At 37.5% G+C, this 72,089-nt stretch overlaps 5 protein-coding genes and 1 non-coding gene across 8 annotated transcripts; 3 read left to right on the forward strand and 3 right to left on the reverse strand.

Moving 5' to 3' along the window:
- Nucleotides 1–7,471: 7,471 nt before the first annotated feature.
- LOC107643124 (PHD finger protein-like protein) lies at nt 7,472–12,830 on the reverse strand. 3 transcript variants are annotated; one of them, XM_088488029.1, is made up of 7 exons: nt 12,617–12,830; nt 12,286–12,416; nt 10,410–10,568; nt 9,483–9,743; nt 8,258–9,085; nt 8,085–8,173; nt 7,472–7,810 (listed from the first exon to the last, which is right to left on the reverse strand). In XM_088488029.1, the coding sequence occupies exons 2-7, from the start codon at nt 12,364–12,366 to the stop codon at nt 7,714–7,716; spliced, it is 1,515 nt and encodes a 504-aa protein (XP_088344155.1). In that variant the 5' UTR covers nt 12,367–12,416; nt 12,617–12,830; the 3' UTR covers nt 7,472–7,713. The 3 variants fall into 3 exon arrangements, with proteins under 3 accessions (XP_088344155.1, XP_088344156.1, XP_016202180.1); XM_088488030.1 differs by having other exon boundaries at nt 7,736–7,815; XM_016346694.3 differs by having other exon boundaries at nt 7,736–8,173.
- Nucleotides 12,831–18,395: 5,565 nt separating this feature from the next.
- On the reverse strand, nt 18,396–19,175 carry LOC148563486 (zinc finger BED domain-containing protein RICESLEEPER 1-like). Its single transcript, XM_088486825.1, has 2 exons — nt 18,542–19,175; nt 18,396–18,457 (listed from the first exon to the last, which is right to left on the reverse strand). The coding sequence occupies exons 1-2, from the start codon at nt 19,173–19,175 to the stop codon at nt 18,396–18,398; spliced, it is 696 nt and encodes a 231-aa protein (XP_088342951.1).
- Nucleotides 19,176–28,761: 9,586 nt separating this feature from the next.
- On the forward strand, nt 28,762–31,230 carry LOC107643125 (putative RING-H2 finger protein ATL21A). Its single transcript, XM_016346695.3, has 2 exons — nt 28,762–29,790; nt 30,667–31,230. Exons 1-2 carry the CDS (start codon nt 29,019–29,021, stop codon nt 31,128–31,130), a joined length of 1,236 nt encoding a protein of 411 aa, XP_016202181.1. The 5' UTR covers nt 28,762–29,018; the 3' UTR covers nt 31,131–31,230.
- A 10,302-nt stretch (nt 31,231–41,532) lies between these two features.
- LOC107640258 (RING-H2 finger protein ATL22-like) lies at nt 41,533–43,999 on the forward strand. Its single transcript, XM_021123189.2, has 3 exons — nt 41,533–42,313; nt 42,416–42,490; nt 43,485–43,999. Exons 1-3 carry the CDS (start codon nt 41,542–41,544, stop codon nt 43,997–43,999), a joined length of 1,362 nt encoding a protein of 453 aa, XP_020978848.1. The 5' UTR covers nt 41,533–41,541.
- Nucleotides 44,000–45,960: 1,961 nt separating this feature from the next.
- TRNAA-CGC (transfer RNA alanine (anticodon CGC)) lies at nt 45,961–46,033 on the forward strand. Its single transcript has one exon. It is a non-coding gene; the product is annotated as a tRNA-Ala (tRNA).
- A 10,464-nt stretch (nt 46,034–56,497) lies between these two features.
- On the reverse strand, nt 56,498–58,284 carry LOC110262760 (uncharacterized). The gene is made up of 3 exons (XM_088486064.1): nt 57,522–58,284; nt 57,046–57,434; nt 56,498–56,965 (listed from the first exon to the last, which is right to left on the reverse strand). Exons 1-3 carry the CDS (start codon nt 58,282–58,284, stop codon nt 56,498–56,500), a joined length of 1,620 nt encoding a protein of 539 aa, XP_088342190.1.
- Nucleotides 58,285–72,089: the final 13,805 nt, after the last annotated feature.

Genomic DNA, 72,089 nt, shown 5'->3' on the forward strand with positions numbered 1-72,089 from the left:
ACGCGGAACAAATACACTCATTGACCCAGCTTCGCCATTTAGTACCAAAACCCATCTTTTGAAGGACGATATCCAAAAAACTCCATTTGACTCTGTCATATGCTTTTTGAAAATCCAACTTGATTATCGCTACACTCTTCTTCCTCGTCTTCAGCCACTGCACAGTCTCACAAGCAATCAAAGCTCCATCATGTATCTTCCTCCCTTTCACAAAAGCAGTTTGTGTCTCTCCTACTAATCCAGGCATTACACTCCTCATTCTTCGTACCAATACCTTTGATATGACCTTATACACACAGCCTACCATACTGATTGGACGAAAGTCCTTTATCTCCTTTGCTCCAACGAACTTAGGAGCCAAAGCCACCCAGGGCTTTTCTTCTCGCTTCTAATGTACCATCGTACACTCCATTACTAACCATATCATCAATCTTTTTTATCTCATTCTCAAATTGTTTTATCCACAAATCAACATTACATAAGTGTTGTTTATGCCATCTACTCAAAGGTACAGTCAAAGCCTTCAACTTATCTGTAAACTGAGCATCTCCTAGACCCCTCCACTCCTCTTTCACCAGTCGGAGAAAATCATCATGTGTGAACCAAGAATCTAAGCTTCGGAATGGCCTTGGCCCCCCACCGATCCTGCTATCCTCCATTATCATTGGGCAATGATCAGATAAACCCCTTGGGCCTCCTCTAAGTCGCGTATCAGGGAACTCCTCAATCCACTCCAAGTTCACTAGCACTCTATCAATACGGCTACATGATTGACCACAGAACCAAGTGTATTTACGATCATGCAGTTCTAGGTCTACTAGCTCCATTTCCTGGACCCAGTTCTTAAACTCTTCTGCCGATGTTGTTAACATACTAGCTCCTTTTCTTTCTTCCACCTGAACAACTTCATTAAAGTCTCCCATAAAGCAAAACGGTACTTGACATAACCCTGACAGAAAACTCAACTCTTCCCACACAAGTAGCTTTTCCTTTCTTTCATGAGCACCATACACCAAACAAAATGCACAGTTAAAATTGTTTTTCAGGAGAACGCCTTCAACGCATAGCCATCTAGCCCCTTTATAGCAATTATTTTTTCTAAACATCAGTTCATCCCACATGATTAACAATCCCCCAGAAGCCCCTTCCGATCCGACAAATTCCCATCCTACGGCACTATTTCCCCAAATTTGCATGACATCAAAATTTGTAATAACCTCCTTTTTTGTCTCTATCAATCCTAACAGATTAACATTATATTTTTTCTTCAAATTTTTCACCATACTAATTTTTCCAACACCCCCTAACCCCCTAACATTCCAAGAACAGTAAATTATTTATAAATATTTTTACACACCTTATTTCGGTTCTTTGGATGACTTCTCCTTGCTTTCTCTTTTTGTTTTGCTTGTTTTCTTTTCATTGCAACGACCTCATTTTGAGCTTGAAGGATTGCCATATTATCTTCTTCCTCATTGCACTGTTCTGTTCCTGATTCTACTGCCAGTTCCCACGCAGCTCTGTTTTCTATCATATCATCTTTCCAACTATTTCTTTGTTTTGCTTGAGCATAGTCACTGTCTTCATCCTTCTGTGAACCTGCTGAACCCTCCAAGTCCCTCACGCTCCCTTCCGCCTCTAACGCTGTTTCTTGCACTATTGAATTTTCCTCCCCTGAGACCGAGCCCTGAACATCATCACTCCTCAGATACTCTGGCATTCTTTTCTCACTCTGAACTGCCTCCCCGTGAATTACTTCATCAGTGGTATCCACCCCTTTGACCGTGTTTTTAGATTCTTGCCCACCACCCCTTGTCGTGTCCTGTTCCCCCTGTTCTCCGCCCAAGCAATCACCATGAGTGACCACCGCAACCTTACCTCTCTTCCCTGTTTGTGCAGTCGCAACACCATCCTCTGATACTTGCCCCTCGGCATGTTTATTTTTGTGCGTAGCATGGCCGTCGTCTATGGCGACAACTCCCTCCATTGCACAGAGACTCACTACATTCACCAATGATGTTTTGGGAATCCGGATCACTACATAATCAGCCTCGACGTCCACTAATTCATCACCTGTGGGTTTGGTTGCGCAGCTGCCAGCAGCACCCGTTGCTGAAACACCATTTTTACAAGCCACCGGATCGGGTTCGTAACCGGGTCCAGAACGCTGCTCCACTTGGCCGCTCATCATTATCCTAGCTAAAGATCCTTGTTGGTTTTGAGCCCAAGACACTTCCGTTCCTTTACTCCTTTTATTCATTTCATCAAATGTGTTCCATAGGGATTGGCCCATTATTGATTCCTTCCCCTTTTTATTTTTCAACACTTCAGCTAGGCTACGTTTGGTTTGGCCCACCATTACATTGTCCCTTTCTTTATTATTTAGCAATAAATTGGGCCTCACATCATAACTATCCCTTTTATTTAAATTGCCTCTAACCAAATCTGCCTCCTCATGCCTTGTCTCACCATAGCACCATGTTACCATTTTTTCAGAATTGGATCCCTCACTAAATGATTGATATCCCAAGAATTCAGCTCCCTTAGTAACCGCCCTCATTATTGGTACAGCCGTTTTCGAAATTAAACTTTCTTTATTCCATTCATTCAAATCATCTAATTGAATTACCTTTCTGCCCTTCTCACATTCCACCTCTCGAATTAGCTGCACCACCGTCTCCGCCGCCATATCACACCCCACCATCTTTGGAGTCCTAGTCACCGCATGAGCATCGTTGTTCCCACTATCCATGCCAAACCCGCCACTGTTACCTTCTTTGAATTCCATGTTGGTCACGCATTCTGATCCATACCTCTCTCCACCAACTTCTTTAACAAATATGTCGAATCCACTGGTACCTATTGTTATGTGAATCCATTCGTTAATAACATCAAAGATACATGTATCAATTTGTATTCGTCCCGCACTGAAAGACTTGCACGATTCTGTGTCTATGTCACACTTAACCATTTCCCCCCACTGTTCTCCAATCAGTCTGAAGGTGTCGGCCGACCAAACATGCAACGGCACGCCAAAGCACTCCAACCATACCCTGCGAGTTTCACTTCGCTCGTTCTCATCCCATCTCCATACACTATGGAACATATTTAGAGAATTATACCTACTATGTTCGAGTGCATCTTCTACATCAAGCAAATTCTCAAAAGTTAATAAAGCTTTGTACGCCCCCAGCTCTCGAACTTGGACTCCATGCGGCCACTCACTTTGTACTTTTTCTGTCAATTTAGTGAAATCAATGGCAGTCGTCATTCCCCCAATAATGCTCTTTTGCAGCCAGACCAAATTTTCTTTTACCACCAGAACTTCTATCTTCTTCGTCCATCCATTTCCATGTGGGTCCTGCACTTTCTCCGTCCTCTTTGCACAATCAGAATGTCTTCTACCTTCATCCCTCCTTGTTTCTCCATTGTTGCCTACATCTTCCATGTTGTTATCCATCACATGCTTTCCTTTATTCTTTGTTACCTCTAATTTCCTTCGTTACTTAGCTTTTCTGACAAAGATTTCCTTATTCCTCAATCTCATACGGTTCATCTCTGCTATTGCCTTCAATGCCCCTCCTTTTGTAGTATAGCGTATGAACGCAAATAAGTATATGCTTCCATTCTTCTCCTTACGTGCCAAAAATATGTCATTTATCCTCCCTGTCCATTTGAATAAATGGAACAACTCTTTCTTTGATATATCTTCTGGTAGATTATCCACAAAAATTGTGAAGGATTCACTCTCCAATCGCTAGTATTCTTCTCGATTCCAAATCCTCAGATCCTTTTCGTGGTACTGTGGTTGCCTAATTCTAGCCCTCTCTGTGTTTCCCCACCCCTCTCTCTCTCACCCTCTCTCTTATATCACTTTTCTATACTAGTTTATCATTATGTTTGTTTATCTGAGTTATTGTCGAAAAAAAAAGTCAAGAAATTATTATAGTATCCGAAACTTAATCTCAAAAATATTAATAACGCAATTAAAATTTTAAAGACTAAATAAATATACCCTGATGAATCCCAAAGCCCATTACAAAAATTTATTTCAGACAAAGTGACTCAAAAGCTAATACTCAATGAAAATGTCGTTTAATTTTCCATACGTGTACGTGTGTGTGAAAATATTATGTATTGTTTTATGTATCAAAAAAGGAATGATTTTTCAACTCAAACTCCTATAGAATACTAATCTTTACAAGAAAACAATTAATTAGCTCGAGGAAAGATGAGAGAAGGATTCTTCGCCGGTGTATATATGACCTGTAATATTTCGTGACAATAATACAATAGATAATATACAAATAAGATTGCATTAGCTATAAGATAATCTATTATTATTATCAAGCTTCTTTAATTTCGCATTTCCACTCAGCTATATTAGCTACCTAACTTCAAGACAGGTCACATTAATACATAAATGTACATATATAAAAATTAAATTAGCTGGATTAGATTAGATTTCTCGTAGTTTAATTTGTCGGCGTCAAAATAATGCACAATTTACGTGCCCTGTCCTGTGACGATGCTATAATTTCCATTCCTTAGAAAATTGGATAAGTTTGAGACTCGTTGTGACCAAAATGAAATGATTATAGGCGAAGCCTCAGCAGAAAGCTACCAATATTCATTGTAAATTGTAACAGATAAATGAAAAAGCTAGGTTGAAATGGAAAAGCAAACAGAAGAAAATGGCAAATTAGGCAGAGACTTTGAAATTAGTTGTTACATCAGTAATAGCCACATTGACGCTACACCATTGAAGAGGGATTATTGTGTGTCACTCCAATTATGACTTATTTACTGTTGTGACAATCTCATCATTGCTAATGCCACGATTCAGATTTTGATTCGTGTTTTAAACACTATCTTTATCTGAGTAGAAGCTATGGGATTCAATTCCCTCTTTGCATAGCAGCTTCATACGATGAATTCTAAAAGGTCATTAAAATTTAGAGTAAAGTATCGTTTTTGTCTCTAATATTTGGAGTAAGTCCTATTTGTGTTTCTAACGTTTAAATCGTCCTATTTGTATCCTTAATGTTTATAAAAGTGATTCAATGTTATCCTACTATCACTTGGATGTATTTATTCTCAATTAGGTCTCACTTGGATGTGTTCGATTTTAATATTATTATACCCACTATTTGTATTTAGATTCAATTATGTCCCTAGAAAAGTGAATTATGTAAATATTGTAGGAATTAGTTTCAATATTTGATGAGTTATTTTTCGGAATAGATCATCGATTCTATCTCAGACATTTGTATTATAACTTTAAGAAAAGATTTTAAAAAACAAATTAAAGCGTTCATGATGTGTAATTGACAGTGGGATAACATTTAATCACTTTTACAAACGTTAAGGATACAAATAGGACGATTTAAACGTTAGGGACATAAATAGGATTTACCCCAAACATTGGGGACAAAAACGATACTTTACTCTTAAAATTTATTATATATTAGATTATTAGACTAAAAAAATACATTAAAAAAATTGAGTTGATGGCTAAATAATAATAAAAATAATAAATGGATCAAATGTAATTAATTTGCATAGAATTAACCCTCCTAATATTCGGGTTAATGGGCGGATCCAACGTAACTTCCTCAGTCGGAGGTCATGCTGACGTGAGATGATGCTGAATATAACCTTCAGAAACAAGCATATAATTAAAACTCATGTGACAGATTGGACAAAAACATACCATGCATTATTACTTATAATTATAAGTAGCTTCCTCTCCCAAGCAAGATATATATATATATATCATATTATATCGCTGGTTATCTTATATATGTTAAAATTATGCATTATATTTTTCAGAAAAAAAAAATGATATGCCTCTGCGTTGTCAAGGTGAAAGTAAATGACCGAATTAAGATGATGATATGAAGTTTAGGTGAGACATGACTAGTAGTTTAATATATGATAATGGAAAAATATAATTAAGTAGTGTCGATGCACATGCACAATATAGACTCAAATCCTAAGCGTGACGCGTATAGGATCCTCAAAACCTAATCATCTTGTTGTCTCTATACCCAAAATTAAAATAGTTGTTGACAGGGATGATCCACCGATGAATCTAGTTCTAGTCAATTATTAGGCAGATCTAAACCAGATATTTTGGATACCACACCCCAGAAAGCACAGTTTAAATAACTCCGATTACGCAGAACCCAGCCATGCATGCAACGTCCAAATCAACCAAATCGGGGATCTCCGATCGGAAATTAAGGTGTACAAGTTTATGAATCAATGAACATCATCGTCGAATGAATTTCCAGCCACCGAGACTTAGTTGATTCAAACTATTGGACATTTTTTTTGTTTTCTACACACCATAAGCAAAATCTTAAAAATAATAAATAAGTGTTTTATTTTTCACTATAAAATCTCCTCAGAATAGATTTTTTTTAAGTGAATAAGAATATACCGGATATTTGAAGGAACTATATATAAAAAATGATTCTAGAACGTAGTTTGTACGTATCATTTTGACAAGATTTAAAAAAATTAGGATAAAGTATATTTTAGATTTTTTATTTAAATTAAATAAATATAAAATTTACACAAATATATAAAATATTGTGTAATTACGTACAATGTGTCATATCTCAGTTGCTAAGGAATTTTTAAAAAATGAACAGATCTCGGATACTGAGATCTTGATCTATATTATAAAAGTTGGGTAATGAGCACTCGAAATACAGGTAAAATTCATAGAGTTTCGTTACCGAGATATGCATAAAGTTTCAATTGACATTTCAGCACCGAAATGTGTGTATAATTAAATTGATGCTATGTTTATTTGGTTTTTATTTTTTCATTTTATTTAATTTAATTCAAATAATTTTAAATTTTAAAATTATAAAAATATTTAATTTAAAATTTAGATGATTATAATTTAAATTAATAATTTAATTTAATTCAATAAAAACAAAGATATTTGTAGTGTTGTATTAGTTATTTATGAGTATTGCAATAATCATAAATATTTGTTTTTAATTTAAAATTAATTTTACAATACTCATAAATAACTAGTACAATAATACAAGTTTTATTTTGTTTTAATTTTGTCCAAAAAAATTTTGATTTGCATTAAATATATCTCTACTTGTCATGAATTATTAATATATTGATCTTAATTTTTTTTTTTAAATTTAGTTGTCAAAAGTATATTTGATACAAATAAAAAACATTAAGAATAAAATTGACACAAAATAAAACTTAAAAATATTTTAAAATTTTTTTAACAAACTTTAGGAACAAAAAATATACTTTACCTAAAAAATTATTAGTGTTACCTACAAAATATTCGTTTTAGTTCTTTAACTAAGTAATAAAGAAAAATGATTTTTAAATTCTAAAATGTTTTTTTTTTTTAACGAACGATTAACAATGGCAATGTTTAGAAGCCCCTTTATATATAGACTATGGTCACGCTTAGCTAAGAGTTAGCTCAACAAAGTGAGAAGTACTTTAATAAGGCTAATAAACATGAGTCAAGATTACATGCAACTTATGACGAAAGCCCGAAACATTGCGAGAATTTGAATAAATGTCGCAATTTAGACTTGAAGATGAAATTATCCAACTGTAGCAGTGTAGCAACCAACGGAAACGGCTTTTAATGTTTAAAATATGCAGCAACGTGACTTGTTTTGGTGTGTATTAGATGTAATCACATGCAAAGGTCGCTGTTTATCCAGCGCATGTCTTCTTGTAGCAAGGCAACAGCATAAGCATTCGCGTCATTATCATTGCAAATGTAGCAGTCAACAAGATCGCATGACGCATGCTATCCTTTCGTTAAAAACGAATAAATATACAAATAAACAAAATAAAATAAAATTAGATATACGTTAAACCTAAGCTAGCTTTAAGGAGAACCCAAATACGGACGGAGTTGGAAAGGTTAAAAAAAGTTCATACAAAGTAGAACATTGTAGCTTAAATATCATAAACTATGCAGGCCTTATGAATATTCTATCATTCAAAGCAACACTAAAAGTGCATGTTCTTAAAAGTTTTGACCCGCACGCTCTTTAACTGCCAAGACGAAATAAACTTACTATACATCTCGTCTACGCTTCTTCTTGATGTTATCAAATAACTGATGAACATCATCAGCTGTAATTGGCTTTGATGTGTCTGCGGATTCCTGTCATAAGAAAGAACATAGTCAGGTTTCAACTTGGGTGTAACAAAACAACCATACAACCCTACTAAAATGCAAGGAGCATACCAGGAAAGAACGAAGCCCATCCTTCATCTCTTGAATGCCCTTCAAGATCTCCACTTTCTCTACATGTCCAAGTTTATTAAAAAAGCTTAACTCTGCACCCTGTTGTTGCTCAATATTTGCTTCTCTCTTTTGCTTGGCCACTCTCTCATACTCAGCAATGGAGTCTTCCTTGTCAATTAGGAAAGTGATCCGCTTCTGATGATAAAACTCCATACATTTGTTGCATTTGCATAAAGCATCCCTCCAATTTTTAGAAAGAAACATTGCTTTACTGGGTAAAATTGGGGAAGCAGCAGCAATGTCAACACCGAGGAGACAGTCAACTTTCATATCAGAGCTTTCTGCACATTGGTTTAGATCCAGGCTGTCAATACACTTTCCACCATGGAGCATACTCTTCCCACCAGATATGTTTTCTGTGCCTCGGTTTAAATTCAGTTTTAAATCCAGGCCATCATTACAATCTCCAACCTGAAGCATACTCTTCCCATTGGATGTGCTTTCTGGGCATTGGTTCAAATCCAAGCTGCCATCACAATTTCCACCCTGAAGCATACTCTGCCCGCCGGATACAGATTCAGAATCAACTTTTGCATCAACAACTTTAGGACTATTATTTGAAGTATCACCCATTGGCTCTTCAGACTTGCCAGTTGAAGGCTTATCTTCCAAAACACCTTTGTCCTTGCTAACTTCAACAGTAGCATCTAGTTGCTTTCCCACAGCCCATATGGATTTCGGATATAGATTTAGAAAGAAACACACTTCAGAGCATGGCTTACATATGAAATCCTCATAAAGAGGCTCTCCTTCTTCGTCTCTGGGAATCTGATATATGCCAAGTGTATGAGAGAAGCTCAAATGTGCAAAACATAATGAGTAAGAAATACATCAGAGTTCACAAATATAATTTGCTCTACTCTATCAGGAACTGACGGGCTCATAGTGTAAATTTCTATATGCCTTCAATATGAAATACTATATTTAAAACACATGAATAGGGAAAAGAAAGAAAAGGGGAACAAACAATCAAGCAAAACCAATAGCTTAAACATACATTGTTGGATGCAACAAAAGCATGCAGCAAATTGTTGTCTGAAGTACAAATAAAAGCTGGAACTAAATTCAGAAGAAAACGCCGGAGATTTAATTCATGACAGCATAAAATCTAATTTTTTACTGTAAGTATAGAAACATAATATAGAAAGGTTAAAAGAAGACAAACCTCATCAGAAGACTCGAGTCCAAGATGCTCCTCATGAAACCAATCCTCACAGAGGCAGCATTGTAACATTTCTACTTGTTCTTCAACATCTGGATCTGGATAAGGACGACCACATGTGCAATATGAACCTTTGAAGTTGTGATTATAGGAATTCTCAGTGTTCTCTACATCTTTATTTGGAAGAATCTTGCAGTAAAATTCACCAAACTTCGAATTCCCACAGTCACACCTAAAGTTTCTTTTTGTCCATAGTTCCACAATCTTTGGAACATAGAAATAATGAAACCATAGGTTAGTAGTGTCAGCATTGATAAAGCAAACAAAATTTGACTGTTATGATACATTAGAAAATTTACCATTCCTAGTAACAACATTTTCAATCAAACAACAACAGAAAAATTTCCCAAATAATCTAGAATTCAAGATTATCATCCATAAAAAAGGGGTCACTGTAGATAAATGTCCCAAACCTAACAAAGAAATTGTGTGTTTGGATTTTACTCATTTTGAGTTCATATCAGTCCATAATCAAAAGCTTCATACAACTTCAAATAAATATTGCCACAGAAAAACAAAAAACTATTCCCCCTAAAATTATCAAAACCAAACATGCACTGTGTCTAACTTGTTAATAAAAGAGTATGTGATTTTACCAAACAAAGTGTATGATTTACCATCATTTGCATGCAATTAGGCACCCCACACAGACTAAAGATCAGACAACTACACAACTTAGGATTTTAAGAAACTGCATAAAATAAACATGACTAATATAAATAAAAAATAGCATCCCTTTTAGTATCTTTATTTACAAAGATGCACAATAATAGGCAAGTTCCCATTTGATGTCCCCACAAATGAAATGAAAGGTTTATTTCAGTGAGGAGAGGAATATATTCAGCTCTGAAGTTCCATCATAAGAACTACCTGGTGGCCATCATGACAAGACAATGAGCAAGCAGTGCAAACTCCAGCATTCCCATCCGGAGTGCAGGTGAGGCAAGAGAAAATCGCCTGCCTTTTCAAATAACCTTTGCCATAGGTACACTCTTTGCCATCATCACCCCCCAAAACTAAATCAACTTCCTTTGAATGAGTAAAGAAAAAAAAAACATAAAGTGTCAACATTTTCAAGTCATATACAACATTATTGAATAAAGTTCAACAACATAAAGCAGCAATAAAACTAGCACTTAAGCGCAACAAAAACATGCTTTTAAGATATAGAACTATACTGGAAGGCGGAAGCAATGAACATACAGTTCACGAATAAAATTTATAGATGTTTAAAAGTTGGTGAAGACTCACATGTAGTTGTCTTCATGTGAAGTTGATAGTCGAAAACCGTTAGATGATTTGACTAAATTGTCATCTAACGGTTTTTGGCTATCAACGTCACATGAAAATAACTGCATGTGAGTTTCCACCATTATTTCAAAACTACCAATGAGACTGAAAGTTATTTGGAGCCTAGCTCCAAGAGAGAGAGAGAGAGAGGAAAAAAACTGTTCTACCTAACCTGCCACTGCTCTACACTGATATTAAGGCTGCATCAAAATTCATCCACACTATGAGAACAGATATTTGAGAAACAAATTATTTTATTTTGGATGCACTTATATCATCTTTGGTGCTTATTCAGCATTCAATTTACTTGTTCACAAAATAAATAGGTCATTAACACAAATGACTTAATGACAACCAAAGAACAAGCACAAAAAACTATTTATTTGGAACAGAATTTAGATCCACTCAAGTAGTCAGCAGAGAGGCTATGATTTCTTATTAAATATCTTAAAGCATAAAACCAAGTATGTGCTTTAGACTGGGATTTCCATGACACCTCAGATGTGAAACAAACTCACAATAACCAGCATTTACTAGGAAACCAATCTACGCCAAAGTGCATAAATATCAATTAATCTACAATAAGATATCACATGCTCAACTACAGTTTGTGCTTCTAGTTACATAAAATATACAGCATTTCACAGACCAAATGAAGCACCTCGATGAAACCGTCAAAGTCCTCACATATAACTATCAAGTAATTTATATTCACTTAAAATGCGGCTAATCTGAGTCCTTCTAGTCAAGGCTGAAGCTATCGAGTATGTGTCAGTGTTACAGGTTAAAGGACCACAGGTAATGACACTAGGTTGTAAGTCGCAAGAACAGCAAAAGCAACCCCACCGTAGTCAAAGTATTATTAAGGCACACAATGTAATTCCAGATATTCACATTAAACATAACCCATATTAAACATAACGTCGTAAAGGCAACAATTTATTTATGGTAGCCGTCATTAAATCAGTTTAACATTATAAAGGCAATAATTTATTTTTGGCAACCGTTACTTGAATTAGATGGCAAGTAAGCCAAGTATGAAGATTCCTTATCATAGCAGTGCCCGGTACCAACAACCCCGAATATATTTCATAAACTCACTGTATCTTTACCCAAATCCCCTTTACGGCGGATAAAGGGCATGAAGGTCCAGCTCCCTTTCAAATCTTAACCATCAAAATGACTTGTAGTAATTGAGCAAGAAGTTTGACCTACTATCCTCCTCTGTTACCATGTCTTTCAAACATACCATAATACACAGAGCCAGTCATATAATTTTCAAAAAGGATAACGATAAAAAAAAATCCATATAACATATAGCTCGTAATCACAGTATAAAGATTATTGATAAGATAAACCAAACAAAGTCAAGTAAAATCGGAGAATTAATTCAAGCATGAGAAACACATAACACCTCACATCACATAGGTATTAAAGTATTTGGAGAATGACTAACCAGTTCACGTTCCTCAACTTCCTCAAGGTACTCGTTGAGAGTAACAGCCTGCTCAGCTTCTTCCTCAAACGTAGCGTCCATTTTCACTTACAAATCCGTTACTTCTGGCTTCGGAATTTCACGATCAGTTCCTAAATTATGAAAGTGAATCCATGAACTACCGCTAACAAAGAGATAAAATAAAGCGTACGAATAGGGCACGAGTTCAATTGGTGAAGAACATAGACGTATACCACTGAATTACGAAACCCTAGATTCCACGAAAGCAAATGGCAAAACTGAAAATGAAGGTAAACAAAATAAAGAAGCGAAGAATAATCTGAAGTCTGACCTAATCTTGAGAGTGAGAGTTAGAATTTGATTGGATCAATTAGGTGACATTTTGAAGCAGCAGAAAGTAGCAGTAGAAATGCGAAGCAGAGAAGAGCCGTGAGTTTTGGTTTTGCGAAAAATGGAGTTAGGGTTATTATATAGTGGGCTAAGGTGGAGCTAAGGAAGGACTAAGGACCATAAGGACATTTTCCCGCCAGATATCCAAGGGTTGCAACTTGCACGTGTTGGGAGTGGATTTTGTTTGCAAACAAAATCAAATGCTAAATTATCTTCTTCCCTCCAAATTACCATTTCCACCCATTATCCCTTTTTATATGTATATTTTTTTTAAATTTACATATACATTAAGATCATTTATTATATTTATATCACACATCTTTTTTAAATAATCGGCTATCAAAAAATAAATTGTTTATAATAGAATAATTAAATTTATTTATAATAATATAATAATAAAAATTATTATATGCTAAATATGTATTTTAATGTGTAATAGTTTATTGGTAACTATTTTTTTTGTACGTTAAGTATAAACGTAGTATAAGTATTATTTTGTATGTACATATCTAACAAAGTATATAGTATATATCCTTTCATTTAGAATTATGATAAATGATATAAAAAATTATGTGTAATGTTCATATCCTGACCTAAAGTTCAGTCAAGTTTAAAGTAAGTAAAACCCAATCAACATATAAGGACTTCACCCGCACCTACTCGACCTTGTGGAGCTCAGGCTCGACAACGCCAACCTTGGCTCTACCTATTCGAATCAATAAACTAATTCTTACAATCTCTTCCCTTCATTTAGACGGAAGATCTCAACAACCTCCCCAATAAAAGGACAGTTATCTACCATCAAAGATGGAGCTACTCAAAAGGTGGTTAGAGATTCTACACCTATAATTATAAACACCTGAACACTCTTAGGTATTCTTTGAATCAATCTACAAAACCTACTTAAACATTTACTAACTTAAGTATCGGAGTCCCTTGCAGGTACCACCCCCCACCTTCATCAAGATGTTGGATGGCGGCACCACAGCAGCAGAAGATATCAGACAAATCACTCAAAGGCATTTTGGATCTCACGTTTAAACCCAAAGCAACCTAGTTTCAAATAACCCACAGAACATGGATGCCATTACCGGAGACCTGAAAGTCAACACTGTAGATGGCAGATGACATCCCAGAAGATGGACATACAACTTCCGATTCTAAAACCCACGAACAAGAACCACACAACGATGATCGTGCACTAGTCATACTTCCTAGACCCTATAGAGGAAAAGGTGTGGCCAAAGACCCATCAAACCCGAAAGGACACGGAATAAGCTCGAAAGTACACTGGCCTGAAGGATCAAGAAGAAGAGATCCTACAGAACTAATAGGTCTCATTTACGAATATCAAGGCCGACTTGAACAGCTCGAGCAAGAGCAAGAGAGGCAACGAGAATCTGAAAGAGACCTGAGAAAAGAAGTACGATGACGAAGGAAATTAGAAGAAAAGCTTTTGAAACTGGAAGCCAACTTTCGAGGTCGGAGTAACCATGCAGATCGAGAAGAAATCCCTTTTGGAGGAGGAGATCTATTTATCGAAGAGATCATGTAGGCTAGGGTTTTCAGAAACTTTAGAAGTCGTGACATGGACCTTTAAGATAGAACAACCAAACCAAGACACCATCTAAGCAACTTTAAAAGCCGAATGTACTTGGCTGACATGTCAGATGCAACTTTTTGCGAAGCTTTTTTGACGACATTAACCAAGGCGACGATGAAGTGGTTTGATAGTCTACCACTCAGGTTTATAACTTGTTTCGACGACCTTGTAAGGAATTTTCTTACCCAATTCTCTATCCAAAAATACAAGGTTAAATATGCTCCAAGTCTTCTCGGGGTCAAGCAAGAAGTTGAAGAAACTCTCCGAGCTTACATAGAAAGATTCAACAAAGCCTTTCTGGAGATTCAAAACTTGCCTACAGAAGTAGTCATAATGGGTCAGTTAATGGCCTCAAAGAAGGCCCATTCTCCTAGTCTATTTCAAAGAGGCATCTGACCTCCTTGTATGAGGTACAAAAGCGACCGAAAAAGTAAATCAACATAGAAGAGAATGCCCAACTAAGAGAACCCATTCCCAGGAAAAACTCTCCTTATCAGGCTCAGAATAAAGAGAGAGAAGCGAAGAAAAAAGATGAATACAACTCGGATAAGCCTCGAAGATATCACAACTATACTTTGCTAAGAGTTTCCTTTGTTGACATTTACAAAGAGATCTGCCATACCGTGAAACTTTCACCTCCTCGGCCATCAAAAATAAAAAAGGTGGAAGTCGGACAGAATATTGTGAATATCATAAGATATACAGACATTCTATCAATAATTTCTACGACTTAAAAAATATGATAGAAAAACTAGCTAGGGAAGGTCGGTTAGAAAGATACTTAGCAAAAAGATTGAATGATCAAGGAAAAAAGAAAAGAGATAAAAAAAGATATGAGTCAAAGAAATTGGCCACCTCGAACTCTCGATAAGCACGTTCACATGATAACTGGAGGATTTGCAGGAGGTGGCATAACTATCCTCCCACAAAAGGCATTTGAAAGAAGTCTATCAAGTCGGAGAAGAGGCTGAAACCCCCGACTTGCCTACTATTTCCTTCACAAAAGAAGATGTTCAAGGGTAACACTGGGGCATGATGACCCTATCGTGATTACAATAATACCTGCCAATGCAAACCTCTACAGAACTCTGGTGGATCAAGGAAGTCGGCAGATATCCTATTTAAACTCGCTTTTGACAATCAAGGGTTAAAAGAAAAAGAACTTAGGGCATGTCGAGTCACTCTTTTCGGGTTGGGAGACACACCAATCCGACCTCTTGGCTTCATTCCATTACACACTATTTTTGGTAAAGGAACAAAGTCAAGAACCTTGAGTATAGACTACATAGTGGTCGATATAACATCGGCCTACAACGCCCTAATATGTTAGACAATGCTCAACCGAATTGCTGCAGTTGTCTCTACTCCTTATCTTTGTATGAATTTCCCAACGTCAGAGGGAATAGCTATCGTCAGAAGATATCAGAAATTTGCAAGAAGATGCTACAACGAAAGCCTGAATCTACGAGGCTACACAAAGAGGAAAGAGGTCAATACCATTGAACTCGATAGTATCCAAATCTAAGAAGAGTTGAGGCCACAACCCGACAGAAAGACTGAGAAAGTTCATATTGGGGATCAAGTTGGAAAAACAACAAATATAGGAGCCAACTTGGATAAAGAGTTAAAAGCAGATTTTGTCAAGCTCCTACGGGCCAACTCCAACATCTTCGCGTGGAAGGCCTTCTGATATGCCTGGAATACATCCCGACCTCATGAGCCACAAGCTTGCCGTTTACTCGGACTCACGACCAGTCCAACAAAAACGATGAAAGCTCGATCCTGAAAGAGCACAAGTCATTGAAGAATAGGTCCAAGCCTTGTTAGAAGTTGGATTCATAAGGGAAGTAAAGTACCCCTTATGGCTAGCCAATGTAGTACTCATGAAGAAACAAAACGGAAAATGGAGAATGTATGTTGATTACACCGTCCTCAATAAACCTTGTCCTAAGGATCCTTACCCTCTCTCTAGCATCGACGCCCTGGTAGATTCGGCTTCAGGCTACAAGTACTTATCCTTTATGGATGCCTATTCAGGATACGACTAAATCTCGATGTATAAGCCGGATCAAGAAAATACTTCTTTTATCACTCTTAGAGCAAATTATTGTTACGTGGCCATGCCTTTCGGACTAAAAAATGCAAGAACCATGTATTAACAGTTGATGAACAATGTGTTTTTACCACACCTCGGGGAGTTGATAGAGGTCTACGTGGATGACATGCTCATCAAGACCAAAGAAGAAATCAATATATTGACCGATTAACAGAAGTGTTTAACATAATAAGGCAACACGGGATAAGACTAAATCCCTCAAAGTGCATCTTCACAGTAGAAGCCGAAAATTTTCTAAGATTTATGCTTACCTAAAGGGGGCATTGAAGCCAACCCAAATAAATGCAAGGCAATACTTGAGATAAAAAGCCTGACTTGTTTGAAGGAAGTTCAACAACTAAACGAAAGAGTGGTAGTCATATCCAGATTCCTAGCAGGGTTGGCTCTAAAATCTTTACCTTTGTTCTTAATACTTAAGAAGGGATGCCAATTCGAGTGGACTCAAAAATGCGAACAAGCTTTTCAAGACTTCAAAAATTTCTTGAGTCAACCTCTGATCCTTATCCGACCTGAAGAAGGAGAGGAACTCATATTATGCTTGGTAGTAGCAAGTAAGGCCATAGCCTCCACTCTCATCCGAGAAGACAAGAACGGGCAACAACTTGTCTACTTTACCAACAAAGCCTTGCAAGGGGCAGAACTCAACTATCAAAAAAGTTCACCTATGCTTTAATCCTCGCCTCCAGAAGGCTCCAACCTTATTTTCAAGCTCATACCATCAAAGTCTGAACTAACCAACCTATGAAGCATATCGTCCAAAAAATAGACATCACGAGTCGGATGCTACAATGGATTGTGGAGTTGTCCGAGTTCAATCGGAAATACAAAACTCGTACAATGATCGAATCACAATACCTGGCCGACTTCTTGGCCAAGTATACAGGAGTTCAAGGGGACCCTACTGCTTGACATCTGTATGTAGACAGATCATCAAACAAAGCGGGAAGTGGACCAGGAATCATTCTTGAAAATGAAGAAGGAACCCAGATAGAGCTTTCGCGAAAATTCAAGTTTTCATCTTCCAACAATCAAGCAGAGTATGAGACCATGCTTGCTGGCTTGAAGCTAGCCAACGAAGTCAGAGTAGGAAAAATTGTAGCATTTAGTGACTCCCAAGTAATAAATTCTCAAATAAATGGGATCTACCAAGCTAAAGACTCTAACATGAATAAATACTTAGAGAAAACACTAGGACAATTAGCTCAATTTTAGAAAGCAGAGGTAAGACACATAACTCAAAAATTGAACAATCGAGCTGATGCCCTCACAAAATTGGCCAGCATTAAGTCAGGGGCAACAATAAAGTCTAATTCAAGAAACTCTCCACACCCCATCAGTAATTAAAGTCGACAAGTCAGACACACTGACAGTCACAAACCTAAATCTAGGATGGATGACCCCATCATCGAATATCTCAAATTCGATGTCCTCCCTGAAAAGGAAAAAGAGGTGAGGAGACTTATAAGGGATGCACAAAACTATACTTTAGTTCACAATGTACTCTATAGAAGAGGAATCTCCACACCCTTGCTAAAGTGTGTTCCGACCTCGTCAACAGAAGAATTCTTACAAGAAGTCCATAATGACATTTGTGAAAATCACTTGGGAGCAAGATCTCTAGCTAAGAATAGGGGTGGCAGTGGGCGCAGGTAGGGGCGGGTATTTGCCCTACCCGACCCCGCCCCGCCGTCTTGTTATGCATATACTACCCGCCCCATCACTACTCGCGGGTAGTAAATTACAGAACCCGAACCCGCCCCTGCGGGTACCCGCCCATCCTGACCCGCCCCTATAAAAATTAAATATTTTAATTTTTACCTATTCATATATAAATTAAGATAAAAATTTAAAATTTATAGATAAATTAAAATACAAACATAAAATTCATACAATGTCATTAGCTAAAATAACTTGAAATTAAAAAAAATATTGTTAGAGCACCACAAATTTAACACCATAATAAAGAAATTACAATATTAGATATAAAATGATCTTCAACCCTTATTCTTGATCACTTTCAACATCTTCATCATCATTAAAAGTTTGTAAATCAAGATTTAAACCTGAAAATTAAAAGAGATAACAATTAACAAATTAATCGGTACTATGAAAAAATTAACATAAATGAAGATTAATCAATATATCACCTTTACTTCCCAAAGGTGCCCACAACCAACTTTGGCCACACATCAAAGCTTCAATTATGTCTTGTTTGAGCTTTGCACGATGAGGAGAAATCACACGACCACTTGTACTAAAAGCAGATTCAGAGGCAACAGTGGACACCGGAATAGCATATATATCTTTAGCTATTTTTGCAAGAACTTTAAATTTCGTCTGATTGTTCTTCCACCATTTCAAAACATTAAAGTTAGGATCATTTGGAGGATGAATTTCCTCCTCAAGATAATGATCAAACTCAACATTCACATATGAACTCCTTGTCATTTTTCTTCTTTTAAGATACACCATATAATCATCACCCCCAAATAAACTTGCATTTCCACTTTTATTAAGTTCTTTTGTACCAACACCAACACCAACACCGACATGTGACACATCAGAACTCATTTTTTGAGTGTATTCATTAACCAACTCATTACACAACTGATGAATTCTATCAACTTGCTTAGAGCATTCTGTTGGATCTGGATACATTTTTTCAAATTGAAACTCAACCCCAACCATCTTGTACCTAGGGTCTAAAACAGCAGCAACACCCATAATGCCATGAATTTCATCCCAATACTTTTCAAATTTCTTCTTCATGTTAGATGCCATATTAGCAATTAACGGATTAGTAGAAATTTTCCATTCATCTAATGACACTTTTATTTTACAAACCAAAGTAAAATAAAGATTAGCAGTCGAAAATTTAAACCCAGAAAACAGTTGAATAACATCATAAAACAATTTCAATCTGTCACATATTTTCTTCGCAAGTTCCCACTCCTCATTACTTTGCACAGTTTTATATTGGGATTCTTTCTGCCTTAACCTAGGAAAGACAGCTTTATACAACAAAGCAGTTTCTAACATCAAATAAGTTGAGTTTCATCTAGTTGGACAATCAAGAACTAATTTCCTAATAAATGAGATCGCTGTTTTAGCACACCAACTCACAAAAGTTTCGGTCCTTTTGTGTGTTGCAGTCCAATACAATACACTACTACGAATCTTTTCTATACTTTCCTTAACAATACTTAAGCCATCCTTCACAATCAAATTCAATATATGAGCACAGCAACGCATATGTAACAATTTATTCCCCAACATCAAGAATGAAGAATCTAAACGCCCCAACAGTCCATCTATCATAGCATCATTAGTAAAAAAGTTATCCAATGTAACAGTGGACAATTTTCTATCAATGTTCCATTCTAATAATATTTTCATCAATGTTTCAGTGAGAACTTCACTTGTATGGGGACAAGGAACATAACAAAAGCTGAAAAGATTAACAAACATGCATACATTTTTAGATTAACCAAGCTCAACATATGAAAATAACACAATGTATAAAAGTTTATAAAATATTTAAAGTACCTCAATAGGCGCATATGCAACTTCCACGAACTATCAATATAGTGAGCCGTGACAACCATGTATCCTTTTTCTTGGTTGGAAGTCCACATATCACTAGTTATTGCAACTCTACTATCATTTTCATCTAGTTGAAGAGTTAACTTCCGCTTCTCATCCCCATACATCTTCAAGATGTCTTTTCTGACAATGTTTCGACTAGGCATTTTAAATGTTGGTTGCATTGAAGCAAAAGCTCGCCTCAATCCATGGTGGTCCACACAACTCATAGGATACTCATGCAAAATAATCATTTCAGTGACACATTTTCTTGTAAATGAAGGAACAAACACAAAACCATCTTCATTCACTTTTTGCTTTTGTGATTGTTTTGACAATGATTCAACAATTGATGATTGCCTAGAGTTTGCCACCTTTATTCTCTTACAATATTGATCCACATGGTTCCTCAATGACTTGGTACCATTCCTCGGATTTGCACTAAGCACAGTCTTGCAAAACTTGCATTTCACCTTCTATTCACCTTCAACTTTCAAACGATCAAAATACTCCCAATAAGCACTCTTAACATGAGTCTTATTGTCACCTTCATTGGGAGTTGATCCTTCTGGAGTTGAGACATTATCCGTTGCTTGTGGAGTTTCTGAAGTTGGATTAGCATTACTTTGAACTTCAATTTCATTATCATTTGGAGCAACACTGTTGCTTTGTGTGTCTTCTCTAGCATTACTAGCCATGAAGTAATTTGAAAACACCTATAAATAAAATTAAAATACATGAGGGTATAAAATTAACATAAATCATATCATAAATGCATAATTACAAAATCAGAATAAACCAAATCAGATTGCACAATTACAAAATGAGAAGAAAATCAAAATAAAAAATGCGTAAAAATGATAATTCAAAGCATAAATGCACAAGAACACCATGAGCATATTTCCTTAATTAAAACAGAACACAAAGCAACAGTTTCATCATGAATGTGAAACTCATTTCAAGATGATACTGAATGAGTTAGATTAAAAATTATTAATTCCATTATAATATTTAGTAATAATAAGATAACATCCAAAGCATAGTTTATTTACACCACTTGAATGAAAAAGTAACAGCATTATTGTATTTATTATGACTTCCAAGATATTCCACTTATAACCTCCCCAATTCCCATCTCCATTTCCAACACAGCACAAAAGTCCATAACAGAAGTGGTAATATAAAAAAGGGATACACATAATTCAATCACAAAAATGAAAAAGAGTTGAAGTTGAGAGTTAAGAGTTGAGAGTTGAAAGCACTTTATTGCTACACAAAAAAGAGTGGACTCATATCTCATCTTTGACAATTGACATAATCATAGGTTTAAAGTCTTCCCTACTTAAAAGGGTCTTTTGTTCACACATTCTTGTTTCTTTCTTTGATCTTTGATCTTATTTTCCATCATCATCATCATCTTTGTGTTGTAGCCATCATCAATATCATTCATCAAATTGCAACAACAACATCAAATACATCATATCAAATACATCATATTTCCTTATTAAGCTGTTTCAAAATCAAAATAAAGCTATTTCAACACACCAAACTTAGTAACAAACTCAGGAAACTACCCAAACAATCTGTTATCACCCAAAAACAAAAGAACTTCTTCTTTGTCTATTCTCATGATACATCCAAAATTAGCCAGAGATTAAACATATCAAATCATTCAAAAAGAAAAGAAAGGCTGGGATAGGGGCAAGAACTGTACCGATGCTATGCGGGGAGAATCTGGTGGAGATGGCGCGTTTCGGGACCAGAGGCGCGGACGAGGCTCGATTCTGATGCAGAGGAGGCACGGGGGTGGCTCGTCTAGTGTGCGACTTGGAGGCCGGAGGGAGCGCAGAGGATTTGGGACTGAGAGGCGGCGCGGAGGAGGAGCGAAGGCACAGGCGGCTTGAAGGAGACGCGGAAGAGATCGTAGAAGCGCGCTGCAGAGGAGTGGCAATGAGACGATTCGACGAGTTGCAATGGCAGAGACGAGTTGCGCGGAGGAGCCGAGGAGGAGCGACAGGCATAGGCGGCTTGAAGAGTTGAAGGAGACGCAGAACTGGAGCAGATTCGACGGCGGCACTGGGTTGAACTGAACCGAGGCTATGGTCTTGGAGAAGAGCTTTCTGAAGTGACAAAGAGGGTTGCTAACCCTAATTGAGTGAGTGACGGTGAGAACTAAGGTTATGAGAACTAATCCTAATTGCTAAAAAGATATATATATATATATATATATATATATATATATATATGCACTCCGGGGCGGGTTTAACCTGAACCCGACCCCACCCCGCCCCGCTCATCAACCCGCCACGATTCAGACCCGCCCCCGCTCCGGGTCGGGTTTAAACCCGCCCCCGACCGGGTAGGGATGGGTAAGGTACCCGCGGGTACGGGTACTGCTACCATCCCTAGCTAAGAAAGTCTTGCGAGCAGGCTTTTATTGGGCAACCTTGCAAAAGGAAGCAGCCGACTTTGTTAAAAAAAAAAATACCAGCCTTGGCAAAAATATGTTAATTTCCACGTGGCACCACCTGAAGAGCTTATTAGCATCACCTCACATTGGCCGTTCGCAAAATGGGGCTTGTACTTACTGATGCGAGCCAAATGTCGGTTTGGAATTTTGCTAATTAAAAGGATTTATTCATTATAAGTATAGCTCCAAACTAACAAACGACACGAATCAAAGTTTAAAAAAGTATGTCATAAAGTTACAAAACAATTAACCAGGAGTGTTGATCTCGGGTCGTTCTCTCTTGGACTAGCAATTAAGTACATATCATTGGTTGTGAATTCAGGTGGTTTCACGCATAAAGACGAAAATTGAAGAGATGGAAGTTAAATGAGCCAAAAATAATTAAATGACAAAGAGCTAGAATTAATAAGTAGGCAAAACAATTAGCTAAGCAAGCATGAATGGAAAGCAATGATTAGGCTACAACTATATTAAAAGTCAATTAAATCAAACTATGAAAGATTGAAATCATGAAAAGAATCATCAAAAATGGAGAAAACTTTTCTTCCCTGAATAGCTCGGAAAGAAATCTAACCTTGTTTTTTGGAACTAAAAGGTTGGTAAGTTGGAAAAAGTAAAAGAAGACTTTGAAGGATAATGGAAGATCAAGCTATCGACATATTAATCGGTAAATTTTCATAAAACCTCAAGAATTGGGGTGAAGTTGACAAGAGGCAACTTTATAGAGATGGAGAATTTCAGTTTCAAAAAAAAAAAGGGAGACTCACCCCCAGCCTAGTAAAAAAGCACTCATACATGTAAATGAAATAACGTTCCGACTTGTCAAGTCGGAGAAAACAAACTCTCTCCTCGGGTTCAACAACCAAAATCTCATATTTATCCTCTTTCCCCCGATCTTTACACAGCCTATGTTATCTACAAAAAGTTCTGACATACTAATTATCGATTACAAGGACGGCAGAAAGCACGATAATATCTACCCAATCTAGGTCGGATGGAATTTTAGAAGACATGTTGAGTATTACTGAGTGAGACATAGAAAGCTATATAAAACAACAAAGAAAATCATGTCTACAAGTCAGAAAGTCGGGTACAACAACACAAATATTCAAACAAACTACAGGAAGTCAGGCCTTCTTCAACAAACTGAAGGAAACCACCATAGCCATTAAACCCTCTCGCAACTATAGCAATCAAACAACATTACTAGAACTTGAAATAGCGCTGTCATCTAAAGAGAAAACGGCACCATTTGGGGGGAAAAAAGCAAAGCCCCACACTCAACATAAGTTCAGAATAAGAAAATGACTCCCAAAAAAAGTAAAAGAACACATAATACTACTACAGAGTAACCAAGAAGGTTACTACAAATAGATATATTTAATGAACATTAACAAAACACCACTAAGAAATCATTTTTTCACAAACATCAAAAAGTAAACAGCATCAATGCATTATCCAAGAAGTATGGGTACAGAAAATAAAACAAAAAAGGCGAGACCAACCTTGATGGAAGATCAAACGATGGAATGCACGTGATGGAAAAAACACAAACGTTCCAGAAGCCTTTGAAAGCAAACGCAAACAAAAACTCGAAGCAGAAACTCAAGATAGAAAAATCTTGAAAGGAAAAAATAGGGTTACAGTAAAACCTTAAGAGAAAAAACAAAAGTTCCAGACGAAGAAGCAAAATGAAGAAAGAAAAAAGGGTTAAGTATTTATAAGACTTTAGGGGCAGAGTGGGAAATTCACCCCCTCTCATTTATGACACGTACGGTTACCAAAGTGATTGTAAGAAAACGTGCGAATGATTATGAAAATACACAACGTTTTAGATTCATAACACGTTGAATACCCTACCTGATCCCAGGAAAGGCAATATGCCCGACGTAATAAACCGACGCTATAAAAGGACAAACTCGACCTAAAAATTCTCGAGTCTAATCTAATGAAGTTCGGTCTCAAGCAGGGGTACTGTTCATACCCTGACCCAAAGTTCAGCCAGGCCCAAAGTAAGTAAAGTCCAATCAACATATAAAGGCTTCATCGGCACCTACCCAACCTTGTGGAGATCAGGCTCGATAACGCTAACTTTGTCCTACCTACTCAAATCAATAAACAAACTCCTACAATCTCTCCCGTTCATCTAGAAGGGAGATCTTAACAACCTCCCCAAATGGTTATCCACAATCAAAGGTGGAGCTACTCAAAAAGGTGATTACAGATTCTACACCTATAATTATAAATACCCAAACACCCTAAGATATTATTTGAACCCAATCTACTAAAAACCTACTTAAACCTTTGCTAATTTAAGCATTAGAATCCCTTGCAGGTACTATTTCCCACCTTTATCAAGACGTTAAACGGCGACACCACAATAGCAGAAGATGTCAGACAAACCACCCAAAGGCGTTTGGAACCCCCTCCCCCCATGTTCAAGCCCAAAACAACCCACGGAACACGTATCTTGCATGATAACCTTCTCCCCTTACTTACTATGTTTTTAAATCTCGTGGACTTTTTATTTTTTAATAATGAATTAACTCATGCTTCTTATCCAATTGATCTTTGATATTTGATTTTTAGATTTTATAAGGCTATCTTTCTAAATAAACTATTTAATTTTCAGATTTTTGTAAGGCTATCTTTCTGAATAAACTAAGTAGTATTGCATTTTAATTTAATATAAAGTTTTTTTCAAAAATAAAATTCATTTTTCTATTTTTTATCAATAAAATTTATTTTTCTAAGCCCATTAAATATACCACTTAATTAATCTGGGCCTCTAGCCCAAAAGCATGATCTGGCCAAGCTTAATTTATTGTTCCAATGTCGTAGACTCAATATAGGCCACGACCCCTTTTTTTTTTTCTTTCAAAAAGTATAAAACAAGAAGAAAGAAAAATTTAACCATACAGATATTTCCAAAAAAAAAATCAACCACACATGTAAAAAGAAGAAAAATAGTAGTTACAAAGGAAGGAAAAATCAACAAAGGAAGAACTAAAGAAAACTTGAGAGAGAATAGTGGATTATGGGCATGAAAATAAAGTGACAATGAACCAAAAGATATAGAAAGAACCCTTCTTCATTGCTTGTCGAAAAACTTGGAGTTGGAGAATCCGAGAAGGCCATGAGCAAGGGTATAGCAGATCCCCAAATCTCCAATTGAAAATTTTAAAGAGTAATAAGGAAATTAGAGATGGTTTTGATAGAGGGAAGAAAAAAAAAAGCATATTAATCAGAAAGAGGAACAACAAATTAAATGGCACCCTCTCCCTTGTGGATGGGTCACCCTCAACACTGATGGCTCTTTAAATAGCAGTACAAGAAAAACAGGTTGTGGGAGTCTTCTCAGAAACAAGAATAACAAGTGGATGAGGGATTCTCTCATTACATAGGAAATTGCTCAGCTTTTAAAGCAGAACTATGGGGGATAAATCAAGGTCTCGACATGGCATGGACTATAGAATTTAAGAAAGTGATAGTAGAGTGTGATTCCAAGGTGGTTATTGATGTTCTGAACAACAACAAGAATTTGAAGAAACACCCCAATTCCCTTATTAGATGCATCTAGAATTTAGAACCATGAAAGATAGATTTTGGTTGATAAAAATATTCAAACCCTACAAAATTATTCAAAATTCTTAAACTACCCTAAGATACCAAACACTAGCAATATGACGCAGGTAAGACGACCTATCAGCTTATCTTCAGTTATGTACAAGATTATATCTAAAGTTCTAGTTCATAGACTCTAACTATGTACGAGTAAACTTGTGAGCTTTAATCAGAGTGTTTTTATTTAGGAGAGACTTATTTCGGATAACATTCTTATTACCCATGAATATATGCATTATCTAAAGAGAAAGAAGAATGGCCTAGAGATTGAAATTGTTTTGAAATTAGATAAGAGTAAAACACATAATAGAGTGGAATGGCATTTTCTGTGGTTCATTATGGAGAAATTGGGTTTTGGTTTGAGATTGATTAATTGGGTTCCGGAACTAGTGACCACTATTGCTTACTCTATCATTATGGAAGGTCAACCTTTTGGTTTCTTTAAACCAAATAGAAAAATCCAACAAAGAGATCCCTATCCTCATACCTATTTTTATTTTGTGTAGAAGTTTTATCATTTTTGCTACACAAGGTGGAGCAAAACGGTCAAATTCTTGGAATTCAAATTCATAGAAGAAGTCCTAAAATAAACCATTATTTTTTGACAACTCAATTTTATTTAGTAAGGCTTCTGACAATAGCTACAATCAGATAATGGCTGTATTAGAGACTTATGAGAGCTTCAGTGGTCAGCAAGTCAATCTCAACAAATCAACCTTATTTTTCAACAAGAACACGCCCAGTACGTTTGGTAAGATATTGCACACAGACTTAATGTTACTCATATTGGAGCTCAAGATAAATACTTGGAATTTCCATCCCTGGTTCATAAGTCAAAGAAGACTACTTTTAGTGAAATAAAAGAAAAAGTTTGAAAGAAAGTCCAAAGCTGGCAAAGAAACTATTTATCAGCTGGAGAAAGACAAATTATGCTCAAAGCGGTGGGAGAAGCAATTCCTATCTATTTTTTATTATGTTTTCGATTGCCTGATTCATTAATTTTGGAAATTCACAACATTCTAAATAACTACTGGTTGGTCAGAAAGGCTCAGAAAGACGAATAGCGTGGATAAGTTGGAATCAGATGATGCGGCCTAAGAAAGAAAGTGGTTTAGAAACCTAAGAGCTCAAAACCTAGCTCTACTAAGCAAATACTGTTGGAAAATCATCAAATAGACAAATTCAATTCTTGCTAGAATTTTAAAAGGTAAATATTTTAGATATGGTGAATTGATAAATGCTAAAATAGGTCACTTACCATCTTGGGGCTGATGGAGTTAGTTGGAGGGATATCGTGTTCTGGAGAAGGGGTTGGTTTGGAAAATTGGGAATGGTGCTTCAACCCGTATCTTCGAAGATTCCTGGTTGCCGCCACATTTTACCCTTTCAAAATTAATGCTTCTTTTTCTGATTCACCTTTTAGGTCTGATTGTGCACAGAGTTAAAAATCTCCTTAGAGATGATCTAAGTTGGAATCAAAATCTGCTTGAAGATTTGTTCTCCCCTAAAACCAATAACAGAGTACTTTTAATTAAACCAGATGGAAGGGAAGATGAATTGCAATGGGCTCTCAACAAGTCAAAACAGCACGATGTAGTGTTAGGATACAGGATTGCATATCAGTTTTTCCATGTGTCCTCTGAGCTAAATCCAAACATAATCCAACATCCTGAAGTATGGAAGAGTATTTAGAAGATTCAAGTATCACACAAAGTTCAGATCTTCATATGAAAATTCCTCCACGAACATCTCCCAATGATAAAATTACTCCACCACCGTTTTTCAAATACGAATCTAACCTGCCCTAGATACCAATCAGATGTTGAAACCATTAACCATTGTATTTACACATGCTTAGATTCAAAGAAGATTTGAAAAAGTAGCCCATTAAACTAGATTCCAGTAATTAATTAATTCAATATTTTTATGCAAGAATGAGAATCAATTATCTCCTACCTAAAGTAACAACGGAGGAGGAGAGAGATAAACAGTTATTGGCTAATCTTTGCTGGAGTGTGTAAAAATTGAGGAACTGCTTTATTTTTTAGAACACCAAACTGAATCCCATGGAGGTAGTAAGAGCAGTTGACCATCTTTATCGCATCGGTATCGTACCAAAGGATGAAGTGTGCCTATGATTGACACATATAAAATCAAACGCATTTCACTATTTTAACCAATCTATTTAGATCATATGATTTTCATTCTATCAATCTCTCTATTATTCTATATAATGCACCTAAAATACTTAAAATTTTTAACTAATTAATAACTAATTAAAATAAAAAAATAATAAATTTTGATAATTCTTGAACATTTTTCTTACCGAAAATAGTCGGCGCATCACTCATCAAATACCAATTGGCAACTGCACTACTGCTCTTAGTCTCTTACCCATTCTAACTTTCAAGCTTCCACAATCATCCCAACTGTTCTCCACTTTCAATCTAATTTCTTCCCCTAAATATTTCTTCTAGCCAAACTAATGGTACTATATAATATATATTTTTTTATATGTAGTACAACATTAAGTTCTTGAGAAATATATACATCCGTGAGCCAAAAGACAAACAGAAGCACCTGGTTTGTTTGTCATCATAAAAATTAAATTAAAACATATTAATGAAATGAAGACTAAATTGGGTTGTTTACTTGGCTAATGACTTGACCATGACTTCCAAATTTCAAATTAATTTGCTAATACTAAACTATTATATTCAAAATAAGCACCCTTGCTTGTAAAGTTCTCCTGACCTTGATAATTTATCTTGCTTTGATTCAAAGCTTAAGCGAGTTTTCCACCAATTTAAATCAATCAGTCTCAGTACAATTTGACCAAGTAGAATCATGCCTCTCTACAAGCTAGAAACCTAAGCCATCATCCGAAGAATATAATCAACTTCAAATCCATTAATTCTCCCATCATATCTTTATGCATATTCTAAATTATGACCACCCCGCAATATTATTCCCTAACACTTGTATTCTTGATTATTATTATTATTATTGAGCTCAGAAGAACAGAGGCGGATGAACCAAGTGATAATATTAATAACTGTGACACAACCGTTATTGCCTCATGCGGAAACTACACGCTCCCTATTGAATTCCCGTTTTGGATGACCAGTGAAGGCAACAACACACGGTGTGGGTACCGAGGTTTCGAAATCAAGTGTAACAATCAGAAACAACCGTTGCTAAATCTCCCAGAATCCGGTGACTTCGTTGTAAACGGGATCGAGAATGATGAGCAAACAATTCTGATCAACGACCAAGAAAAGTGCCTCCCAAGAAGGATCATGCTCAACCGTGGATTCAGCCTCGCAGATTCCCCTTTCCAATTAGCCGACGGTTTCAGTTACCAGAATTACTCGTTTTACAGCTGTCCATACGACCCAACATCACCGCTCATGATAGAGTGCTTGGGATCCACGCGCAACAACCTCAGCTATTCCGTGTTGGCGGTGTTGTCGTCGCAAGTAACCCGTCAAAGGTTGTTGAATAATTCATCGTCGTGCCACTTTATTACATCGGCTTTGGCACCTGTTCCCTTTTATGTACGGTATGAAGTGTTTTGGATGAGTTACGATGTTGATATACGGTTACGGTGGAATGAACCTGATTGCACGTCTTGTATACAAAGTGGTGGACGCTGTGGCCTCCTACCGAATTCTAACGATGATCATGCTGCTTGTTATGATCTTCCACGCCAAGGTCAAGGTACGAATTACATTTCTTTTTGTTCTTAAGTTTAAAAAAAAAATGAAGTTTAACCTCAGAAGTCTACAAATAACGTAAGCTAGGCTTTTCTTTATTCTGCTTTATTTTTTCTGGTCTTACACAAGCTAAAATAGTGTAGCAAGTATCTTTATCTTTTAATAATTACTCACTCTCTTTAATTTTCAAGTCCCTGTGATTTTCTTTTATTATATTCTTTAGAGTTAACCACCAATTTAATATTTGAAAAATTTAGATTTTGACAAAAAATTATTGAAAAATATCATAAATAAAATAATTAATAAATATTTTTTTTATAAGTGATAAAAAAATTTTATATTTAACAAATAATTTATTCATTTAATCAAAATATTTGTATCAACATTTGAATAAAGATTTAAAAAATAGACAAAAAAATCAGAGTAAAATTTAATCTCTAAATTTTTTATTTTTCAAAAATTCACAATAAAAGTAAAAAAGTTACTTGACATAAAATAAATTTTAAGGATGAAAAAATTTTATTTTTTTAATGATGCTTGCAAAAAATTTTATTAAAATATAATTTCTAAATTTTTTTTATAATATATTTAGTATCTAATTTTTTTTCTCATTTATTTTTAACTTTTTCGATTAATATCTTTTAAAATTATTTTTGTCTGAATTTTCAAATATCATTTCACTAATTTAATCTATTCTTTATCAACTATCTAATATTTTATAGGAATACTATCTTTTATCACGAGAAATTGAGAATTGATGAGATTACTGAATTTATTGTGTCTCATGTACTTTAGCTTTTAATTTTTACACTCAGTATGAAATTACATTACAGCTCCCTAATTAACTTTTTCTTCTGTTTCGGTTTTGGACAATGGTCAGGTCTTTCGAGGAAAGCCAGGTTTGGTCTAACCGTAGGCGTGGGAATACCTGGAGTCATTGGCATCATTGGACTAATATGTTTATTGCAACGCAGAAAGATGAGGCGAGATCAGCGACAACAGTCATCAAGAACACAAACGGAATTTTCTATCATGATTGTTCCTCCCCCTCCAGCTGTCCTAATGGGCCTTGATGGGCCATCAATAGAAAGATATCCGAAAACTGAGGTAGGTGAGGATGGGCAATTGCCTAGGCCCAATGATACCATTTGCTCAATATGTCTCTGTGAATATAGGCCCAAAGAGGTGCTGAGGACCATAACAGAGTGTCAACACTATTTTCACGTTGATTGCATTGATGGGTGGCTGAAGATGAATGCTACTTGCCCTTTGTGTAGAAAATTGCCAGCAAGATCAAATTCCAATTACGACTCCTCTTTGCCTTTCTCTCCATCTTCCTCCTAATGTTTACTCATTCCAATCATTGTTCAATGATCAATGTATATTTTCCGACAAAAATACTGTTCTTTTTTATTGTCAATTAAAAAGAAAAAATAATTCCATTTTTTTCTGTTCTAGCATCAACTCACGCAGTCACGCTTGCAAAATAAACCACCACTAGAGTATCGTTTTTAATAATGTTGTGCTGCAGTTAAAAATCTGATCAAATTAATGGTAGGATAAAATTGAGACGATTTTGAAACGTTAGGAATTTAAATAGAACGAAAATATTGGGAATAAAAACAATACTTAGAATTAAATTTTAATTTTATCCTTTAATAATATTAATTTTTTACGGAACATAGTTATTCAATTATTTTTTAATCATATTTAAGTAAATTATACTTAATCACATTAAATTTATTTTTTTTTATAATTTTGGTCTTAAAAATTTTTACTCATCATGAAATGTTTATAAAATTATTAGAATCACATTACTTTATTATATATATATATATATATATATATATATATATATATATATATATATATCATTTTTCCCACAAATTTATGTACTAGTCATTCTACAAACATTTCATGATGAGTAAACATATATAAGAGTAAAATTATAAAAAATAAATTTATTTAGAATAAAAGTAATGTGATTAAAAAATGTCCAGCTAGTCGGTTTCCGGACGGTTCGGAGAGGTCTTCTGGGTGTGAAGGCGGGTCACAACCTTAGTCTGGATCTAGGGGCGTGTGAGGCGTGAGTTCCGACTTCCCGAGTTCTTCGACTGAGATGAGGGGGGTGCCACCTGCAAGGACACTCCAACGCTCAAGTCAGAAAAATATGCAGGTGGTATGAGGGTAAAAGGTATGATGACGTACCTTGGGGGAGGGGTAGGACCCTCCCCTTATATGCCCTGTCAGTAGGGCGGGCCCCATATGGGGAGGCCTCCTTCCAGGAAGCTTCTTTTCCTACAATGCCCCCAACGTGCCAGCTATGGCCGTGAGCACCGTTGGTGGCGCGTTTTGTTTTCTCTTTCGTGTGTCGTCGTCTGGTTGATCGTCCGTGTGGAGGATGCGCCTTCCAAAGGCGTGTGTGCCTGTTTGTTACTGGGCAACGTCTTTCGTCGCCTCGTTCCTCATGCCGAGCATTTAATGCTCTTAATGGGCAATTCAAAACCCCGCGAGAAAAAGACTATTTCTCCCCTGTCCTTCGCGCTTCTTAGAGTTGGTTTCTTTTCAGTTTTCCTTTGGTTTCGTTTCAGTTTCATTGCATTGCCGTTGCGTTTCATTTGCTTTCTCCATTCTCTCCTCAAAATCTTTACTGCGAGCCCCTGCTTCGTCCAGATCTTTCTTAGTTTTTTGATCCTCCCTGATCATCGCCCTTATCCTTGTAAGCTCCCTATTCTTTTCTCTGGTATTGGTGTGGAGTTATTTATTTTCATCGTTCATCTTCCTGATTTTGTATGTGCGTTGCACTCTTGATTTGAATTGCATGTTTGCTGTCGTTTTAGCATTAGGAAGATACTGTAGGGGGGTTACCATTCTAGGATTTTACTTTTCTGGCCTTGCTCTTGGCTGTAGATTTATACCTTGTTTTATAGTTGTTGGATAGGTGAATTATAGTTTCTGGTATTCGTACCGGCTTCCCGGCCTCTTAGACTGATATTGGGTGGTGCCCCAACTGTAGGTATGGCTCAGCGTCCCGTCGTGAGGGTCGTGAGACCGGCGCCCTATGACTGATATGCTTGGGTAACTTCAAATGTGAAGGAAACCTCTAACCAAATGTCCCCGAAGGAACTTGACGAGTTCCGACGGGCCGATTATCTTTGCGGAGGAACTGACGAGGAGGCTAATTATGCAGCTTTCATTCCTGCCGACAACGAACAAATATTCCAACTAAATCTGCACTCTCCCCAGGTCTCCGATTGGATGTGGTTGTATAAGGCCATGTTCACCCGCCTGGGAGTTCGCCTCCCCTTCCCCCCTTTTCAAATGGCGTTACTTAACCGTTGTGACGTTGCGCCGTCCCAATTGCATCCGAACAGTTGGGCCTCAATCCGCTGTTTCGAGATGGTGTGTGAGTATCTTGAGCTGCCGGTCTCCGTTGTAGTGATTCTTATCATGGTTTTAAGGATAAGTATTTCAAAGTTTGCCCGGTGGAAGGTCGGCACCCTTTTTGGTTGACGTTAGAAGGGGAACGTCGCATACCGACTTACTGGAGTTTTGGGACGGGAGCTAACGCCTTTACCAAAATAACGTATAAGGGATTATCTCCTGAGAATAAGAGGGTTGCCAACATATTGTTGGCTGTTTTTGGGAAGAATCTTGTTAACCCTCATCTCCTTATGGGTGATCGGGACATGGCTATGAATTATATATGTGAGTAGCCATCTAGTAATTTTCATGTGTTTACCCTTGTCCTTACTTATCCGCCAAATTTAATGATTAATAGGTTTCTGTATCTTGTTGCAGTGTCAATGTCTGCCGAGGTAACAGGACTTGATGCTTTGTTCAACACTTTCTTGGCTGATGGCAGTGATGATGACTCCACTACCCCTGCCAAGGAAGTGCCGGCTGACGACGTCATTGAGCCTGAGGTCTAGTCCCAGCCTACCCAGGGGGAGGGGCCCAGAACCAGCGCCGCTTCGGGTCCTCATCAGGAGGCAGGGACTGGTTCGGGACCCCGACCAGAGGAGGATCTTGAGGCTGAGGAGGAGGGTGACAATCCAAGGAAAAGGAAGTCGTCTTCTAGTCCTGAAGTTGAGGTGTTGGTTGACAATCCAAGAAAAAGGAGGCCGTCTTCCAGTCCTAAGGGGGTTCTCACCGTTATGGAGAAGAACTTTGATGTCGAAAACTTTATCTATTCCCAACTACTTCCTGGCACGGAGGACTTCTTTTACAGTGGGGACCTCGCTTCGCAAGCGAGATGGATGTACCGCACTTTACTCCGAGGAGCTGCTATAGCGAGGAAGGCGGAATCCGCCTTGGCAGGAACGCGGTCTTTGGAAACGAAACTTGAGTCCTCTGTCAAGGCCAACACCAAGTATAGAGATGAGGTGAAGCTGCTCCGGGAGCAACTTGCTGCTGCCGAGGAGAGGGCCAAGACAGCCGAGGAGAAGGTCGAGGTTGCTGAGGAGGAAGTTAAGACTGCTAAAGAAAAGGTCAAGACCGCTGACGCCTCCGTGGCACATCCTACCGAGCGAGAGCTTCCCCTGGAAAGTTAACTTAGCACTGCTCAGGGTCGGGTGGTCGTGCTAGAGAAGGAACGCGATGAGGCTCTCTCGTCGGCCAAGGCGGCCCGGGGTGAAACTACTGAATTTTAGAAGAAGTACAAAGACACCGTGAAGCAGGGTAAGAACGCTATCTTGATGACCGAGGAGGCCCTCAAAGCCCAAGTAAAGCTGTTGGCTCCCGATTTTGACACCTTAGCTGTTGGCATTTTCAAGACTATCAGGGATGACAAGATCATTGATATGCCGAAGAAGTGTCTTGTGTTCTTGTAACTTGTGTGTTTTTGTAACTTTTGTAAACTTTGTAATCCTTTTGAACTGTTTGAATCTGTTTGCCGCATGTGACAAACCGCTTGTTTCCCGCCTTGTCGGCGCTTATTTTTCTTTATGTTCTTTTACCGTTTTGTTGGTATTAGCTATTTGCTTGTGAACGTTTTACCGTCTTGCCGGTAATTAGTGAAGCCAAGTCGTGGCTTTTATCGTTTCAACAGCCGCGTATTATGGCGTTCATTACTTTCGTGGTTCCCGGGGTGATCAGTCCCAGGGCACCGTATCGTTATGAAATTGCTTACTCGTCATGGTAGCTTAATTAATAATAATGAATGCGAAAAGGAGATGACAAGTAGTAGATAAATAGTAGTGGTAAATGGTCCAAACATAAGATGATAGCAAATATATGACAAGGACAAATAATCCATCATAAAGTAATGTCTTACTAAGCCGGCTGGATCGGCAGGTTGGTTGTCCGGTCGGTGGGTTTGGCCTAGGAATAGAATCTTCTCAAATTGCCCGTGTTCCACGTTCTCGGGACTTCCTTGCCGTCCAGCCGTTCCAAGTTGTAGGCCCCATTGCTGATCACCTCTTTCACCCTGTATGGGCCTTCCCAGTTTGCCACCAGCTTTCCTTCCTCTGGTGTCGGGAGCCCAATATCATTGCGCCTTAGGACCAGGTCGTCTTGTTCAAACTCTCTCTTGAGCACCTTGGCATTGTAGCGCAGGGCCATTCTTTGCTTTAGTGCCATTTCTAATAAATGGGTCATCTCCCTGTCCTCGTCTATCAAATCATTTTCTACGGCTTCCTCAACCCCTCCTAAGAATGGCCGTGGGCTCGGCTCACCGATCTCCACAGGTATTATTGCCTCTACCCCATATGTGAGTTAGAAAGGGGTCTCCCCGGTAGATGACTGTTGAGTTGTGCGGTAGAACCAGAGGACTGACGCTAACTCGTCTGCCCATGCTCCCTTTTTCTGGTCAAGTCGCTTTTTGAGGCCTTGTACGATAACCTTGTTCGCAGCCTCAACTTGACCGTTGGTTTGGGGATGTTCCACTGATGAAAACTTTTGCTTTATACCCAAGCCGGCAAGGAACTCTCCGAAGGCGGGTGTGAAGGCGGGTCCCAACCTTGGTCTAGATCTGGGGGCGTGTGAGGCGTGAGTTCCGACTTTCCGAGCTCTTCGACTGAGATGAGGGGGACCACCTGCAAGGACACTCCGACGCTCAAGTCAGAAAAATATGCAGGTGGTATGAGGGTAAAGGGTATGATGGGGGAGGGGTAGGACCCTCCCCTTATATACCCTATCAGTAGGGCAGGCCCCACATGGGGAGGCCTCCTTCCAGGAAGCTTCTTTCCCTACAATTGTCATGCAGCTAGCAGCAGGGGCGCGTGTCTGAGTTGTAAGGCTGGGCGGGTTGTGCACGTCGATCCGATCGCATAGATCGAGTTACCCGTGGGCCGGGTTGACCGCCCCACCAGGTGGGCTGGGCCGTAACAAAAATAATTGAATAACTATATACCGTAAAAAATTGATATTATTGAAGGATAAAATTAAATTTATTTCTAGGTATGGTTTTTGTTCCCAACGTATTCGTCCTATTTAAATTCCTAACGTTTTAAAATCGTCTCAGTTTGTCCCACCATTAATTTTGTTAATAGATCCCTAACAGCAGGACAACATTGAGTCAATTTTGAAATATTAGGAACTTAAATAGGACGATTTAAACATTAGGGACAACTTTGATACTTTACCCCAAATATTGGGGATAAAAACGATACTTTATTCTAAAATAAACAGGGTTAAAAGTAAATTGATTTAATTTTTGTTTTTTCTCTTTAATTTATTTAAATTAGGATAAAGTTTTTTTTGACATTTTTCAAAAAATTTTAAAATTATCTCTAATATTTAATTTAATTTAATTTTATTCTTAATATTTAAAATTAATTTTAACTTTATTTTTTTAGTTAAATTTTTAACCGTCAACAATTATCAATATTTTTTTTTAACAGTTTTACCCTTTATATAACTTTAATATCTAATTCTATTCTCAATCAAAATCTCCAACTGGCTAATCCTAACCCCTTCCCCCCTCCAATCTAAACCCATAGCATGTCATTGTCATTGTCATTGTCATTAGCAGAACGCTCACCCATCCATCATTACTGGTAACCACTATCATTGTCATCATCATTATCAATTACAATACCTCAACCCTCACTGCCACTCTTTCTTCTACTCTTTTATCCTCTCTTTTCTCGTTCTCTTCGATCTCCACCACCATTATCTCCTTCTCTCACGGGACCATAACCGCCACTGCCATCAAGCCACAACTATCGTCACCAATGTCTTCTTTCTTTATCTTCTTCCCTTTTGATACGGAACATAACTCAGAGTAAGATGAAAAATCAAAGAAAGAGACTCCTCTACTTCAATTTGATTTTCTGAAACAACAGTTAAAAAAATTACTCTATCTCTTTTGTTCACATCCAAATTTTTTAAAGAAACTCAAAAAAAATTTTATTCATAAAAAACTTAACTCAAAAAGAGTAGTAACAAGAAGTCTTTGAATAGACTCTAGCAGATCAACCTAAGAATGAGCCAAATCTTTCTAGATATTTAATTTGAATTTAAATCTCTAAAGATAATTTAATTTAAATCAGATTTGATTTTTATTGAATTAGAACAGATTTGATTTAAATTTAAATTTTCTAAAAGTACTATTAAACAAATCAAAACTAAATCAAATCTTCTAACAAATCCTAACAACAAAACAAACTAAATATAGACTAAAAAGTTCTCTTAAATACGTATCATTATCCCCCTTTGCAAAAGAATTCGTCCTCAAATCTTATTCAACCACTTTTGAAAAATAGTCCATCAATTGAGTTTACTGTGCAAAACAAACTGCACTTTGTCGTATGTTGAATACTTGAGACATGTTCCATGTAGCCGCTCACTATAGAATAAAATTGGTTGTCCTTCACTCCTTTCATTCACATTAATTCTTTCAAAATTCACCAATAGATATGCAAAACCTTTAAAATCTAACATGTAAATACTAGGCAATTCATCGTTAGATATATGAGAAACTGAAAACTCTTTGAATGTCATAGACACTAATGCATTATTGTCTAAACTATAACTTTCAAGATTTCTCTCACAAGTTTGTTTATTGCTCTCAGTTTTTTTTCTCTCAATGACTCCTCTCTCTCTCTCTCTCTCTCTCTCTCTCTCTCTCTCTCTCTCTCTCTCTCTCTCTCTCTCTCTCAAAATCCTCTCTTTTGCTCAAACATTGATTCTTTTCACTGGAATACGCACTCTTTTTCTCAGTCTCTTCTTCTCTCAAATTTTTTTCTCTCTTATTTTTTAAATTGCTCACATCCCAAGAACCCCTTTAAGAACTGTTGCACCTTTGGTTCCTCCAAGCACTCATCTCCATCTACAACATACTCAACAAATTCTTCCATCACTGCCTGTGAAGTCGAATTAAAGAAAGGATCAGAAGAAGTTTGCTCATGTCGATCTGTAATATTCTTCTTGAAATCTGCAATAGTGAATTTTGTTGTATCTTTAAACTTTGCTCCTTTAGAACTCTATGTAGAATTGGAGTCTGAAGAGTGCCAAGTTGCCATAAATTGTTGTTGTGCCTCCACCTCAATTGCCAAATGGATTAAATTTTTTATTGTTGCATAATAGCAAAGTTCGACCTTATCTGCGATTTCTTTGTTTAATCCAACAAGAAATTTTTTCATAAAAACTTTGGGACCATTGTTAACGTTAGTTTTGCATATTAAATACAGCAACTCCTTATGGTACTTATTTACTGATCTTAAACTTTGTTTCAACTGACGAAACTTTTTAAGAAACTTATTGTGATATGATGATGACACACGCTGATTTCTCATGATGTATGATGATGGCACTCGAATTAGGTCACTAGTATTTGCACTTATATAATTGGCTTTTACCTCAATTGAACTCAACACTCTTACATTTTACCACTCTTGAAAATCCTAAAATTTGATACCAAATGATATGGAACGTAACTTAGAGTAAGATAAAAAATCAAAGAAAGGGACCCTTCTACTTCAATTTGATTGTTTGATACAACAGTTAAGGGAATCACTCTACCTCTCCCTTTCACACCCAAGTTTCTCAAAAAAACTCAAAGAAATTTTTTTCATCAAAAAATTAATTTAGAAAGAATAACAAGGAGTCTTTAAATAGACTCCTAACAGATCAACCTAAGAATAAGCCAAATCTTTTTAGATATCTAATTTGAATTTAAATTTCTAAAGATAATTTAATTTAAATAAGATTTGATCTTTATTGGATTAGATCAAATTTGATTTAAATTTAAACTTTCTAAAAATACTACTAAACAAATTAGAACTAATTCAAATCTTCTAACAAATTCTAACAACAAAATAAACATAGACTAAAAAATCCTCCTGAATATATATCACCTTCAAACAACAACAACGACAATCATTTGATCATCACCAACAACTAGATCTAACTTATTACAATTTACAGATCTCAAATCGTGGAGGTGAGTGACGAATTGTAAGGGTGAGTGTGGGTTGATGGTGACGCGGCTATGGTGGGGTGAGGACAGACGGGCGTAGAGAAGGTTGCAGTGGATTGGAGATGAGAAGACATGTATGATGATGACGATAATGTGAGGTTAATAATAGTCTGGATTAGGGATGTCAATGGGGCAGGACAGGGGCGGGGGATGCCTCCCTGCTCCCCATCTCCGCCTTCAGATTTGCTCCCCATCCCCGCCCCATTTCCCGCTGTGGGGGAATATTGCTCTCCATCCCCATTCCCCACAGGGCCCCATTCCCGCGGGGACCCCATTCTCCATCTACATAATAGTTCTAACTAATTATTAATTTCCATATGAATAGAGCTGCAAATATCTATCTTATACAAAAATTGTAAGATTTTATACAAAAAGTCTAAATGACATGATGTTGACTTCTTTCGAAATAACGCAATGGGGGGACACAACGACGAACCAAAGGAAAAAGCAGTGGACGAGGTGGGAGATGCGGCAATAGAGAGGAGAATGGACACGACGGCAGAGTTACGAAAAGGAACGCCGCAAATAAAAATTACGACGCGGTAAGGGTGATGGCATGGTGAGGTGTAACGATGCGGTGAGAAGGGTGATGAGGGGGTGGCTGCAGAGAGGTTGGATGGAGTATGAACAGCCTTAGGGATCTCTGAATTGAAGAAGGGTTATGCAAATAAAGATTAGGAGTTTTGGGTTTCTGTATATATATATATATATACGTGTGTGTGAGAAATGATTAAAAAACATATATGAGAAATAAACTATTAAGGATAATTTAAGGAATTCATAAATTTCGGAGAATAGCGGGGAAGGGGCGGGGATCCCCGCCCGGTTCCCCGCGCCTGCTTCGGGGGAATTTTGTCCCCCATCCCTATCCCCACGGAAAAAATTCCCCACAATCGGATCCCCATTCGGGGCAGTCTTCGCAGGGATCCCCGCGTCTCGAGAAATTTTGCCATCCCTAGTCTGGATGGATACCGATAATAATTGCGATGGTGGGGGTGGGTTAATAGAAGAATAAAGGATAAGGTTAGGATTAGGATGAATTTGGATTAAAGATAAAATTGGAAAGAGAATATTTAATTAACTATTGATTACTAAAAATTTAATGATAATAATCGATTCACTAATTTGTCTAATAATAATGTGACATATAAGCATTTTAAAAAATAGGACGTTTTAAGCGTCTTTATGAGAGTATTCGTCTTTTAGCATTACAATTACAATTTTAATTTAATTTTTAAAATTTTTTAATATTACAATTTTAAATGAAGCAATCGATTTTACAAAAATTTATACTAAGTCTAATAATTTTACGATTTAAATTTGTTATAATTTTATATTTTACGTATTTAATTTACTTTTTTAATTTCACATAAAAGTAGAATATCTATTTTCTCTATCTTGTTTTTAGTATATTTAAATAAGTGTTGGGAGTTCGAATTCTGTCTTATATATACAACAATCTATTCACTAATAATAAATTCTTAAATAGAATTCAAATCAACGACCTAATCCTTAAGCTGCTAGACTAAGGTCCAGTTTGGGTAAACAATTTAATTAAGCCCCTTTTGACAAAATAGTTTAAACAATAAATGACTATATTAAAAATAGCTTATAAATAAGTTATTTTATATTTGAGTTTTTAGCTTTAAAAGTGCCTATTTTATAGAAATGTGATAAAAAATAGTCGTATTACAAGAGAAGTACTTTTTTTTAACTTCTCTATAAATTCTTAAATTGTTTCTTAAAAAGCTGCAATTTAGTTTTGAAAATTGCACCATACATTAATATTATTACTTTTCATAATTCAAAAATTCAAAAAAAATACTTTTAAAACTTTTCAAAGGCACATAACAAATATTTAAAAAAAAATTAGTGCACAATTTTTGTCTTTCCTTAGCTTTTGTACCTTATAGTGCAAAAAAGGAACAGAAGCGACCAAATATAGAGATTACTAGTGAATATTTAACCAGTGTTCTTCAATAGACATTTTTGTTCCTCTACAAATTAAATATTGCAACCCTAAATATCGGATTTCCTTTTTCTACGTTATGATCCGTCTTTTATATTCAAATGTTAGTGCCTTGTTTTGTCCATTGTCGGAAGCAAATTAGCATGGTCATACATAAGTCCATATTTGTTTACATAAGGAAAAAAAAGACATAAATTAGTATTGGACGATTAAAACTAAGATTCTAGCAGATCTAGGACTACCCGACCACGGCACAAGAACATGGCTTCTTGGACAACACGAAACTCATGTCCCATGTTGTATTAGTATAGCACATACATACATATAATGTAATCATAGCTTTGGGTTAGTTGATCATTGGTCCAATGGCTAACTTGCTAATAACTTTGTTCTTAATTTCCATTATTGAACTCTTGTTTCTTCCTAACGCAACAAGAAGCAAAACAACTTCACCAGCTTGTGGAAGCAGATATTGTGGAAGCTCTGAAGTAGCTATTGAGTTCCCTTTCCATTTGACACAGGATCATACTAGCTTTGTTGGAGGAGATGCACGATGCGGGTACCAAGGTTTTGAAGTTTCGTGTAACCAAAGGAATTTGATGATTAGTCTCCCAAATGGAGGAGGAGAATTCATCGTCAAAAACATCTCTCTAGAGCACCAATATATTTGGGTCAACGACCCTAATGAGTGTTTTGCTAAACGGTTCTTGCAGGGCAAGGATCTCATCAAAGATTCACCCTTCCTATGGGGCCTTCCAAATTCAAAGAGAGTGATGTTTTACAATTGCAGCGAATTAGCAGGAATTGATGTTGATCCACAACTACGTCTTCCTTGCCTGAGTGACGATGAGAAGCATTATTATTCTGTTATAGTTTTGTCAGAGTCGGATATTGAGAATGAGAATTATTATAGTTCAAAGTGTAGGAATATTGGGTCTGCTTTGTTTCCCGTTAATGATGTTTCTGAAGATGATTCTTCAATATCATCACGGCAAATAAGAGATGAACTTATTCATTTTGATATGAAGTTGCAATGGTTTAGGCCTAGTTGTTATTGTAAGGAGGATCAACACTGTGGCTTCATACCAAATGCTGATTTTGACGTTGTTTGTTACAACCACAAAAATCAAGAACAAGGTAATACATTGTCAACTCAATCTTCATCTCAATACCGGATCCTTTAATTTCCTTAAATAATATTATAAATTGTTCTGACATGAAAATGTGGAGTTAGTGCAGATATGTTACTTGAACTTGACAGCGGTTATTCCAATAATAATGGTAATGGGCACATGCAAGCACTTTCCGGTACTAGTAAGTATTTAACTATATATGATAAAGAAAAGTAACATGTAGATGTAAAAGTTCAGCCACCAAATAAATTATTATATATATATAAATTTATTTTTAATATATATTTTGTATTTTAATATATATTATATATGGACGAATAATATTTGTGTACATACATATGATTATATTACGAGTAAAATTCTTTTCTGACTCTTGTCCTTTCTTGATTTAGATAACTCATACCTTAATAATTGAAAAAATGACAATTCGTCTCTTAATTTTTTTTGTTAGATGCATAAACCTTTCAACGAGAATCTCTTATAAAAAGGTGGTAGAAAATGTTTATGTACAATGTTAACTTATAGAGGAAGTATAGGAAAGTAATAGAGTATCTATACAATGTGTACAATTGGGGTATAGGGATGTTCGATTCAGTAGGATATCAGAAGTCTATTATCTCTGGTACTCGGATGGTTATTCTATATAGTATGGGTGTATTATGTTTGAAAAATTAGTAGTATTTTACGCTGGATGTTCATTTTTTAACTTATATTGGGCCAAATAAATAGTCTATTGTACACATTATACAAATACTCCATTGGCTTCTTAGCGGGACTCTAACTTATATAATCTGATCTTCACCTGTCCTATATAAATGATAACTATTTGATTGAGATTGTTTATTACCTATACAATCATCAAAACAATGCTACAAAATAATAACTATTTGATTGAGACATTATTTTGACGATTATGTAAAAACTAATCAAGAAAGTATTTTTTTTCATTTTTTGTTATTTTTTGTCAAAAATTCTTACAAAAGAACTTATGTGTCTAATAAAAAGAAAGGATAAGGGCTCATACGGCTAATTAAAAAAAAAAAAGAATAAAGGGTGAATTATTATTTTCTAATTGTTAAGATACGAGATATCTAAATTACAAAATAGGAATAGAAAAGAGGTTTTACTCTTATATTATAAATTCCATAATTGATATTGGAGTTGGGCGCATGCAGGTGGAAGTCCTCCAAGTTATTATTATGGTGAAAAGGAAGAGAGCAAGTTTGCTATAGCATTGGGAACGCTAGGTATATTAATATTATTATTTTATGTAGCATTTCATATAACTAAGGAGATGAGACAAGAAAGGTTACGACAGAGAATCATCGAGACCCAACATGCGCGAGCAAGGAGAATGTTGTTAAGCCAACAGCGACAGCTAGGAGAGCTACGCAGATTAAGAATGATGGAATCATCATCAATCATCAGTGAGAGGTACCCTCCCACCAGCGATGAGAATTCAACAATAATAATAGAGTTAGAACAATGTCCAGTTATCCAGCTAGGTGACAGTGGACAATTGCCAACAATGTCAATGGACAACGTTTGTTCTATATGTCTTAGTGAGTACGAGGCTAAAGAAACATTAAGGAGCATGCCACAGTGTAATCACTTTTTTCATTCTCATTGTATTGATCCCTGGCTCAAGATGAATGCTACTTGTCCCTTGTGCCGAAAATTGCCAATATGAATAATTTAGAGATGGATAAGCCATAAAAAATGAACTTAAATTATTTTGGCGATGATTCTTCAAATTTTTGTTATCAGCACTTAGGCACATATTTAAGGTGCAATATATTAAGAGCTAACAAATTTAGCCGTTTAACTAAAACTCCAGTTGCATTCTCTTTAAGTCCTAAATCCTAATCAAGCAAACAGTCAATTTTTTTTTTTTTCCTTTTTTGTGGGTATTAACATATTCATTCATTCATTTTAAACAAGGAAGAGCCTTTATGGGCCTAACATTGAGAAACTTTCAAACAGAATTCGTTCAAGATAGTGGGCGGTTACTTAACCCACATGATCTTTTGACCCAAAAAAACTCCACATGACTTGACCAAAAATACCCACATGCTATGGAACACAAACACAAAACATGACATGATATGGGACTATACACATGAATTCTCTTTTCTTTCTTTCTTTCTTTTTTTTTAAATGTGGATATAGTATATATATAAAATATAAAATATTTTTTAATAATATTTTATTATTTTATTTATATTAAAATATAAATGATATATTTTAATTATTTTTATATTTTTTAATTATATAAAATATTTAAAATAATTTTTATGTTAATAAATAATAATGTATATTATTTTAAAACTCATTTCAAAAATATAAATTAAGAATAAGATTGGATACGACTGACACGGTATTTAATTGTGTTTAAATGTGTTTGGAAAAAGTATTTTTGTATTTTTAATTAAGATATTGTGTCAGACGAGTGTCGATGAGTATCATATTCAAAATATGTTCAACACGCGAAAACAATAACTCGAAAAAATGTATGTGCTTTCATAGACCATATTAGGAATGCACATGGATCGGGTAAAGTCAGGTTTGCTTTAACCGAAATTCGCTTCAAATAATGACCATGTCTATTTTTGATATTTTTACCCGGTCCTAAACCGGTGAAATCACAATGCTTTCGAGCCACACTAAAACTGGGTCTAAATCGGGTGAAGTCCAGGTTTTGATAAACTTTATGTCAAAAAATTATGATGCACTTATTTATAAAAAAAACATATTTATTATCGAAAAGTTGATATCCATACTTGAACTTGAGTTTGTCTATAAATTATAATTTCATGTTTCTTTAATCTATTTTTTAATTCAACAAATGTGATTAAAAATAAAGTAATAAATTTATAATTAATATAATATAATATTAGAATTAATTTAAAACATATATAATTTGTTAAGTCTACCTAGGATGCATAGAAGTTGGGTAAAACTAAGTTCGCCTTAATCCAGATATGACCTTTAATAATGACTGCGTCAGTTTTTAATACTCTTATCCAACTCTAAATTCGAGAAAATCATACCAAATTAATTTCAAAATATTTGAATTCGGATCGGATCTTCAGGTCACTTCAAATAGATTTCCCAGATATATCCAATCTCAATGAGAATAGAAGCAAGCCGATTCCGTTGTAGTCGTCGCTGTCGTAGAAAGATTGTTATGAACTGACTAAATAACTAGCGGAACGTTCGAAGCCCACTGCTTTAGGTAAAGTTGTTACGTGCTTTGCAGCTATTAAATTGGCCTTGTTTTCATTCATCTCGCCTAGTGCGAAAACAATGAAAATGCATTTTACCCGGATTCAAATCAATCAAAATCAGTCGAATATAGCTGCATTTGTTCGTTGTGCGCCCTGGACCACATGATAATACAGGCCCAAGTTGCTTGTCTAAATACTAGCCCAACGAGGCCCTAGGTCTTATTCTTAAGGACCTTACACTAGTGCAAACAGCAAACATTACTTCCATTGCATGCACACTATGCACTAGCACAAGATAATTGCCACGTTTCCCATATGCTGGATTTCCCCACATGCATCCTCCACTCCGCCGTTACCCACTCCTTCTTTTTTCTTGTTCCTGTTAATTAGATTAAAAATTATTACATTGCAATATTAGCATCATGGGGGTGTAGCTCATATGGTAGAGCGCTCGCTTCGCATGCGAGAGGCACGGGGTTCGATTCCCCGCACCTCCATATCCATTCTTTTAAAGGTTCGCACTTGTTATTATATTATTTCTTCGTTCTAATGTTATTGAAGCTAAAGCTAACCACGTTGAGCCCCTCTCATTTTCCCACTTCATCTGCCTCTGTTCCCAAATTTAAGCTCATCATTTCTCTCATTCTCATACATATCCTACCACCTTTGTTTTTATTATGAAATTATATCTTTCAAGATATTATTATTAATATGTTAACTTTGCAACAAATTCTATGACCTGTATGTATGTGTATGTCATGGTCCTAACTCCTAAATCCCCAATATAATATAAGAACAATATAACAACTCTATCCACTGAGCTCTGTAACGTTTTGCGTGAGCATTATTGTTTAGTGTTTATCTCACATCCTTGAAACGTATATATGTAATGTAACTGTTCAAGTCGTTCTTCAATTCTTTCTTATCCAAATCCTTGACTCAACTTTCTCTGTTTCCCTGCACGAAAGGAAAAAGAGAAGCTCTTAAGATTTTAAGGCGGCACCGACTGAGGAAAATTAAAGGTGCTTTAATGAAGAATAGATTAACTACTAGTCTTGTCTAAGTTTGACTTTTAAGTCTTAATAGTAGGAAAGAGAAAATTTGAAAGAAAAAAAATGGGAGGAGAGAAAATGAATAGAAAAGTAAGTTTTTTTGTTGTTTAAATAAAAAAAAAAGAAAAATAGTATGAGATTTATTAAATTATTTTTTTTTCATAAATAAAAAGAAAATGAAAAAAAATGTGGTAATATGAATAAAATTATATATTTATCCTTTATTATTAATAAATTATAATTTATATATAATATGAATAAGGGTATTAATGTAATTTTATATTATTATGATTTTTATTTTATTTTTTTTCAATCCAAGCAAAAGAAAATTTTTTTTCTATTTTCTTTCTATTAATTTTCTTTTAATCCAAACAACATATAAATAATTCTACTTTTCTTTCTTCTCATTTTCTTTCCTTCTATTTTCCTTCCTATATCCAAACAAAACCTAACACTCTTCAACCCCTTTGAAAGCACTTATTAATTATCTAAATTATCTACAATCAATAATTAATAATAATAATAATAATAATAATAATTCAAAATATCTGTTACTGACTATTGCCGCATACCTAAGCGGTCCTTTACTCCCTCGCAAATAATGCTAGAATCAAATATAGAATAGCTTTACTTATTCAACACATCTATTTTGGCTTGTATAAACATAAATATTGTCGGTGGATTGGTGGTTCACGAAACTCTCTAATATATGTTGTCCACATGGTCAAAACATCTACGTATTAAGAAAATAAACAAAGAGATTCTAAGTATTTTAATTAAAAATAATAATAATAAGAATCCTCTTTTGTCCGAAAATTATATATTTTTCATTACTCAACCATAAATCACAGAACTTCTTATTTTTAATATTAGAGTAATAGTAGTGCTTTTTTAAAATGTAGATTATTGGGATATTATATTCAAATGTGAAATTATTTAATTAGAAAAGTATAAATTGGACCGTCCGATTTATTAGAGATACAGAAATTAGACTGTTCGATTTTTAGAAATACACAAATTAGACCGTCCGATTTATAGAAGTACAGAAATCAGACTGTCCGATTTATAAGAGATACACAAATCGGACCGTCTGAATTTGTGTTAAAAAATTAAAAAATTTGAGGTACAGAAATTGAACCTTTCAATTTGTGTACTTTCCACAATTTTAAAAAACACCAAAAATTACAATATTAAAATATATTATCACTTTTATTTCTGTAAAAAAAAATTAGCCTAAATCACAACCCATTTATTTTTCTCTATCGTGCTAATTAAATATTGCGGGTTGTCTTCTATTATATCCTAGAAGGTATGGTTAGTTTATTGAATTTATCCTCCGGTTGGGGTACTAAGTCAAAATTTCATGCAATGTTTGTTGACCTATATACCTGTTCTGGAATCATTTCTATAAACTCAATATTGTGCTTAAATATACGAGAACTCTTAAAAAATTGATTTGATGATTAAGTATTTTTTTAAATTAAAAAAAATGTTACAAAAAATAATATTAATCTTTTATTATTTATTATAATATTTAATAATTTAATTTTATGAGTTTAATTATTATATTATAATTATCAATAATAATATTGATATATAAGCTTAAAATAATGAATTATAAAAAAAAATCATAAAAGAGTCTTTTATAGAAAAATAACTCATGAAAAGGACCGTTCTCACTATTTTAGAACCAATTAAATTCAGTTATATATACTATTCTAAACATGTATATTTATATATAATTTTTATTTTAATTTTTTTTGTAATTCATGTTAATTTGAGTGTCGAAATTTTTGCATATACACTCCCTATAAAAATGACAAATTCGAGATATTAAAAATTTGAAATAAAAAGATAGTACAACATCATATCCTCTAACTTATTTTTTTTAATTTTTTCAGTTAATTTTTAAATTTAGAAGAGAAGAACTATTTCTGAACAATATTTTTTCTCAATTTATATTTATGACTCACTTTTGGGTTGTCACTGTTTGCGATTCTGTAACAGAAAGATGGAATGAGGAGTTAGTTATGAACATCACATATCACATTCATGTGCGAGTTTCGATGTTCTTGGGGTGACAATAATGCCCCCACTAGAAAAGGGCATAAACAGGGTCCTACACAGCCCAGCAGAGTATAACACTAAAAGGTTTCAACGTTTAGGGATTAATAATCAACCCTTATGTCAATATAGTACGATTGCTATCAATTATATATCACATATAATGGAGGTTGGTTAGGTATTTTTGTTAAGAATGTGAAAGAAAGTGAATGGTTTGGACATGGGACAGTTGGCTTATGATGATTTGAAAATGTGACCCCAAATATGACCGTCCGGAATTGGGGTCTAACCAGGGAAAGACGCGTCAATTAATTAGTAATAAACTATTTATGTGAAGTCTAAGATGAGATAAGATATGCCTGATATGGGGTAATTAATTGCATGAAGCAAGGAAGTTACCTATTTTCAAACTAACAAAACGGAACTGCAAGTTGTTTGGTCGGTGAATGAGGATAATACTTTGTTCACTTAAGCATATAAGAGTCAATCACTTTCAAATATATATAAGAAGAAAAAAGAAAAAAAAAAATAAAAGAGTCAACATACTTTTATGTGAGAAAAAATAAAGTAATTATTTTCGAAAGATACGTGGAGATGTCACTTAAATCAATTTCATTAGGAATATATTAAAATAATATAAATATATATTAAAAATAAATTAAATTATATATATTTATATATAAATATATAGTAATTAATTTTAATAGTTAATTTTAGTATATAAATAATATTTTTAAATTAAAAATTATAAAATAATTTGATATATTTAATTAAATAATATAAATATTCATATTTTTATTATTATTATTTTTATTTTAATAATTACCATAAAAAATATAGCTATTTATTAATGCAGAAACACTATTTTACTCTACTATATATGTGGCCAATGAGTAATAGCTCAAATGACATAGTCTTTCCATACTCATTTAAGAGGTTGTGGATTCAAGTCTCCTATGTATTTGTTTAATTCGGTTCAGATTTTTAGATAAAAAAATTAAAAAGAAGAAACAAGCCATGAATTGCCCTACTTGGGAAGCGAATTATCAAGATGTTTGGTTAAAACAAAAATTATCACACGCGACATCTCCTTGTTGTCTAAAGAATTATTATTCGAAAATGGTCACCGGAATTCTTGGACATTCGCGAAGAATCACGCCAACATATGACTTTTTATTAAAAAAATAACAATTATAGTGATCTTTTGGGAAAGCAGGAGTAATAATCACTCGATTATAATCTGAAATACAATATAATTCGGCTTATATCCATGAGGAAATATTTTTATTATGGTAGCAAATTTGGTGTTTAACTATAAAATGGTACTACAGAAATTGTTTTCGATGATTTATTTTATTAATCCTTTTTTAAATAAACACAAATCCTCATTCATGATTCGCTTTTAATTATTTGTTTTCTAACAAACTCAAATATCCCTCATCATTTTCTTGAAAAAAAAATCAAGGGAAGACAAAATACTACTAATGATTTGCTCCTTTTATTTAAAAAAACAGAAATTGCCTCCGATGATTTTATTTTTATATTTATCTTCATATTCTAGTAAAATTTTAAAAAATTCAATATTTTTAAATTTTATAAAAAAATTCTTTATATGAAAAAAATTAGTCCCTTGTAGAATTAAAAAATTTTTTTATCAAAAGACTACCATAAAGATAAATAAATAACCGAATAGAGTTTTAAATTATTAAATTTTTTTAATGATAAATTTCTTTCTGTTGACTTAATTAAGCGTTAGAATATATATATATGACCGTTATATATCGGTTACGAATTATAGTTCGGCAGACTTCTTTGTAACCGACGTGTTAGCTCTACTGAGTTTATGGTAATAAATGACCTTTGATCGGTTACATCAAAGATAATCAATTAAGAAATATGGCCGTTATCATCTCCCGGTTATAAAAGGAAACAATTGAAATCGGCAAAGGTATGAAAATATTTCTAAGTTGAAAAGTTCGCTTTAAAATAATTCTCGTTAACTAACTTGAGCGTCGGAGTATTTTTTGCAGATACTCCTCTCCCTGTTTCATTCGCTGGCTGAGGTATACTGTGGTTCATTGATAAGGTCGGCCAACCGTTTTGCGGGGACGAGTTATAGTTCGACTGCAACAAGTCAAGAACATTTGGCGCCCACCGTGGGGCCGAAATTCGGAATTCTTTTTTCTTAGGTCCCAAATACCCCAGCAACTATTAATGGCTGACGCACCTCCTCCCACTCCATCTGAGCTCTTTCGTATGGAAACCGAGCTTCAGCAGGCAAACCAGCAAATGGCTGAGGCAAATGAGCGTATGAGGAATGAAAATCAAAGGATGCAGCAACAAATCGAGCAATTAGTCAACGCTCGCCTCGAGCACAATAACGATCGTAATGAACGGCACACTGATGATGAACACCGTACACATGTCTTGGAGACGCCCCAGGATGATAAAGGCGGGGTCCTCGGAATAACGAAATTACAGCCGAGGGCGAGGGAGACGAGCTTGACAATTCTACAGGACCGTTCACAGCAGACATCATGAATTTTCAACTGGCTAGACAATTTACTTTACCGACGACGTTAACTCCGTATGATGGATTAGGAGATCCAAAACAACACATCAAGAAATTCCGATCAATTATGATCATTAACGGTGCATCTGACCCTATTTTATGTCGTTGTTTTCCGTCCTTTTTAGATGGTCCTGCACTTGACTAGTTTTGTTCTTTGCCTGCAGATTCCATTTCGCGATTTCAGGAGTTGGAAAAACAATTTGAGGATCACTTTGCGGCGTCTGCCATATACTTGCACGATTCCGACTATTTGACGACCGTTAAATAAGGTCCTCAAGAAAGTCTGAAGGACTACATTACCCGCTTTACAAAGATAGCCATGAGGATCCCTGATCTCCACCCTGAAGTCCACTTGCATGCCATCAAGAGCGGCCTTCGCCCCGGAAAATTTCAGGAAGCTATCGCAGTAGCCAAGCTGAAGACTCTAGCCGAGTTTTGTGAGAAGGCCAAAGGACAGATAGATATTGAGGAGCTTCGCCAGGCCCGAAAGGCTGAAAAGTCGGCAACCACCAAGGACGACGACAAACCTCGGGAAATAGAAAGAGCTTTAAGCCTACGCCCCGTTATGAGTCATACACGCAGTTTAATGCGAAGAGGGACGATATTATTAAGGAAATACTGAATTCCAAGTTGATCAAACCCCTTCGAAAGGCCGGAAGTTATCCAGAACTGAAGAATGTTGACAAATCTCAGTATTGCACGTTTCATCAGAAGTATGGTCACACAACCGATGAATGTGTGATCGCAAAAGATCTTCTTGAACGTTTGGCAAGGCAAGGGCATCTTGATAAATTTATTACAGGTCATATGCAGAAGAGATCCATCCCTACGACAGATCCATCCCCTGTAGGATCGTCATCAAAGGACAAGGAGAAGGTCCCCGCCCAACCCAGAGGCACAATTAACTGCATTTTAGGGGGCTATGCTGGAGGTGGACACACAAGTTCGGCTAGGAAGCGCACGTACAGAGCCATGCTGGCCCTTGGGGATACCACCAACAATCCTCAGCCAGCACAGAAGATGCCCGAAATGACGTTTTGCCCGACCGATTTTAGTTGCAATGATGCCAATTTGGATGACCCTGTTGTCATCTCCATCCAGTTGGGCGACTTAATAGTTCGAAAAGTGTTGCTGGATCTAGGTAGCAGCGCCGATGTCTTATTTTTTTGCCACATTTGAAAAAATGAAACTAAGTACTAACATTTTGCAACCATCTGTAGGAGACTTGGTCGGCTTTTCAGGAGAACGGGTTTCGGTTATGGGTTCAGTGTGGTTACAAACCACACTAGGTGAGCAACCATTATCCAGAACGCAGGATATCCAATACCTTGTGGTTAACTGTTTCAGTCCTTACAATCTTATTTTAGGAGACCTTTCTTAAATAGATTTGCTGCAATTGTATCCACAGTTCATCTTTGTGTCAAGTTTCCTGTGCAGGATAATATTGTGGCCACAGTTCATGGTGACCTACAAGAAGCTCGGCACTGTTATAACACAAGCTTGAAACCTATCAAGAGAAACAACGAGCGGCGTGTAAACTCCATACAGGCCGAGCAACCAATGCTAACCGAGCTGGATCTCAGAGCCGACCTTCAAGATCGTCCTTTACCGAATGAAGAGCTAACAAAGCTTATGTTAACTGATGATCCCACCAAATTTACTTTTGTAGGAACGTCCGTGAAAAACGAGGAAAAGGAAAAACTCATTCATTTTTTGCGACAGAATGCCGACCTGTTCGCTTGGACATCAGGAGACATGCCAGGCATAGATCCATCCATTATCACCCAAAAGCTAGCCATAAGTCCGGCAGCTCGACCAATATCTCAGAAAAAAAAGAAATCTTGGAACGGAGAAACGACTTGCATCCATGGCCGAAGCCAAAAAGCTCATTGACGCGAACTTCATACGGGAAATCAGGTTCACCACTTGGTTAGCTAACATCGTCATGGTAAAGAAAAACAATGGTAAATGGCGCATGTGCGTCGATTTCACTGATTTAAATAAAGCATGCCCTAAAGATGCCTATCCTCTGCCTTCTATTGATACTTTAGTAGATAATTCTTGTAGTTATGGTACCTTGAGTTTCATGGATGCATATTTTGGTTACAACTAGATTTTTATGCATCCATCAGACCAGGAAAAATAGCTTTTATTACTGAGTATAGTAACTATTGCTATAACGTCATGCCCTTTGGCTTAAAGAATGCAGGAGTAACGTACCAAAGACTGATGAATAAGGTCTTTGACCAACAGAGGTGTATGTTGATGACATGGTCGCCAAAACAAAGGTCGGCCAGTCCCATATTGATGATCTTACTGAAATTTTTGGTCAGATCCGAGCTTATAACATGAGGCTCAATCCAGAAAAGTGTGCTTTTAGCGTGCAAGGAGGAAAATTTCTCGGCTTCATCCTTACCAGCCGGGGAATTGAAGCAAATCCAGAAAAATGTCAGGCAATCCTTGAAATGAACAGTCCCACAACCATCAAAGAGGTTCAGCGACTGACAGGGCGACTAGCAGCATTGTGCAGGTTCCTGCCATGTTTGGCATCCAAATCCGCGAGCTTTTTCCAACGAAAAAATACAACTTTTCACTGGAATGAAAGCTGTGAAGCCGCGTTTCAGGGTTTAAAGCAATTCCTTTCTAAACCACCTGTTTTACAAAAACCTAAGGTCGGCGAGCCATTATATTTATATTTGTCAATCACTGATGTGGCGGTTAGTTCTGTTCTTGTTGCAGAAAATGAGAAAACACAGCAGCCAGTTTACTTTGTGAGAAAATCACTCCAGAATGTCGAGCTTCGATATCTGAGGTTAGAAAAGCTGGCGTATGCTCTTGTTTTCTCGGCAAGGAGGCTTCGTCTGTATTTTCAGATCCATACAATCAATGTTAGAACTTCCCAGCCACTGCGCCACATACTCGCCAAACCCGAGCTAGCTGGGAGACTGATCAAGTGGTCTATTGAACTCTCAGAATTTGATATTCACTATCAACCTAGAACATCTGTCAAATCACAATACTTAGCCGATTTTGTTGCCGAATTCACGGGATCAAGTTCGGACGAAGAAATTACAAGCTGGGTGTTATTCGTCGATGGGGCCTCAAACCCCTAAGGATCTGGAGCGGGAATACTTTTGGAAAATCCTGAAGAAGTTGTTGTTGAGCATTCTCTTCGGTTTTCCTTCAAAGCCAGTAATAATCAAGCCGAATATGAAGCCCTCATTGCCGGGCTCAGGTTAGCAATTGAATTGCAAGTTATTAATCTGCAGGTTTATTGTGATTCCTTATTAGTTGTTCAACAAGTAAATAAATGTTTTCAGACAAAAGATCATATTCTATCAAAATACCTTGAAATTGTCAAAAAACTTATAACTCGTTTTTCAAAGATTGAAATTACTCATATAGATAGAGATCAAAATTATAGGGCAGATATATTATCTAAGTTAGCTACTAGTCAGTCACACACTGCCTCACTTTTACAGTCAACTCTTCATGAACCAAGCATAAATATAATCAGTACCTTTCATATAGATACCGAGGATACTTGGCAAAAGCCATACATCCAATACCTCAAGCATGGAGAGTTTCCATTAGAAATACAAGATATCAAAAAGTTTAAACGGCAAGCATCTTTCTTTACATTGCTGAATGACAAATTGTATAGGCGAGGTTATTCTCGACCACTGTTGAAATGTTTAGACAGATCAGAAGTTGACTTAGCCTTAGCTGAGGTTCACGAGGTCATTTGTGGGATGCACTCAGGGGCAAGAAGCCTAGCACGGAAGATTCTCCGTGCTGGTTTTTACTGGCCGACCATATGGGAGGACAGTTAGAAAAAGGTCCGAACTTGTGATCACTGTCAAAAGTACGCCCCTATCATTAACATCCCAGCCGAGAATTTGCACCACTCAACGGTAAGCTAGCCATTTAATAAATGGGGAATTGACATTCTCGGACCTTTCCCCACTGCACCGAGACAAGTAAAATATTTAGTTGTGGCAATCGATTATTTTTCCAAATGGATTGAAGCTCAGCCCCTAGCTAGAATTACATCGGCACAAATGATATCATTTGTTTGGCAAAAAATAATCTGCAGATTCGGTATACCTCGGCATATCATAACTGACAATGGCCGCCAGTTTACCGACTATAATATTCAGACCTTTTTGCAGATTTTACAGATTAGACAGCATTTCTCTTCAGTTGAGCATCCTCAATCCAATGGTTTAGCGGAAGTTGCAAACAAGGTCCTCCTCCAAGCTCTACGAAAGAAGCTCGATGACACTAAAGGTTTATGGGCCAAACTTGTTTCGGAAATTCTATGGGGTTATAACACCTCAGTACACTCAACAACTAAAGAAACACAATTTCGTTTGGTGTATGGATCGGATGCAATGATTCCAATCGAAATCTCACAAGGCTCCTTAAGAACGCACAACGAGATCATGATGATGCTCGGCGAGCCGAGCTTGATTTGATTGAAGAAGTACGAGCCATAGCAGCAGTTCGCCACAAAGCCCTGCAACAGCGAATAGCTCAGCGTCATAATAGGAAGGTCAGCCAAGATCTTTTCATGAAGGTGACTTGGTGTTAAGGAAAACTGAAGCAGCGTGAAGACCCCCTTCCCATGGCAAACTTGCCGCAACATGGGATGGACCTTACAGAATTCATCAAGTGATCAGCAAGGGCGCATATCATCTGGAGGAGTTAGACGGAACAATATTACCTAACACCTGGAATGTTAATTCCTTGAAGCAATACTACAGCTGACAAAATGCAGCACGCTGGTACTCTTTTTCCTACCTTGGGATTTTTCCCAAAGCTGGGTTTTGCTCAAGGAGGTTTTAACGAGGCTAGCTTACTAATTTCATTTGTAAAGGTACTGCATTAAATAAAATTTATTTTTCTGGTCATCTCTGTTCAAATATACTTTTGGAGAATAGACTCTATATTGATCAATTCCTACTACCGCCCTAAAAGGTCACTAATCAAACTTAAAAGTCACATTGATATCTCATGCGCAAATCGAAAGCTGATAAATTCTTAATCAGCACACTGAACTAATCAGACCCTAACTTGGGGTGTATAGAAAAATTGGGACTAACCATATCCTAATTTATCAGATATATATCAATTGCAAGCCAAACAGTATAGTATCATAGTCCTTACTAGGACCAAACATAAACCATTCAAAATACGCAGTTTTCATAAAGACTGTTCATATTCTTTAACTATTTCGACATTACAAAAAGTTCAAAATAAAACTAAATACTTTAGTCGGCCAAGTTATCATCGCCTTCTTCTGCCACCTCCTCGTCATCAACCAACTGACCGTTTCGAACTATTTTGCTCGGATCCATAGCAGTAAATTCACCTCCAGGACACAGGAACTTTGCTTGGATGACGGCACGCTCAAAATCTTCTGCGAAGGCATCGAGGATATCAGCTTCTCGGCTTGACTCGATCTGTTTCAATTTCAGTGTTACCTCAACAATTTGCTCACCCATGGTGGTTAATTCACTTTCCTTCTTCCCTAATGATTCTATTGCCCTTTCATGCTCTTCTTTTTCAAGTTTCAATTTCTCCTTCGTAGAAGAAAGTTCTTTCTTCAGCTCAGCTAGCATAGTCTCTTTTGTTTCCAGCTGCCCCTTTAGATCCGTACTCTCCGCAGCACTCTGTAACATCTTCCTATGCCTTTTTTCTTGACTTCGATCGATGCTAGCTAAGCGAAAACCCAACACCTACAAGTCAACACACAGATACAAATTACTTTTTCAAAAATTTACTTTGACAAAAATACAAACATCGAAGTTTAGCTGACCTGCATGAACTGGTCTATACCAACATCTCCGACTTCCTCAATACGACTCATGTCAGAAGCAGATTGAACAACTTCATCCGCCAAGACATTAAAAGGAAAATTTTTGTCCCATAATGACGACCCATCACCCTCTTTCTCAAAAGAGTGGAGTTTTTCTTGTTTAACAGTAAAACTCGCCAATTCACTAAGATCGATCGTTTTCTCACCTTCATCCAAATTTATTACCTCGGACTTTCTTTTCTTGAAAACAATTCCCTTTTTCTTACATGCTGGTTGATTCACTTCAGCCTCACCTTCCACTTTCTCTGGATTGGACGAAGACCCTTCAAAATTTTTCATCTTAAACCGAGCTCTCATGCTTGATGCTGAAACTCCAGGGTATTTCCCACCTGTAAAAAACAAAAAAGAGAAAGGGAAAATATTCAGTAAACAAATTGCACAATACAATCCAGATCAATAACTCAATAGTACCTCACCAAAATATTTTACAACAGACGCCCTATTTTTCTCCCAAGGAAGCAATTTTGAGACAGATATCAAACCACCCCGATCAACCATTTTCATCAAAAAGCTTATTATACATTCGTTCCGGGGTGTTATAAGTTCGGGACCCAATATGTGATTAGGTTGGCAACACCAATAAAGGGGAAACTTTTTCCCAAGATTTTTGTCTAAGTAAAAAGGAAATTCCTCATCCAATGATTTCACTTTAAAAAACATTTCCTTAAAATCTTTGAAAGAAGATTTGTACAATTTAAAAACAGAAAATCCAGGGGTACTATTTAGGTTTACCCAAAGGCCTTTCCAGATACCCTTGGCTTGAAAAAGAGAAAAAAATAATTCTATATCAGGTTCAATCTCTAAGAATTCCATTAAAACTGCAAAACATTTTATAAACGCCCATCCGTTAGGATGGACCTGAGAAGGCGCACAGTTCATTTGCTTCAATATATCGCATTCGAATTTTGTAAAAGGTAACTTCACAAACAACTCTTCGAGGACGCAGCTATACATGTAAAAATTTTCAAAATCTTTCTTTCTGTGAAAAACACGATCCATGCGACTGCATGGAATCATCTCGATGTGAAAACCAGGTCTCACTATCCTTCCCAAATTAATCCCTTCAACACTTTCTTTGTCAAAAAACAGAGAAGCCATTATCTTCACATCTCCATCGACCCACTCATACGACCCATCATCTTCTACCTTAGGTAACGCCTTTCCCTTCTTGTCACTCATTTCCTTTCTCTCAAACAGTAGAAAATCGAAAAGGTAAAGAGGTAAGGGAGTGTTGTTACTAACCTCTTTTGCTCATTCTTTAAAAACCCTTTTGAGAAGACATACGGGTTAAAGCAGCAGCTCAATCCTTATGCCAATGTAACTCAAAACAAATTTTTAACCATTCATTTAAGAAAAACTTTTTAGTTCCAGGTTAAAGATCATGACCCTTCATTAAAGTCCACTTTCAATGGTTCCAAGACAACCTTGGAACTTGCACCTTGCATTGAAAAAACACTACCATCATTAATTTGTTTCATAGCTTTTATTATTCCAAATAAAATAAATATACTTTATATTTGTACGATGCGTCAAGTTGACCTGGGGGCTCCTCACGCCGAGCTATAACTCGGTCGCGTCAAATTTTAAAGCTCAACCTGCCTCATCTAAACCCAGGCTAAGCTTGGGGGTTGTGATGTGACCGTTATACATCGGTTACGAGTTATAGCTCGGTAGACCTCCTTTTAACCGACACTTTAGCTCTACTGAGTTTATGGCAATAAATGACCTTTGATCGGTTATATCAAAGATAATCAATTAAGGAATATGGCCGTTATCATCTCCGGGTTATAAAAGGAAACAATTGAAATCGGCAAAGGTATGAAATCATTCTAAGCTGAAAAGTTCGCTTCAAAATAATTCTCGTTAACTAACTTGAGCGTCGGAGTACTTTTTGCAGGTACTCCCCTCCCTGTTTCATTCGCTGGCTGAGGTATATTGTGGTTCATTGATAAGGTCGGCCAACCGTTTTGCGGGGACGAGTTATAGTTTGGCTGCAACAAGGCAAGAACAATATATATATATATATATTGTGGTGATAAACTACAAGACAAATGTTCAAGAAATAAAAAATTACATAGGCAATAATCTAAAAAAAGTTGTGTCATTACTCATTAGAATTTGCACTAAAACATTAAAAAATGCGAGAGAAAAGAATGAAAAACATGACAGCTATAAGGTAAAGTGGTAAACGATGAATATAAACACGCATCATTACCTTCTTTTGTCACAAAACAATCAAAGTTTAGCTTACGAAAAGGAGTGTTAGGAGGAATATAATAAAGGGTATCCAACTCTCTGTTCCACAGGAGAGCTTAGTTATTAGCGCAAGGTAGTGTTCTTTTGCCAAATAAATAGCAAGACAATGGATGCTACCTTCTTCCAAGATCTGTCACGCTCAAAAACCAATTTGTTTTGCTCAAACAAAGGATATTCAAGACATTTGCAATGATGAGGGGCTAAGAAACCCCTTGATAAGGAGATAAAGATCCTAAATTTTTCAACAACTAAGAGACCAAAGGTTTATTAAAAAAAGATAGGACTTAATCTAGCATCTATGCTCATCCATGCATGTACCTCCAAATTTTTTTTGAAACTTAAGAGCTCAACACACTAGGTGGAGCCAACAGAGTCAAACAAACATAAAAAGAAAAGCAACTCCCAAAGAAAAACAACACCCAACAGAAATAGAGATCCACGTGTCATCTCTGGCATAGCCATCAACAACACTAGGAAGGGACACCACTCCACTCATCACAGTTGAGCATTGTCATGTGGATAATATCTTCTACACCTTTGGTTTGATTCTGAAATATCCTCCTATTCCTCTCCAACCAGATGTGCCAGATGATCGCACAGAAGCACCTCAGACGCTGCTTTTGAGCCTCTTTTCCACGCGCCTCCTCTGTCCAACTTACAAAAGTGGTCCTTCACCACCCGGGGAAAAGACCAGAGTCAGACAAACGCAGCTACCCAAGCATTCCACACCTGCCAAGCAAATTCACAGCCAAGAAACAAGTAATCAACCTGCTCAACATCCTTAGAACATAAAATACAGCTCGTTTCGTCCTGGCTAATAATTCCGAACCGACTCAGCCGTTCCTTGGTATTCACCCTACCTACCAGGACAAACCAAGCAAAGAGTTCTACTCTTGGTGGAACCAGACCTTTCCAGATAGTCTTAGTGAAGCTGTAGCTGGTCACATCCTCTGTAAGCATTCCTTCTTGTAGCACCTGCACAAAGGAGTTAGTCGAAAAAATACCAAGTCTATCAAACCTCCACACAATCCTATCTTCTCTATTATTTACTATCCGGATAGGTCTCAGAGTCTCATGTAGCTGACCCAGAAGGTCCAACTCCCACTGGAACAACTCTCTCCTCCATTGGAAGTTCCAAACCTAATCTAACCCATCCCAAAACCCGCAATCCCTAATGACCGAGCCACACTGGTCTGAAACAGAGAAGATGCTGGGGAACCGCTCCTTCAAGGAACCACACTGTACCCATACATCCTCCCAAAACCGAGTCTTTTGTCCATCACCAATTTCCATTGCCAAGCCTGTGATCATCTTCTCCCTGAGATGTTGCTCCTTAATTTGCAAAAGGCAAATATCCTTCCATGGACCTCCTCTAGTAGGCAGTACTTGAGTGGACAGTAGCTCATTCAGTCTCAGATTATTACAGGAGCAAACCACCTTCTTCCAAAGCGGGCAGTCCTCCTTCGAAAAGCGCCACCACCACTTAAATAATAAGGCAGTGTTACGAATCATAGCGTCCCCGACTCCCAGACCGCCCAGCTTTTTCGGGGCCTGTACTAACTCCCATTTCACCAACGCCATGCCATTCCTCCCATCCTCCTTACTCTATAGGAATTTTCTCTGCAAGGAGATCAACTTCTCAACAACTGCTTTCGGCATCTTGTAGAGGCTCAAATAATATACTGGAAGGCTATTCAAGACTGATTTGATGAGCACCAACTTTCCCGCTTTGTTTAGCACCTTCACCTTCCACAGGCTTAGCTTCTCTTCCACTTTATCAATGATGGGCTTCCATGTCTTTACCAGCCTCGGACTGGCTCCTAAAGGGACTCCAAGATATTTCACAGGGAGGGCATCTTCCTTGCAACCCCACAGCCTACACATACTGCGTACCCATTGCTCGTTACAGTTAATAGGAATCAAGCTAGACTTTTCGAAGTTAATACTGAGGCCTGACATCAACTCAAACCACCGCAAGAGTCGCTTATAGTTCTTCATTGTGGCATCCTCAGGTGGACAAAACAGAATTGTATCATCAGCAAACTGGAGGTGCGAGAGCTCCACCCTATCTTGACCAACCACCAACGGAGAAATACGTCCGTTCCTGACTGCCTCACCAACCATTCTATGCAGCACATCCACAACCAACACAAAAAGGAACGGAGAAAGTGGGTCACCTTGCCTCAATCCCCTTTCTATTTTAAATGGTTTTGATGGTGACCCATTAATCAGGACTGACATAGAAGCTGTGGTTACACACTCCATAACACACTCCCTCCACCTATGACCAAATCCCATTTTTTGCAGCACAATATCCACAAAGCTCCACTTGACCCTGTCATACGCTTTTTGGAAATCCAACTTGATAATGGCTGCCTCCTTCCTTCTCCTTTTAAGCCAGTGCACTGTTTCACACGCTATGAGAGCCCCATCGTGGATTTTCCTACCCTTCACGAAGGCGCTCTGAGTCTCCCCTACCAACTTTGGCATCACTGCTCTCATTCTCCTCACTAAGACCTTCGAAATAACCTTGTACACACACCCAACCATACTAATCGGCCTGAGATCTTTAATCTCCTTCGCACCAACAAATTTAGGGGCCAATGCCACCCATGTAATGTTGGAATCTGTCGGTAACCTGGCTATCTGAAAGAACCTCATCACTGCTGCCGTAAATTCAACCCCAATCTCATCCCAGCACCTCTTAATGAAATTCATATTATACCCATCACAGCTGGGCGCCTTCGATGACTCACAATCACATACTGCCTCTCTGATTTCCTCAGTTGATGGTAGCGCCTCCAAGGTTGCACACTCTTCCTCGTCTATCCTTTCCACCAGACCATCTCTGAACCCCAACAGCGGAGATCTCTCCTGATGATACAGATCTTTATAAAACTCCCTGATTACTAACTTGATCCTAGCTTGGTTTCTTACCAGTCTGCCATTGACTATCAGAGAATCAATCCGATTATTCCTCCGCCGTGCTGACGCTATATGGTGGAAGTATCTAGTGTTTCTGTCAATATCCTTTGCTTGCCTAGATCGAGACATTTGCTTCCAGTGAATTTCTTTCCTCACGTACCACCTCTCACAGCAAGTAACTAACGCCTTCCTCCTAGCCTCGAGAGTTCCATCATACAATCCATTACTTACCATATCAACCACCTTTTTAATCTCGTCCTCAAACTTCGAGATCTTCTTGTCCATATCACCAAAGTTCTCCTTATGCCATCTCCCCAAGGGGCCCCTTAACGCCTTCAATTTATCTGTGAATTCCAGCTCCCCCAAGCTTCTCCATTCCTCCTTAAGCATTCTAAGAAAACCTTCATGTGTAAACCACGAATCAAGACTTCAAAAAGGCCTCGGCCCTCCCCTCGTCCTTCTATCTTCCATAATGATAGGACAGTGATCTGACAAGCCCCGTGGTCCGCCCCTTAATCGGATCTCAGGGAACTCCTCTATCCATTCTATACTCACCATAGCTTTATCAATTTGACTGCAAGACTGGCCACGGAACCACGTAAACTTACGATAAGTAAGCGGCAAATCCACTAGGTGCATGTCTTGGATCCAACCCCTAAATTCATCTGCAGACAGGGGTAGGCTAACAGTCCCTTTCCGTTCCTCCACAGACACAATCTCATTGAAATCCCCCATGAAACAAGAAGGAACCTGACATAGGCCAGCAATGTAACTCAATTCTTCCCACACATGACTCTTCTCTTCTCTACTATGTGCACCATAGACCAAGAAAAGGCACAATTGAATCCATTTTTCAGCACAACACCTTCAACGCATAACCACCTTTCCCCTTTATAACAGTTATTTAATTTAAAAAAAGCTTCATCCCAAATCATCAAAAGACCACTGGAAGCACCATCCGACCCCACATATTCCCATCCCGCCCCACTATCTCCCCAAATCCTCCCAACATCAAATTTTGTCACAGCCTGCCTTTTAGTCTCAATCAAACCTACCAAACTCAAGTTATGTTTCTTTTTTAACTCCTTCACCATTCTTAGCTTTCCGTCCTCCCTTAGTCCCCTAACATTCCAAGAACTGAAATTCATTTATAAATATTTTTACACACCTGCTTTTTAGTTTTCGGTCTGCACCTCCTCATCTTTGCCTTCTGCTTTGCCACTTTCCTCTTCCGTGCTAATTCTTCATTCTGCGCCTGCAGAATTGCCATTATGTCTTCCTCTTCATTGCATAATACAACCCCTGATTCTCTTGCCAGCTCCCAAGTCAATTTGTTCTCCACCGTCTGCTCCTCTATGCACTCACAGTCATTATCTCCGTCCCCTTGTTCGCCATCATCGTGCTCTGGTCCACTTCCGCCACACCCGTCTACTGTTCTTCCAATAATCCCACTTCCTTCACCTCTGTCCAAGACCTGCACTCGACCATTCCCCAGCCAGTTATGGTTTCCATCAAGTTCCCCGCACCCTGACGTCACATCAATTTCTGGGTCCAGGACCGCTTGAAGCTTGCCTTCCACCACAGCATCCTGCCTCTTCCCGATTGCACCTGCTTCAGTTGCCCGTCTTATCGCACCGCCACTTGTTTCAATCGAATGACCCTCTCCATTGGCGGTCCCAGCTTTGGCGGAACCCCCATCTCCAGCAGGCACAGCGCTTCGGCGCCATCGTGTTCCCGGGTTCGTGAGTCTTCTATATCCTCTGCTGCCAAATCCAAAACAGGGAACATCGTGCTCGCGGAGAGGATCAACCAGGTCCTTGGGTTGCTACGTAGGTAAGGGGCGAGGTTCCGAGCCCATCTCCTCAATCTCTCCACAGTCGCGCCCAGCCTTGACAGAGACCCCACATCCGGCATCCCCATCGCTCCGTACCACGCACCTTCCTAGATTTGCGAGCCGCCAGTTCCCTTTGCTGCCATCCCCGATACATGGAGCAGCGATTCCTCCGAAGGTGCTCCCTGCGGCCAGGTCAGTAAGCACAAGGGGCAGGAGAAGCATCGAGCCCCCTCCCCAACCGGGTCGTGTCCTCCTGCCTTCGACCCCAGGCCCAATTGGATCCCATCCTTCTCTTCAGAGTTGTGTTCTTCTCTTAGCCCAGTATTCCTTGGCCCAAGCGTCCTTTTTTGTTTTCCAAAGGTAGTATCTCTATTCAGCCCATTATACCTGTTCAACCCATTGCCTACCGGGTCATACTCACACGTTACTATTTTTTCCGAGTCAGTTTCATAATTAGCACCGTTTCCTCCTCCAGAATCAGAGATTCCTTTATTATAGCCATTAACAGATTGGTACATTGCTAATACTCCGCGATTTTGATTTGCACTACATTTATTCCACTCATTCAAAATATCGTGAGAAATGACAACTCTGTCCCTGTCATTCTCCTCTCTCCGTTGAACCACCATCATCAACCCCTCATCTTGATCGTCCGTCCTTGTTAGGTCCAGCTGCAGGTGCTGCCGTACACCCATTTCTGAGCTCGAATTTGTTGCAGCATGGTTCCCAAACTCCTAGGTGGCAATATCCATGTCGGTAATTGTCCCATGACACGACATGTCACATGCATCAAGACCAATATCCTTTACCAACACGTCGTAACCCCCCAGTCCAACAGTAATTTGGATCTTCTCCTGAATAGCTTCCATGACACTGGTGTCAATCAGTACGTGGCCTGTTGTGAGCGTGCTACATAATTCTGTTTCCTTTGCACATCTAACAACTGCTCCCCACTGGCTTCCTATCCTTTTGAAAGTATCGGCAGACCAAGCGAATAACGGGACACCTAAACATTCGAGCCATACCCTACGAGATTCACATCGCTCCGACTCCTTCCACTTCCACACCCTATGAAAAGTATGTAGTAGGCTATTCAAATTAAAGGTGTACGTCTCATTTGCATGCATATCACTATCAAAGGTGAGAAGTGCTTTGCAAGCTTCCATCTTCCGAACTTGGACGACAGAAGGTAGGGACCTGGCAACCATTTTCCTCAATGACACCAAGTCAATAGGCTCCAACGTTTCTCCTACAAGACTTCTTCGTAGCCATTCGAGGTTTTCTATCGCCATTACACATTCCACATTTTTTAACTCACATTTTTCAAACATGCTCTTTGCTCTTACATTTGTTTGTAAACCATTTGCGGTTGCCAAGGAGCGCTCACTCCCTTCTTCCCTCTGTGGCTCCAGATCTGGTCGGTGGTACTTATCATCTGCTGCTCGCACCTTTCCGACATATGCGGCTTCAGAAGGTCTTTTGTACTTTGCCTCTTGCACCACGATAACCTTTCTACGTAGTCTCACCCGATTCATTTCTGCTATAGCTTTCGACGCTCCTCCTCTCGTCGTGTACCGTATGAACGCAAACATGTAAATGCCACCATTCTTTTGTTTTCGGGATAGATAGATATCGTTAATGCGCCCAGTCCAGTTGAATAAGTGAAACAACTCTCTTTTTGAGATGTCTTCCGGAAGATGATCCACAAATACGGAGAAAGACTCATGTTCCAGCCGTCGATACTCTTCTCTGTTCCAGACCCGCGGATCCTTATCAGAATCATGAGACCTACCCGCCCCTGTGTTTCCCCCCTCGCTCTCTCATCCCTCACTCTCTCTCGCTCTCTCATGAGACCTTTTCTTCCTTATTTAAGTTATACCTCCAAATTTTTTTGAATAGGTCCTCCTTCAAATCAACCATGGACTCTGTGTATATAGCACAAACAGACTTAATCGAGAACAAATAAACCATTCGAATTAGGAAATCAAGCGATTTGATCTTCTCCCATTGAAGTTTTCGGTGGCTTGATGGAGGAAAAGATGCCGTTTATACTATCGTACTATACACTAAATATTATCTTAACATTAGAGAAATCAAACAAACTTATGTTTTTACTTGATAAAATTTATAGCACAAATTACAGAAACAAATCATTAAGATTTAAAATTTACATGAATGTCATAAAAAAAGAAACGTTACATGCATGTCTTGATTGGTATTTATATATAAATTGAATTTATTGAATTCAAATTAGTCATTCTAGTTTGTGTTAAATTGAATCAATAAGATTCAAATTAGTAGGTTTGGATGTAAAACGAATTTAGTAGTTACTATAGTTTGAAATTCGAATTGAGCTACCTATAGTAAATTGAAACAACAAGCTTCGATTTAGCCCATAGTTTAGACTCCTAGTATATCGAATGGAGTGAATTCGATTATAAGCCCCTAGTAAATCGAATGGACTTAATTTGATTTATATATAACATGCACTAGTGGTAAATCAAATCCACTAGGTTCGATTTAGTATTTATATACCTATATATAAAATTCGAATTCATTTATTTCAAATTATATTTCACCAAACCCCCACTCCCCAAAATGCACCATCCAAGGAAAAATAAGGAAAGAAAACAACAAAGTTCAAACTGCGAAAATAGAAGACGACCCAAATCGTATCTATTAGTTGGACTGAGTTGCTCATATTACTAGTAGCATCCATGAAGAGGTTAGTGAATGGAATTTATTTTCTTTAAGAAATAAATATCTGTTTGTGATATTAAGTCTCTTAGACTTTGATTACATGCGTTATTAGAATTTTCAAACTACAAATAGTAGTTAGAGTAGTGATTTAGTAGTTTGTTAAAATTTTGAAACTACAAATGCAAGTTGGAAGAGTGATAAATAACTGTTAGTTAGAGTAGTGATTAGAGATTCTGGTAGAATTTGTAAGTTTTAAATGTTAGAAGTTTAACTAGGTTAGAAGTTCTGTTAGAGTTTAATTTAATTTAACTTAGATTTCAAATGTTAGATTAACTAGGCAGTAAAAATTTAACAATGATTTAATTCAATTTATTTAAATTTAAGTTAATTCTTAAATATTAGCACTAGAAGTTTAGTTACAGTTTAATTTAATTTAATTTAATTTTTAATTTACGTCTTATATATTAGATTAACTATGAGAATTTTTTCATCGGCCTACCGATGTATCACCAGCATGAGGAGGTAGCAAGGTATGCCATTAGACGACAGGATCATACTGTATCTGTAGATGGCCGGCTTTGCCCATCTCGCGAGGCTCAACGACCACATGTTTAGGTTGGATGAGCTGTTGGTTAGTGCATTGGTTGAGCAATAGCGTCCCGAGATGCATACCTTCCACATGCCTTTAGGGGAGTACACGATTACGCTATAGGATATTGCAAACCAGCTAGGCCTCGCGATCGATGGATAGTACGTTAGTAGATGTCTGACAGACATCGAGCGGCACGTTGAGGGCGGTCGACCTGTATGGGCTTGGTTTGAGGAGTTATTGGGTGCGTTGCATCCAGAGGACTGTACCAATAAGTTCATTGTGAAGTGCACTTAGATGCAGGAGACATTCGATGACATTCCTTAGGGCGCAGACGAGAAGACAATCAGGAGGTACGCGGGGGGATATATCATGATGTTGTTATCAACGTAGCTCTTCGGTAACAAGTTCGGTACACGTATGCATATTCGGTGGCTATTGTACATAGCGAGATTAGAGGACATGGGCAAAAACAACTGGGGATCCGCTGCTCTCTCGTGATTATATCGGTGCTTGTGCCATGTGGCCAACAAGAACGTGGTTAAATTGGTCGGTGCATTATAGCTCCTCTAATCATGGATCTTCTGGCAGTTCCTAGGTTTCAGGCCCGATGGATTTGACACTTTTCATTGGCCGTTGGCGATGAGGTACTTAATGTTTATGGTTGTTATGTTTGTTGATATTTTTTCGGTTTATGGACATTGTTCATAACATGTTTTAGGTATTAGGTGGTCCAGTTATTAGCCAACATTGAGCGAAAAGGGGTCTAGAGTCGCGCAGTAAAGGCTTAAGATAGATTTACTCCGGACAAGGGATGTGAGTGTTTTAGCTTTTAAGGATTTATTGTTAAGTTTTTTTTAACTTCTTACTGAATGTAAATTGACATGCAATACTCATTTCTCTTTACCAGTTCACGTGGATGATATATAGCACACTGAAGGTTGTTCAGGTGGTTCATTCCGAAATTCTAGAGCCTCGACATATGGCACTATGGAGGTCTATGACGACATTAATCTACTTTGTTGCGATAGAGTGACATCAGGTGGATAGGGTGCTACCCTAGCTTGGTGAAGTATAGCACCGTCCACGGCCCGTATTTGAAATTGATTTTTTGATGTCGAAGGATGACAGAGGCAGAGACCGGTGATTTCTGAACACATTACAGAGTTGGCACATCCATTGGACCAATAGGGCCAACCTTGTGTTATGATTTGATGTCGTAGCAGACCCAGGAACATCATAGGCTTACTTGGAGTGGTGGCATGAGCATGGGAGGAGATTCTTATCTCCTTATCTCTTTCTCGGAGAACCCAAAGCTGATGCTTTCCCAGCCGAGGCGATGCAGAGAGGTCCAAGATGGATTAGGTGCCAAATGTTCCTGACAGGCGTTGCGTGGAGCGGAGACGTCGTGTTAGGACACGAGCTAATGAGCATGAGTGGAGATGGCTCGATGATGTGATGGATGCCATGGAGAGGAGGGTTCGAGATCGTAGACAAGGTAAGGAGCACGGTCGAGAGTGAGGGAGGAGGCGTCGAGGTAATGGTTGACGTTTGAGGAGAAGCGGTGATGACGGAGATGACGGTGGAAACGATAGTGGTGGAAATGAGGACGAGGATGGGGGTGGAGATGATGGAGGTGGAGCTGATGTAGGTGGAGGTGCTGATGAATGTGGAGTTGGTGGGGGTATAAATGGAGGGGGAGGTGGAGGTGGAGGTGATAGAGGTGAAGGTAGTTTTCAGGGTAGTGCTTTAGAGTTAGGTGATGGTGGAGGGTTTGGAGGTGACGGAGAGTTTGGTAATTATTTTGTCAGTGTTCCTAGTAGTGATATAGCTATGCATGAGAGTCAGACATTCATGAGCCCAGGTGACCTCCTTTTGAATTTGCTAGACAGCGATGGTCTCGATAGTGAGTTTGGAGGATCACGCTTCCTGGAGGAGATTAGCATTATTATCCAGGAGGATGAGGTAGCTTGTCGTGGATCTCAGATCGTCAAACCCCAGACACATTTTGATGTGGACCTGAACGAGCCTCCGTCAAGGCCTTTGGACAAGACATTTACATTAGGTGGCACTCCTCCCTCAGCAATTGTAGCAGCACCCTCCGGGCATGTTGGTCCGTCTAGGTCACTCGAGCGAGGATGAGGTACTTTTTGCTTAGAGAGCATAGAGGATCATGCACCCACGCTGCTACTTCACAAGGCCACATCTATTTTGACTATTCAAATGGCTGTTATATGTTATTAGGATATGATGGTATGTTATATGTTATTAGGTTATCATGTTATATAATGTTTAATATATTGTTGTATTTAGTATTGCTTGTATGAATTGTATCCCATCCTGTAGATATTAAACATTGTGCTGAGGCGATATACCTTGTGGACATATGTTGTCCAACTCAGGCAGGAATATGCACAGCAAGTAATTGCATGATGACATGGGTAATGAAGTGCCTGAAAGTACTCGCAATCACATGTCCGATCTTTCAATGAGACTTTATATGAACCAAGTGAGAAGTTACCTGCTAGAGTAGTCTCAGCCACATTAAACTCTGAATTATCCCTATCATATTGGTCACCATAAAACACCTTGATGCCTTTAGATTTGTCTCTATTGCCTTCATTAGTGACTAACTAAATTGCTGCTTTGTCCCCAACTGTGCCTTAGCCTCTCTTCCCTTGCAAACAAAGAGCTCCATTAATATCTCATAAGTGGACTTCACTAAGGAACAATATAGAAGGTTCCTGACACCCCTGAGTACCAAATTAATACACTCGAATATGTTTGTAGTCATATGGTAGAATTTACGACCCTTGTCTCGATGCTGAGTCCACTTATCATACTCCATCTTGTTGGCCCAGTCATACATTGCCAGGTCTCCTGTCCAGAGGATGCCAAGACAAGCCAATAATCAAACTCCACCTTAGTCTTTGCATAAGCAGCGTTGACTAGAAACCTCCTTGCATTCTTTCCCTTGAAACTCAGCGCGAAATTTGCTGCAACATGCCTAACACAGAATGCACGATAATTAAGCAGTATGCAAAACCCATCCACCATCAGGTGCCTCCAAGGCGACCTTGATTCCATTGTGCCTATCTAATATCACGAGAATGCTGGGTTGAGGAGCCACGTTCTGCCGTAGGTGAGACAAGAAAAACAACCACGACTCCATATTTTCACCCTTTACTAGGAGAAAAGTAATAGGAAGTTAGGAACGATATTAGAATTCCCATCCTGAGCAATCGCAACCAGCAAAGTTCTCCTATATTTGCCGTACAAGTGGGTCCCATCAATACTCACCAATGACTTACAACACTTGAATACCTCGATGCATGTGGGAACGACAAAAAAAGTCGATGAAAAAACATTGATGACTCATCAACCTGGCCTCCAACTTGCACATGACTCATCTTTAGTACTGCAATACTACCTGGCATTGTTATCTGCACACCTAGTACCCATCCTGGCAACTCATTATAGGCCTCCTCCTAATTTCCATATAGCTGCGCAACATCATTCTGATTAGCCAACCAGAAAACCTTCCTATACATAGGTCTAAACCCCAAAACGTGCCTCCATCGCATTTTGCAGTACCTTGATGGATACGGCAACATCACACTAATCATAAAAAGAATGAAAGCAAATATTACTTGATAATCAAGCTTCTTATGATAACTGGAGATCGACGTGTCCAGACATGTATAAGGTCCGTTATACCGTCTGACCTCCCAAATACCCTTCCGCTACCGAAGAGTGATCCGAATCAACCGTTTGCAACTATTTTCGAACTCCTTACACTTTTCGTAGTACTTGGCATGATCCGATTCCAGAATTTTGTACTTAATCCTACAACGGGTGCTATAAGTCTTCAACATAAGATGACTTCCTCTTTATTCTGAAACTGCCAGCTGACTTGGAACTCAGCTAGACCTGCGATGTCCTGTGAATCTCTGGCCCCGAAACCGAATTCTACATCCGGGAACCCCTGCTGTCTCATGGCATCTAAGTCTAGAGTCAAAATGTGTGACGGGTACTACTAAGTTCCTAAGCTCAATGCTCCACCAGCCCCAACAGGAATACTCCTTCCTATATCATCATCGCTATCATAATCAATCATGGCGGGCTCCACATCATCGTCATCCCGTAGTATATCTTTCACAATATGTAGTTCTCTAACCTCCCCAGATACCGAGATCATAACAAGAGTATTCATGTTATCACCTATTTATGCAATCTCATCGTAGTGTAGATCAGTTTCAAAAGACGGAGATACCATCAAATCTCTTGCAGATGCCATTACAGGCTGGTGCACGAAATTGTGATCTCTGAAAGGGCGCCAAAAGCTTGGTACGCACGATCGTAATCTCAACTCTTTTTCACAACTCCGCACAACTAATCAGCAAGTGCACTGGGTCGTCCAAGTAATAAACCTTACGTGAGTAAGGGTCGATCCCACGGAAATTGTCGGCTTGAAGCAAGATATGGTCATCCTTGTAAATCTCAGTTAGGCGGATTAAATTGATTATGTGGTTTTGATGATTAAAATATAAAATAAAATAAAGTTACTTATGTAATTCAATGGTGGGAATTTCAGATAAGCATCTAGAGATGCTTTGTTGCTTCTGAACTTTTGCTTTCCTACTGCCTTCTTCCAATCATGCGTTACCTCCTTCCATGGCA

Source organism: Arachis ipaensis, chromosome B5 (genome assembly GCF_059453495.1).
Source record: "Arachis ipaensis isolate K30076 ecotype BB chromosome B5, ASM5945349v1, whole genome shotgun sequence".
Classification (NCBI taxonomy): Eukaryota; Viridiplantae; Streptophyta; class Magnoliopsida; order Fabales; family Fabaceae; genus Arachis; species Arachis ipaensis.

Coding starts and splice junctions, on each gene's coding strand:
- LOC107643124 (XM_088488029.1), bottom strand. CDS start 12,366: ATGGACGCTACGTTTGAGGAAGAAGCTGAGCAGGCTGTTACTCTCAAC. Junction 9,744..10,409: donor CTTGTCATGATGGCCACCAG/GTAGTTCTTATG, acceptor TATGTTCCAAAG/ATTGTGGAACTATGGACAAA. Junction 8,174..8,257: donor ATGGGCTTCGTTCTTTCCTG/GTATGCTCCTTG, acceptor TTCTTATGACAG/GAATCCGCAGACACATCAAA.
- LOC148563486 (XM_088486825.1), bottom strand. CDS start 19,175: ATGGCATCTAACATGAAGAAGAAATTTGAAAAGTATTGGGATGAAATT. Junction 18,458..18,541: donor GGCACCTTTGGGAAGTAAAG/GTGATATATTGA, acceptor TTTAATTTTCAG/GTTTAAATCTTGATTTACAA.
- LOC107643125 (XM_016346695.3), top strand. CDS start 29,019: ATGACCACCCCGCAATATTATTCCCTAACACTTGTATTCTTGATTATT. Junction 29,791..30,666: donor TCTTCCACGCCAAGGTCAAG/GTACGAATTACA, acceptor GACAATGGTCAG/GTCTTTCGAGGAAAGCCAGG.
- LOC107640258 (XM_021123189.2), top strand. CDS start 41,542: ATGGCTAACTTGCTAATAACTTTGTTCTTAATTTCCATTATTGAACTC. Junction 42,314..42,415: donor CCACAAAAATCAAGAACAAG/GTAATACATTGT, acceptor GAGTTAGTGCAG/ATATGTTACTTGAACTTGAC. Junction 42,491..43,484: donor GCAAGCACTTTCCGGTACTA/GTAAGTATTTAA, acceptor GGGCGCATGCAG/GTGGAAGTCCTCCAAGTTAT.
- LOC110262760 (XM_088486064.1), bottom strand. CDS start 58,284: ATGAGTGACAAGAAGGGAAAGGCGTTACCTAAGGTAGAAGATGATGGG. Junction 57,435..57,521: donor GTCTGTTGTAAAATATTTTG/GTGAGGTACTAT, acceptor TGTTTTTTACAG/GTGGGAAATACCCTGGAGTT. Junction 56,966..57,045: donor GTATAGACCAGTTCATGCAG/GTCAGCTAAACT, acceptor GTTGACTTGTAG/GTGTTGGGTTTTCGCTTAGC.